Here is a 72,089-nt window from a genome sequence, read left to right on the forward strand (position 1 = left end):
ACTCAACTGGTGAGATTTGATTAGAAGCGTGAGGAACAGACCAATATAGAGCTTTTGAAGCCATTTTTATTAAAACAAATCTCAATAAAACCAGAATGCTGTGATACCTAGTACCACACTGGAAGAATCAAACTGGACGGCACCAAAGAAAAGAACATATCGAAACCGAACCATGCTTGCCTACTCTGAAACCAAAAGTATTTAGCTTATCTAAAAAAAAAGGAAACCAAAGCTAACTACTCTAAACTTCCCTAGCCAGTAACCAAAAGTACATGTGGTGGTGCCTGCCCTCTGATGTAGGGAGCTAGACAGAGTAGACATCTACGTGATGCAAAACAAAGTTACAAGTGTGCAGGTAAAATACCACCACTAAAGTACTTCCTCCAACATAAAAGACCATCTTACACACTAAGTTAAAAGACGTACTGGTAAAATACCTAAAAGAAAGCACTCCCAACACAAGAGATTAAACAGACAAACTAAAACAGCACATGTGTGATCAGTCCTCTCTCTTCAGCCATCTTGAAGGCCTCTTTTAAAACACAGGCTCCTCCCCTGCACCAGCCAGGCCTCTGATTGGTTCTCACATGACTGGTTCCCACAGGACTGGTTCCAGAGCAGGTACCTCTGTGAAGGTACCTCTGTCCAAGAGACCAAGAGAGAGAGACACACAAACAAAAAAAACAAAATACATGCTTAGACGTAACACTCAATGATAGTAATAATTAACAAAATTCATGAAATGAATGAAATTCTCTCCTGTAGAACACAATGAAACCAAGACTGTTAAAACTCACACACAGAACTCAAACTCGTTAATGGAGACCTGTGACTGAAATGAGACAGTAGACAGAAGAAGTAACAGAGTCATCTTCTCTATCAGAAAAATGAACCTTCAGTGGTCAGTAAGTACTCCCTCCTCTCCACTTCAACACCTCCTCCCCCTCCTTCACTGCTAAACACACACAGCTGAGAATAGCAACCAACCCACAACCACACACTCATCTCTGCTCTCAGACCTCTGATGTTCACTCTGTTTGTGTTTACGAAGGACCTATAATAATCTGGTGTTTCCTGACAACTAAGTAAATAATATTTAATAATATGCTTATTTTATGTTGTAGGAATGACAGCCGTTGTCTGGCCACAGCACGCCGGCTCTGGTATCCGACAGTGGCCAGACTTCAAAGTTGACACAGTAGTTGCATAGTTTGGACAAGATATTAATCATGACAGGCACTTGAACACTATTTACGTCTAAACCCCATAAAAGTCACAGCACATCAAGTTTCCTATTTTAGTTGTGAACTGGAGGCTTCTTGCCTTCCAATCACCAACTTTTGACTTGACTCCTGATTCCACTACCAGAAGACAAGTCCCAACCTCTCAATCCCAACCCAAGCAGTCCTCTATAATGTTGGCATGGTGGTATGTCTTGAAATGCTGTAACACTCACTGTTTCTTGGAAATGCACTCTTCTACTTTCCAAAATTAAAGGAATGTCCTGTCTGACTCCTCATGACCCAGGAGTATAAGCAGCTTAGAAAAAGTGTGTGTGTGTGTGTGTGTGTGTGTGTGTGTTTGACTCCATTCGCCCTCATTCACTGAGGACTCACTCACCTCTAGTATTTTGTGGTAATGTGTTTGAATGGGAGAAACAGAAAGTGGCCAGGCTCCCACAAACATGCTCTGCTACCACTCCTAATCAAACACATCTAACAGTCTAAAAATGCATCCAGTGCTGAGTCTTTGTGAAATTGTCACAAAAACCTGCATATCCTACTGTGTGTGTGTGTCTGCTCTCCACATCCTCTGAGCTACTGCTCAATAAACAGAAGTACAGTATGAGCTCAGTCTGATTAACACACTGTTCACACACAACACTGCTACTGTACAGATTCTACTGTAAGCAGATGCTCTAATCAAACACCAAAATACACTTTCTGTTTGTTTGTTTTGTCTGTTTGTTTTATTTAATATCACCATTAGTAAAGCGAATAAAGTAAAATCATTGATTAATTCACTCAAAAAAGCAAATCAAGGAAACAGTAAAAAGTAGCAAGAACATCAGTACAAAAATACACAGAATATATTAACAGAGTAAAAAATATTACACCAAAATGTTTATAAATGTAAAACACTGTTAAAAAGGTTTATAGAAATTTCAAAGATTTACTTTGATTGTATTTAAGTGAGTTTTGGTGGACTACAGAGAGATGGCACTATAGTGAGTTACTGCAGCTCAGAGCTCAGAAAGTACTGAAGCTACCTTTTTCACACTGTTATTTCAGACTTACTGAACCTGATGTAGGTTCAGTAACCTGACTGATGTAACCTGACTGTGCTTATCAAATGCAGATATTTGCTGGTGATGACATTGTCTATATTTAATATAAATTAATCAAGTACTCTCTCTTGCTCAATAGAAACTCCCCCATAGTGGACAAAAACTCATTTTACATGAATATACAAAATGTACATCTTTATAAAGCAAAACACATCACGTTGGATAAACAACTTATTGCAGGGCATCAGTCTAAATTGCTAAAATAATAGATAATGTGAACATTTTTATGCTCTTACTGGCTTTAAATATTTGAATGGCCACATTCTTACCAAGCTATAGTAAATTATCATTTACATTTTTTTTAATGGAACAGCTAAAAGTCTCTATATCGAGACTTACGGGCTGATGTTTCGTCAGGTTTAGTAAGTTAAAAGCAGGACATATGCAAGAAGAGCTTAAATTTTTCTCATATCGTACTGGAATTTCTCCTACCTGCCATTTGTTCTTAATGTTTCAGTTAAAAACATATGTTGAATCAAGTCCAGTGACATCACCTGTAAAGAGATGAAGAACAATAAAAAAAGTTTTATTTATTTATTTTCAATTAGGACTCCTTGAATACAGCCTGTCGTAAAGATATTTACAATTTGATTAAAAGTCAAAGTTTATTAAGTTAGTTTGAAAAGCCAGTTTAATGTTTTTTCTTTGATTTTTTTCTCTTATTCTTCCCTCAAAAGAACAAACTACTACTCTACTACAAACACACTACAGCTTTTAAGATACAGTCATGATGCTTAATTACACATCTTCTATACTGAGGGTGATTTCTTTAGTTATTTTTATTAATTGCACAAATTTTGAGATTAATATTACGTATTAAAGTTTAAAGTTGATCATGTTTCCATTCACTTGCGTGTCAGAATGTTGTGATTCAAATTCTGGGTCATTGTGATGTCATCTGCTCTACTCTACAGTGACTGTCACTAAGATATCACCAACCCCCACCCCCCCTTATCCTTTCATTTATACCCCAGGTGTCAAACACAAGGCCCAAGGGTGAGACCAGACCCGCGACACAATCCTATCCGGCCCGCAAAAGTATTTTAATTTTCTATTAATATTACAGGTGCGCTGTACTATAGTCCCCAGCATGCATAGCAACGTAATGTGCACTCGGACTCTCCTACCCCAACAACAAAGTATGGGACAGCGGTTACACCTCAATTCTACACAATTCTACACAGTTCCACACCAGTCATATTACCAAACAACTTCAGCCAATATAAAGACTTAATGTTAGCTCACAAATTGAGCCCAAATATTAATGAACTTGCAGTAGACTGAGCTCCTGGGGACATTTAAATGTCTACTACAAGTGCCCATATTTTACTCTTGAAGCTTTTGTGTTTTTAGAACAAACAATGGTCAGTTTTTAGCAAAATGTTTAAAAATGAAATAAAACATGGGTGTTCTCTGGTCCATGGATTTGTTGAGATTTTTTTAAGATGGCCCATTTAGTGGTCGACTTTGAAACTGCTAATCATCCAATCTTAAAGTAAATCCTTGATTTTTCAAATGGTGCCCCAAATAACATAACTTTTCACTTTTTCTTCTTTTTGAGAAGAAAGACTTTTTAAGACATTAACAACACAGTCCCATTGAAATACATTAAATAATGTTCAGAAACTGTAAAATGATCTGTCAGCAGAACCGATGATGTCATAATAGTACATTTAAATGTCTACTACAAGTGCCCACTGATGATGTCATAATCTATCTCTCTCTCTCTCTCTCTCGCTCTCTCTCTTAATCTATTCTGATGTCATCAGCCTATAACCTTATTGGCTCCACAGGACTGCAGGAAAATAACACTGAACACTCCTCTGAACTGCATCAGTTATACAGAAGTTTGCATTTAAGTTCTTCACCAGGTCCTCAGTTAACACTAGTTACTTTCAAACTATCATTTTATCATGGTTGATTGCAAAACCATCTTTTGAGTAACATGTTATCTAGTAACAACTAAATAATCCATAGACAGTGACTGAGTCTCAATGAGCTGGAGCTATGGATGTTAGCTTGATGATCAGAGCTGTAAGTAAAACCACATCACCCAGAATTTAGTGCTTTTAGCCATGATATCTTAAACAAAAACTCTTAATTTTACTTAAGCGGAGGTACAAATATTTAGTAATGAAGCTCAAGTTAAAAACGTTTGTGTGTTGCAACATTTTTTGAGTTAGTAAAGTGTAAACCTGATCTAAGTAAACACTTACATGCAACTGGCTCAAGCACTCCTCTACAGTATAAACCATAACATACCAAAAATGACTCTAAAAATCAATCATATTCCTGCCATCATTCTTTCTTCAGTCTTCTTTCATTTGTTTTTCTTTGTTTGCTTCCAACACTCCTAATTTGCACTGGCTCCTTCTCCCTCATGACACACCAGAATCCATATACTGCTCTCAGTTGAATACACGTACACCTATATAAGTTAGTTTGACATCCCATTGCAAAACCATGGGCATTAAAGTTTTTTTTTTTTCTTTAATTGATAAGAAGCATTTTTCTTACAACAACATTGTAGAAACTACATTCCATCAAAATATCAACAGTAATGTTCTTACAACAGGAAAACTTTGTCAGAGTACATTCACCTAAAAACACTAACAAGTGTAGGCATTAAGGCAGATACACTGTATAGTAAATCTATGAAGTAGTAAGGAGTGATTTGCTCTGTGTTACAGCCCATCCTAGGGCTGGGTCATCTGCAAGACCAGCTGTAGCCACCAGAGGGAGGCAGAGAGCTTACGCCCCATAATCAGGGCCACCAGCATCACCTGTGAACAGCCTACTTAAGGGCAACTCTCACTCCATTCGGTGCTCAGTCTTGGGTTGAAGGAAACCATACATGTGAAAATGAAACTAACTTTACTGCTAACAAGTTTTTTTTTTTCTTCTGAATTTTTCTTCTTTCACTTCAGAATAAAATGTTGCTAGTCATTGTTAGCAAGTTTGATGTATTTTAATTTTAAAATGATGTTTAGACAAAAACATATTGATTAGCTATGACTTTAAATCAGTACTATTTGCATACAAGTATCTAATTTAATTCATTTGTTTAACACTAGATGGCGTAGTAGGTCAATGCAGTACCAGTGATTTGCATGTCACTCAAAGACTCTCCTGTCCCTCATTACACTACACCTTATCTTGTCCCACAGCGACTCCACAACAGGAAAGAATTTTACACATACACCATTTGAAGCTCTATTAAGTGACCTATCTTCTGTTGCTGGGCTTAGAACACACCCTAATCCTTCTATAATACAGAGATTTCACAATATGTCTTACATGGTAAGATTTAGTTTGGCAGACATTTAAACATGTCTCATTCTGTACCATTGATCTTACCTTCATCTGTGTTCTGCTTCAGCTCTGAGTACACAGTGTCAGAGTTCACAGTAGCCTCTTCTAAAAGGAAACAAGACACCCAAGATTAAGCTTCCAGAAAGAGCCAACTCCAAATCAATAAATATTGATTTTGGTCTGAATACCGAATGATAATAAGAATAAAAGATGACTGATAAAATGTTCAAAACTTGTCAATGAGGATTTGTTCATATAAAACACTGATTGATGTGGCACTAAGTTAGACTTCATTTTGTTCTACCTTGTTTTTTCTTGGGTTTCTTCTTTGTTTTCAGTTCAATCTCAGCATAAGTCACTTCCATGGATCCAGTGTCAGCATCTGCAGTAGCAAAGAACACAACAAAGCAAATACAGTTATAACCATCTCACTGACCTCTGACTTTCAGTTTTATCCCACTATGCCCACGTCCTTCCCACATAGAAACTTTTTTGCAGTTTCAGAGAGATTTCTCAACTCTGTGTACAGACACTTCCTCTGTCTACACACGCTGACAGTTATCATTCAACATGTGATCTTTTAATATCATTTAAGCACATTTATTTTCTCTGTTTGCAGAGTGACACTGAATGCATTATCTGAGAGGAGATACAGAGGGATAGAGGCAGAGTGCCTGTGGCTGTGAGCGACTGAAGTAAATAGTCTGTGAATCTTGTTCTGAAATATCTTTCCCTAATATAGTAGAAAAAATGGATGCAAAGAATCACATGTTCAGAATCATAGATGGATGAATGTAGTGCAGACACATCATATCAGCTGATTTGGTATATCTAATTCTACATTTAAAAGGCATCACAAATACCCAATCAGAACGTACCTTTGTTCTTGGATTTCTTGTTTTTTCTCATGACCTGTGAGTAAGTGACATCACTGAGCTCGTCTGCAGCGTCACCTGATACAGAATACAGTGTATTAGTTACTATAAGCTGAGTTAAACGTGTTTAAAATGAAATAGTTACTTTTGTCACTCTTACTTGCTCTTTCAACAGTGTCATAAACATGTACATCTCCTACAGGAAAGAACAAGAACAGACAAATATTGAACTCCTTGAACAATGTGTGCTGAATATTTTGAAAATCGAATCACAAGTTGGTTTATTGGTGAGGACACACTTCTAAGTCGGTTTGTCCATCAGTAAAATACAGTATATAAAGAATTGTTTACATATGAGGACAAAAATATAGATATTTTTTACCAGCCTGCAGTGATGTGTATCCAGACTGAGAGTCCTCAGCTCCTGACTCTCTCCGGTTCTGAACTGACATCTGATTGATGTTCTCCAGATGTCCTGTAGAGGGAGACTCATCATCTGGTTGACACAGTAATAAATAAAAATGTGCAATACTATGAAAAATGTAAACAAGTTTTATTTTGTGTTTCTATTCAATGTTTTAATCATGTATAAATTATCTGGATGAGTTTCAGACCTTTTTTGGTTCTGTAGCACCACAGCAGAATCAGAAAGATGATGAACAACACAGCAAAACTCACTCCTACAACCACTCCAACCAGATCAGGAGCAGATTCAGAAGCTGAGCGTGTAGAAAAACATCAATTTACACCAAAATAACTGTAAAATGTTTGAAACGTTTCATTATCTCCTTTAATCAGTTTTACAATAAACAAATCATGTTTTCACCTCTGATTGGGATCCAGCTCTTCTGAGACTCTCCCCTCTCTGGGTGTTTACAGTGGTAGAGACCTTCATCTGACTTTGAGACGGTACGGATGGTCATCTCTCCTGTAGTCTGAGTCTGGAGGAATAATCCATCTTTATAGAACTCAGCTGTGAGTTTTGAGGACTTCGTGTGGTGATTTAAACAGTGTAGAGTCAGAGGATCTCCCTCAATCACAGGATGAATAGGACTGTCCAGAATTACAGAGCCATCTGTAGAAGAGATAAAATATTACAGTTTATACAATGAACAATTACAACGTTAATCATATTAGTAAAATTTGCTTGACAGACAATATAGACTATATAAAGATGCTCATTCTATAGAAAAGTAAAGATTATAGAGTCTTCAAAGGCTGCAGAGTTTGCAGGTGTTTGGTTTAAAGGCCAACACACAGTGTGTGATTTTACAAATCTTGTTGTTTAGTGACTCACACTGTATGTTTGAATCACACATCTTGTACATACTAAGACTACAATGTTCACACTCACAATGTAGGAAAACTGTCAGTCTCGTTGACTTGCTGTGATGTGGGCTACAGAATTGTGGGCTCTGTCTATGGACAGTTTCTAATAAACAACATTAACATTTAAGATTCTGCAGAAATCCTGAAGAGTAAGATGAAAAAAATGAGAGTATGTTTCTAAGTTCCACTTTGTTAAACGGTCTGCCTGTATAACACACCAAAAATAGAAAAAAAATTATCATCACTTGTTAAATTTCAGCTATTAAAAACCTCAAAAAATTCTCCCCCACAATTTTCCTTCCTGTCCAGTATTATAAAAAAAATGGCTGTCACTTAGCGTCTTACATCACCTTTGACAAGCTGGGGTGGCCCTTTTTCACCTTATCTTTTTGCAAACCGGTTGGAAAACAAACAAACAAAAAAATCTAATTAAAAGAAGTTAATTATTAGCTAGTTAGCTCATCAGTGGGAAATAATAGTGAGGCAGAATTTTTTTTCAGGTTTTTGATGCTAGATGCTAATATTTCTAGTGATGCTAGAAATTTTGTTAGCTGTGATTGGTAATCGAATGAATGAATGAAGGAAGGAAGGAAGGAAGGAAGGAAGGAAGGAAGGAAGGAGTAAATGAATAAATGAATAAATAAATAAATAAATAAATAATTTTGAACTCAGGCACACTTTCAATTTTGTTTTCATTTTCCCTTTTGTGGTTTCTGTATTACGGCCCATTTTGTAAAGACAATTGAAATGAATACCTCTATTACCTATTACACCTCACAGATCAAAGTCAGTGCGTACTGGTTTTGTTACCACAAATGTCAACTTTTTTCCTCCATCTCCTAAGTTTGCATGTGTTCACCTGTGTAGGTGCAGTGGTTGTGATTGTATTTATGGTTTGAATGTGACTTTGAGACATCAGTTTGTCAGATCTGCTCAAACTGCAAGACAACCAACCAAAATTTCTGATGTCACAAATTAATCTGATTGTCTGACTTTTCAGTCGCTGCTAGTTTGGGCAGTTAACTGGGCATAACTTCCCCCTCACACAAAAAACAACCAATAAAGCCTGATCCAAAAATATAGTGAGATACGATAAAATCAGGCTCAAACATTACACGCTGTATGTTGGGCTAAACTCGTGTCTTCAGTGCTGACGAGCCAAAGTACTGCAGACGTCAACGCTCTACCTCATTAAACACACCAGATTCAACTCATTAGCTAATTAGCAAAGCTGTTGTGAATTCAGAGTGTTTGATGAGGGAAAACCCCTATCTCTGCAGCGCTGTGGCCTGAAAGGAGCCCAGTTTACAGTATCTCACAAAAGTTAGTACACCCCTCACATTTCTGCAAATATTTTATTATATCTTTTCATGGGACAACACTATGGAAATGAAACTTGGATATAACTTAAAGTGGTCAGTGTACAGCTTGTATAGCAGTATAGATTTACTGTCCTCTGAAAATAACTCAACACACAGCCATTAATATCTAAATAGCTGGCAACACAAGTGAGTACACCTCACAGTGAACATGTCCAACTTGTGCTCATGGCAAAGAACTCTCTGAGGATGTGAGAAATAGGATTGTTGTTTTCCACAGAGATGGCCTAGGTTATATACCTAACACCTTGAAACTGAGCTGTAGCATGCTGGCCAAAGTCAGTTTTCCAGGACAGGTTCTACTCGGAACAGGCCTCACCAGGGTCGACCAAAGAAGTTGAGTCCGCGTGTTCAGCGTCATGTCCAGAGGTTGGCCTCAAAAAATAGACGCATGAGTGCTGCCAGCATTGCTGCAGAGGTTGAAGAAGTAGGAGGTCAGCCTGTCAGTGCTCAGACCATACGCCACACAATGCATCAACTCGGTCTGCATGGCTGTCGTCCCAGAAGGAAGCCTCTTCTGAAGCTGACGCACAAGAAAGCCCGCATGCAGTTTGCTGAAGACAAGCAGTCCAAGCACATGCATTAATGGAACCATGTCCTGTGGTCTGACGAGACCAAGATAAACTTCCTTGGCTCAGATGGTGTCCAGCATGTGTGGTGGCGCCCTGGTGAGGAGCACCAAGACAACTGTCTCTTGCCTACAGTCAAGCAGCTGTGAGTGCTGCCGGCACTGGGGAGCTGCGGTTCATTGAGAGAAACATGAATTCCAACATGTACTGCAACATTCTGAAGCAGAGCATGATCCCCTCCCTTCAGAAACTGCACCGCATGGCAGTTTTCCACCTCGGTAATGACCTCAAACACACCTCCAAGATGACAACTGTCTTGCAGAAGGTAAAGGTGATGGACTGGCCGAGTATGTCTCCAGACCTAAACCCAATTGAGCACCTGTGGGGCATCCTCAAGCAGAAGGAGGAGGAGCGCAAGGTGTCTAACATCCACCAGCTCCATGATGTCATCGTGGAGGAGTGGAAGAGGATTCCAGTAGCAACCTGTGCAGCTCTGGTGAATTCCATGCCCAAGAGGGTTAAGGCAGTGCTAGATAATAATGGTGGTCACACAAAATATTGACACTTTGAGCACAAGTTGGACATGTTCACTGTGAGGTGTACTCACTTGTGTTGCCAGCTATTTAGACATTAATGGCTGTGTGTTGAGTTATTTTCAGAGGACAGTAAATCTATATTGCTATACAAGCTGTACACTGACCACTTTAAGTTATATCCAAGTTTCATTTCCATAGTGTTGTCCCATGAAAAGATATAATGAATTTTTTGCAGAAGTATGAGCTACTGTACAAGGCTTGATCTAACACAGTAAATACTTCATGCAGACTCACTGTGCACTGTGATGTTCACAGGATTGCTGCTCTTTCCAGATTCAGACTCACACCAGTACACTCCAGTGTGGGATGTGTAGAGGGAGCTGATGCTGCATGTAGATCCTGTAACTGATCCCCAGCCTGATGAACAATCTGACACCTTCTCACTGTGTGTGAATCGTCTCACTCTCCATCCAGTAGAGTCACTCTGTCCCTCACAGCTCAGTGAGAGAGAGTCATTAATAAAGTGTTGAGTTCTGCTGGGACTGACCATCAGAGAGACTGGAGGAGAAACTCCTTAGACACAGAAATGATCAATTAGATATTTTATTATGCTGTTTCATTCGGATGATGTTTTGTAAGAAATTAATTGTAGGGAACATATTTAACATGGATAATTTTTCACCTTTGGTTAAAGAACACTAGACAAATAGAAATTTTTTGGTTTAGTCATTTCATATTCAAGAGAGTAAATCTAAAAATGAATACACCGCTCAATACCACATTTATAATTATTCCTACTGTGACAAAATAAAAAAAAATAATTAATTGAATCATTTCTTCTCAGCTGCATTAATTTATGAATCAATTTATTTAGTAACACTAATTTAGTGACAGTCTTTCCTATAAACACCTGTTTATCAGACTTTATAGACACAGCAGGTTTAGGACTGCAGAACCACAACTGATTTATTATTAACACACACATGACTTTTCTGCAAGGATGATGTCACACATAACATTTTGAAAATTCATACTTCATTTTATCTGCAATATTTATAGACTGTGAACTCTTTCACTCACCAGTCATGTTTATCCAGAGAACATCACTGTAGTGAGTGTGGTAGACTGGGTCTCCTCTCCCAGCTCTGCACCAGTACTGTCCTTCATCAGAGACACTGACTGAGCTGATGGTGTAGGAGTGTGTTTCAGTCTTGATCTCATTCTCAGGGTTCTGTGTGTGTTTGATCCAGTAAAACCTCCATCCAGCAGACTGATCCAGCTTACAGTACAGAACCACTGGATTTCCTATCAGTGCAGCTCCTTTATGGCTTGATGTGAGTTCAGGTTTAGGTTTTTCTGCTGTTGGAGATGAAGAACACAGTTCAGAACATGAAGAGTTCACACACTGATCTCAGAGTCTTTACTACAGTAATTACTCACCTTCAACAGAGAGACCCACTCTGTTACTGTACTGTGATGATGAGGGTCTGTAATCTTAACTACATCATACTAGTTCACTGTTTGCAGTAAAGGGGAATAAAATCTAGTACCTTCCACTGTGAGAGTAACAGTGTTGCTGTGTTGTGATGATGAGGGTCTGTTATCTCTCTCTCCTCTACACCAGTACTGATCCTGATCTGCTGCTGATCTGATGGTGAAGGTGATTGTCTGAGACTGATAGACTGCAGTTCTACTGCTGCCTTTATACCACTGATATCTCCAGTTACTGTAAGACTCTATCTCACACTTCAGAGTGACTGACTCTCCAGTGAACACAGGACTCCATTTGGGTTCTACAGTCAGTGTAGCTCTGGGTAAAGCTGTGAGAAGATATGTAGTACAGTGTTTTATAGTCAGTGTGGGGTTAATAATTTAAATATATACACTGGATAAAGTGATCGAATGCGGAAGTTAATTAACACTGGGGTCAGGGATTTGCCTAGACCTTGTCAGCTGCCAGAGAGGGAATGATGGCCACGAGAGACATGAAGATGGGAAGCGAGTCCCGAACCTCACCACCCAGGGCCGCTTCACTACACATCAAGTTTGATCCAGGCGGCCGAGCTGCAGAGCAGTGGAGGTGACAGGGAGGTGGAGCAACAAGCTCTCTTTCCCCCTCAGCTCAGGTACTCACGCTGCCCACTGTAGTCGTGCGTCATTCTGTAGTCCTTGTTATGCCCATATTAGGAACTCTGGGTCTAAGCTCCATTTCTCTATGGGCAGAATGAATAGGGTATTCAAAAAATCACCTTAATCACACTCTGTGTTAAATAAAAATGTTTACAACCTGATATGTTTTGTCCTGTGAACATTTTCCTACCAAATACCACTGGATCCTCTGAATTACGAGGTTGTTAAAGAGCCTTAACACTAAGATTGCTACATGTGAGCTAAAGCTGCTGCGCATCAATTTGATGTTATTAACCTACACAAAACTAAGGCGGGTGTGGCAGTGCTCAGATGAGTTGTGCTACCTTATTGAAATGTTCTATTGTAGTGCATATTTACAGGTATACAAGTAAATAAAACCTCTGGGTGGGATATTTTGATAAGCTAAAACTCCTTATCAAAAATATTACCCGTGTTAAAACTACAAGGCTGAATTTAGCTTCTTTTTCTTGTTTGAATGTTTCCTTTCCACCTTAAGTGGTGCAGCAGCTGTGAATAGCTATCCCAAACATCAGCATACGAGACAAAATACTGACCTGTTAATTCAGTGAAACAGCAAAAATAAGTTAATGTTACTCAGCTGTTATAAAAATTCAAAAATCTATTACTTTTACACTGCGAAAACCTACTTAAGGAGGCTGCCAGTCTAATGACATGAATTCAGTGCGCAGTAGCATTAGCAATATTAGCAATATTCATATTTCAACTCTTTAATGACCTCATAATTCAAAGGATCCAGTGATATTCAAAAGAAGAATGTTCACAGGACAAAACGTATCGGGTTCTGAACATTTTCATTAAAACTCTACTCATTCTGGCCATAGAGAAATAAGGCTTAGACCCGGAGTTCCTAATATAGGCATAAGAGCATGGCGCCCACTACAAAATGACAACACGACTACAGTGGTCCATGAGAGCCAGCAGATGCTGATCTGGCTGGCAGTGTTAGCGCCTTTTAAAACAGGCAGAGAGGAAACAGGGAGAGAGAAGAGGGACGAGTAGCAGCAGCAGAGAGTGAAGAGTTGAACAGCTTTTCTTTGTTTTGTAAGTTTGGAGTGAAAACTAAAGTAAGATGGCTGCTGCAAACCTGAACCTTGCCTCCAGTGTCCTCCTTGAGCCTGGGGTAGCGCATGACGTGCTACAGTATTGTTTCATGGTTTACAGTAATCGCTTTTGCTTAGACTTATTTTGAGTGTTTTATTTTATGGAATGTAACCTTCAGGTTATTGGCCAACACTAAACACACTGCGTTTTTTTGTTCTGAATGCTGTAAAAATGGTCAGTTGTGTTTGTGTGATTCTGCGAATGCCATGAATTTTTAGCAGGCTGTACCAATGAACATACGTCTTTACAGAATACGATGAAATTTTGGACTATTATATTTAATAGACTCTGTGCTAATGATTAATGATAATTAATATAACAGCATGGCCTCAAGCAGTAAAATCTGATTTACCATAAAATTTCATAGGGGATATAATTTCAGGCTGAGCCTGGCTGTGTGCGGTCAAGTTACGTCCCTGACTGAGGTGAATAATGAGTGAAAGGAGTGAAAGATCAGACGTGTACCTGTCACTCTGAGAGTCACTTCATTACTCCAAAGAGAGCCTCCTTGGCCCTGTTTCCCAGAACCAAAACATTTATATTTCAGACTGTGATGCCTGTTTATGTCTCTTATGACATAGTAGTTTTCATCAGAGGAGTGAAGTTCTTTGTCACCGCTGTACCAGTAGTACTTCCAGTCTGTAACTCTCTGTCCTGGAATGAAACATCTGAGTGTGACGGTCTCTCCACTGAATATTTGTGGTCCTTTAGGCTTCACAGTCAGAACTGGTTTATACTGAGCTGAAACAATCAAGCAGAAAAACACATTTATCACTGTACAGAACTCAAATTCTTCATAACACTTTATAAACACAACTTTTCAGTTCATTAATTAATTAAACAAGAAAACACAATATAAACATTTCACTATATATAAATCACCTTGAGAATGCTCAACTCGAATAAGTGAGATCAACACTAAAAAAGGGAAGAGAAACAGAGAAACATGATGTCAGCACTGAAATTATTCCTTTCTTCAGGAAAATTCACAAGAGCAGCACATTTCACACTATAAAGGAAGCATTAAGGATAAAAAAATGTTTTCACTTCATGAGACTGTATTTTAAAAGTAATTCTAAGAAAAGTACTAATATTTCCCATCATGCAAACAGGCTGACAATAAATGTATTTAAAGTGAGATTTGGTTCACATGAAGTTTTATCTGCTGATCTGTAGCTGAATGATTTCATATATTTCATTTTGTTTTACAGCACATCAGAGGACTGAAACAACACTGTTAACCCACATAACTGACACTGAGCATCTCTTCAGTGGGAGTAACAGAGCAGTTTGTGTTTCCTCTGTCAGCACAAAGTATGAATAACACCTTACAAGAAAAATCTGATTAGACCCTTTTTTATGTGTGTTGTTTCTGTCCTTTGTGTTTTGTTATCATACACTTTGTAAAAGTTATAGTGATGGTTGTTACAATTCAGTAACAACCTAGGGGCCTGATGAGGTCCCGGGTTCAAATCCTGGACAAGCCTCCAATTCTGTTACAGCCAGGTCCAGGGTCAGGCCGTAACAGAGAACGAGAGTGGGCTCTCTCCCCAGACCTCCTGCCAGACCAGACACTGGACACCATATAAACCAGAAAATGACAGGTTTATTTTCTTCAAAAGCTCAAACAAGTTGAGGTGATGGCTTCAGGGACAAGCATTTGCCAAAATAACAAATAAAAATACTATTGATGAAAAACTAAACCTAGAAACAAAAGAAACAAAACATATGGTTACCCTAACTCCCTACCTTAATCAGGTGAAAAGGCATCCAAAACAAAAAGGCACCCGTCCCCTAATTTTCCAATGTTCAGCGAGTTTCACAAAATCTAACAAAGCTTTCACACTTTCAGACTTTACACACAAAGTGAAGAGTGGTGTGAAGAGGTGTTCTTTCAGTTCATGTCAAAGAGCCCTGAACATCTCACAAGATGGTGGCTCAGCGACCTCTTATACTGCCAGGTGCCCCCGAGTGGCCACTCATGTACCTGCACATAATACAACAATAGAAAAACACAAAATGGCTGCAAACAGATACAAAGAAAGGCTATTATGACTGGGGGTCGTAACAATGGTGCTTTTCTCCTGTTCTGTATAAGGAACTGCCTATTACACTTGGTTCATCAGTTCAGATTCAGCTTTTTTAGTTCAGCTGCAGCTTCATCACCCTTATTATTCTCCATCTTGTTTACAAAACTTCATGTTTAGCTTTAGGCATCAACTACAGTGGCCAGAATTAAATGTCCGTAATGCTGCATCAGCAAGAATCTAACCCCCAACAGCAAACACAGTAATTCAAGTATATTAAAACAGTGAGTCACACATGTGGAAAACAGCACAGTGTGTTCAGACTGATCTATGGAGATTCACTATTACGGCTTTTATTGAGTTTTGTATTAGGACTGAAGAGGCCTTGATCCCCTAACTGTATTGTTCCACTCTGACTATATACACAATATACACAATTGAAATACACACAGTTACTCATACTTTATTGTAACATTGCAATAGTTCAGTGGATTCAGGGGATACAATAGTTCAGGTGTTTGCAACAGGCAAAACTAGTCAGCCACCTACGGCCCCCATCAGCCAAGGGTCCCATGAAAAAGCAGAATAGATATACTGAACATGTTGATGTTAAATATCCTAAATAATAGTCCATCTGCTTTTCTGCATACTTTGTTAGTCCTCTTTCATCCTGTTCTTCAGTGGTCAGGACCCCACTGGACCCCCACAGAGCAGGTATTGTTTTGGTGGTGGATGATTCTCAGCACTGCAGTGACACTGACATGGTGGTGGCGTGTTAGTGTGTGTTGCACTGATACGAGTGGATCAGACACAGCTGTGTTGCTGGAGCTTTTAAACACTGTGTCCACTGACTGTCCACTCTATTAGACAATTCTTCCTTGTTGGTCCTTCTTGTAGAGGTAAAGTCAGAGATAGTAGCTCATCTGTTGCTGTACAGTTTGTGTTGGTCATCCTCTAGTCCTTCATCAGTGGTCACAGGACGCTGAGGTGTTTAAAACTCCAGCAGCACTGCTGTGTCTGATCCACTCATACCAGCACAATGCACACTAACACACAGCCACGTCAGTGTCACTGTTGAGAATGATTAATCACCAAAGTAAAACTTGTGCTCTGTGGAGGTCCTGTGGGGGTCCTGACCATTTGAAGAACAAGTTAAAGAAGACCAACAAATTATGAGAAACAGATGGACTACAGTCTGTAAACTGAAGAAACAGACAAAAGTGCACCTCTATCATAAACAGAGCTGATAAAATGGACAATGACTGTAGATATAAGGTAGGTGTTCCTAATAAAGTGCTCAGTGAGAGTCTATACATTTTAAAAATAGCTGTTATTTGTGATAGTTAGGAATTATTGATTCAATTATAACAGCCATTCATAGCAGAAGAAAAAGAAGGAAATATGATGTATTCATTCTGCAAAGTGAGCTTATGGTCAGTCATTTTTTCTGACTGTTGTGTGGTAGCTAACTCTGCTCCTTCTGTGAAATGAATGCTGGACCAGGCAAATGTATGTAAACTAAACTTTAACTTGTAAGCAATAAAGCTTTCATCTTAATTTATCATCTCTCTCTCTCTCTCTCTCTCTCTCTCTCTCTCTAATGCTAAAACATCTACATTATAAACTTCTCATACAGACCCCAGTTTTAACAACATGAGTTTTCACTATTTTGTCTTTCTTTACACTGTATTATTAAAGAAATCAGATCTGATTATTTTCAGCAATATAATACAGCACTAACCCCAGTAATTGATGAACTATTCCTTATTGTTATGTTATGATGCAAATATATACAGTATCTCACAAAAGTTAGTACACCCCTCAAATTTCTGCAAATATTTTATTATATCTTTTCATGGGACAACACTATGGAAATGAAACTTGGATATAACTTAAAGTGGTCAGTGTACAGCTTGTATAGCAATATAGATTTACTGTCCTCTGAAAATAACTCAACACACAGCCATTAATGTCTAAATAGCTGGCAACACAAGTGAGTACACCTCACAGTGAACATGTCCAAACTTGTGCTCAAAGTGTCAATATTTTGTGTGACCACCATTATTATCTAGCACTGCCTTAACCCTCTTGGGCATGGAATTCACCAGAGCTGCACAGGTTGCTACTGGAATCCTCTTCCACTCCTCCACGATGACATCATGGAGCTGGTGGATGTTAGATACCTTGCGGTCCTCCTCCTTCTGCTTGAGGATGCCCCACAGGTGCTCAATTGGGTTTAGGTCTGGAGACATACTCGGCCAGTCCATCACCTTTACCTTCTGCAAGGCAGTTGTCATCTTGGAGGTGTGTTTGAGGTCATTACCGAGGTGGAAAACTGCCATGCAGCGCAGTTTCTGAAGGGAGGGGATCATGCTCTGCTTCAGAATGTTGCAGTACATGTTGGAATTCATGTTTCTCTCAATGAACCGCAGCTCCCCAGTGCCGGCAGCACTCACAACTGCTTGACTGTAGGCAAGAGACAGTTGTCTTGGTGCTCCTCACCAGGGCGCCACCACACATGCTGGACACGATCTGAGCCAAGGAAGTTTATCTTGGTCTCGTCAGACCACAGGACATGGTTCCAGTAATGCATGTTCTTGGACTGCTTGTCTTCAGCAAACTGTATGCGGGCTTTCTTGTGCGTCAGCTTCAGAAGAGGCTTCCTTCTGGGACGACAGCCATGCAGACCGAGTTGATGCATTGTGTGGCGTATGGTCTGAGCACTGACAGGCTGACCTTCTACTTCTTCAACCTCTGCAGCAATGCTGGCAGCACTCATGCGTCTATTTTTTGAGGCCAACCTCTGGACATGACGCTGAACACGCAGACTCAACTTCTTTGGTCGACCCTGGTGAGGCCTGTTCCGAGTAGAACCTGTCCTGGAAAACTGACTTTGGCCAGCATGCTACAGCTCAGTTTCAAGGTTTTAGGTATATAACCTAGGCCATCTCTGTGGAAAACAACAATCCTATTTCTCACATCCTCAGAGAGTTCTTTGCCATGAGGTACCATGTTGAATATCCAGTGGCCAGTATAAGCAAAATGTACCCAAAACACCAAATTTAACAGCCCTGCTCCCCATTCACACCTGGAACCTTGTAACTCTAACAAGTTACAGGGAGGGACAACGACACAATTGGGCACAAGTTGGACATGTTCACTGTGAGGTGTACTCACTTGTGTTGCCAGCTATTTAGACATTAGTGGCTGTGTGTTGAGTTATTTTCAGAGGACAGTAAATCTATACTGCTACACAAGCTGTACACTGACCACTTTAAGTTATATCCAAGTTTCATTTCCATAGTGTTGTCCCATGAAAAGATATAATGAAATTTTTGCAGAAATGTGAGGGGTGTACTCACTTTTGTGAGATACTGTAAATACAAACTGGCATTAACAAGACAATAAAGTGATAATCTACATGTGTCAGGCTCCAGTCCTCTCAGGCCAAAACACTGCAGACTTCAGCACACTGTCTCATTAAACACACCTGATTCAGCTGATCAGCGAATTAGCAAGACCGTCATGAACTGAATTCAGAACTATAGATTTAGGATAAACGTTAATCTCTGCTGCAGTTTCATCCAGAAGGTCCCCAGTTTGACATGCCTGATGTACATTTTGGACAGGAGGTTCTTCAGAGTGATTTTTTGTGTGTTAAGAGGGAAAATCAAATATAATTACTCAAATGCAGTAGAAAAAACACTAAAGAGGGAGAAAAGCAAAACATTTGTTGCTGCACTCCAAAACTAACTTCATTTCTTCAGTCAGAACAGAGTGCTGCACAGGCTTAGTGTAATGATACCATTAACGTTAGTCTAGATATTTACATTGTTTGGATAATAACCCAAAACAGTAATCTTTACAAACTACTAATTATTTTTCTCAAAATGTAAAAGGATTATGTTTCTTATTCCTTTCTGGAAAAAGTTCTCATTACTTTACTTGTATGTTACTTTGTACCAAATGATCTCACTATATCAGCAGATCATTTTGAATTTATTGGAATCAAATGTCTAAAAAATAAGATAGTATAAGATAATAGTTTTACTTAATTAAATTAATTATTATCATTATCATAATTAAAGTATAAGTGAAAAAGTCTACAATATTTTGCATATTTCTTGCAACAATCTCAAAATCAGTATCAGTAGATATATAAAGTAGATTTAAGATGAATTCACTTTAAACTGTTTGCAGTGTAGGTGTTTATGTTACTCTGGAGTTAGGCACCTCACCTAATTTAAAAATGTGCATCCAGGAAGCCTCATATATATATATATATATATATATATATATATATATATATATATATATATATATATATATATCAAAGGAAGAAGCTCTGCCTCCACCAGTACAATATTCAGAGACAAGACTGCATAAAATGTGGGTCACTTTCCCAATATGTCTTGCAAATTACAGCTAATTTCTTAAAAATCCAACATTTGAACTGCTGTGATGAGAATCTGGACCTGTTTCTCCCAGAATACAGTAGATCACCTTTAAATTAACATCAGTTCTTTACAGTGTACATAATCACACCCAACCTCATCACTCAGATTAAATATTAGTGCCTTCATACAGCAGCTCTCACTCTGCTGAAGACATAAAGAGAACATTTACTCACAGAGTATTACAGAGAGGGACCTGAACTCCATACTGTCCCCGTAATGACTGACTGACTGAACAATGCTCTGTGTTCAACACTCATCACTTCCTGAGAGAGAGAGAGAGAGAGAGAGAGAGAGAGAGAGAGAGAGAGAGAGAGAGAGAGAGAGAGAGAGAGAAAGAGAGAGTATGTGTCTAGAATGTTTAACTTCTCTTTTACTGCACAGTCCTGCTCCTTTCTCTTTTCAGGAAAAGCCCTCCCACCACCACATTCACATAAAGAGGAATGGAACTGATCAGATTCATCATGAAATCTGTTTCTCCTGTTGAAAACCACAAAACATTCACACATTCAGAAGATTTACATTAATGTCACAGAGCAGAACACAAACCTGCAGAGTCAGAATGAGAGAGCAGCTTTAGAAAGAAGAAGTGCTCAAAGAGAGAAAATAGACTCGTATCTGTCAAGTTAAAGCTGTGGTGTGAAATGAGACACAGTCTGTGTTCAGATCTCCAGTGTTCATCAGTTCATGAAGCAGCAGGAGATGTTTCTGTTCTCCTGTTAATAAATAAAGAATATAAACATTTAATGTATTGATCTCACGATCTCTAAACCTTATCAAGTAGTGGTTAGTTAACTCATTAATACTTTATTATGCAGAAAAAAACCCTTAAAAGAGAACTCCAACTTTTACAAAACATCATTGGTGTAGATGTAAATGAACTAATTCAGAGTGATCATGTTTAATGTGCTGTTCTAGAGAAACTCACACAGTCTGAATTGTTTACTGGTGTTAAAATGAACCAGACATCTGAAGTATCTAACGCCTGTAAAAGTTATCTTACATAAATTTATTACACAAAATTATTACATTTTATTATATTTTATGGTAGTTTTGAAAAAAGAAAAAAAAACATGACAGAGAGGTTCAGCATTTCATATAAAAATTCAGATGTTTTATGAAAGCAAATAAATTGTTATATTTTTGTGTTGTACACATTATGACTCCTGGCTCCTTTCACTACCACTGTAAAGAAATTCCACATCAGCATGTTTCTCTATGATGAACATTTCACATCAGAACAGTAATTACTTTACTCACATCTCAATTATTAAATTATACAGAATATTTAGCAAAATTCCCCCTTAGTTCAAGTTAGTTGACTAAAAATGAATGAAACAGCTACTATATTGAAAAAGCTTAATAAGAGCGTTATAGGGCCTTATAATGTCCCCCTGTTCTGAAGCACAGATAGAAGATAAAACTAACTGATCTCCACTTTAACACCTCGTCCCTCCTCCTCTATTAAACCCACACAGCTGAACTAGAACAGAAGCCAAACCACACACTCATTTCCGATACACACACACACACACACACACACACACACACACACTCACACACTCAGAACTATATTAAGAACACCTCCTTGTTTCTGCACTCGTCCATTTTCGTTACTATATGGGTTCACTTTGTAGTTCTACAATTACAGACTGCAGTCCAGGTGTTTGTCTACACATTTTGTTAGCCCACTTTTACCCTGTTCTTCACTGATCAGGACCACCACAGAGCAGGTATTAATTGGGGTACTGGATCATTCTCAGCACTGCAGTGACACCGATGTGGTGGTGGTGTGTTAGTGTGTGTTGTGCTAGTCTGAGTGGATCAGACACAGCAGTGCTGCTGGAGTTTTTAAACACCTCAGTGTCACTGCTGGACTGAAAATAGTCCGTCAACCAAAAATATCCATCCAACAGTGTCCTGTGACCACTGATGAACGACTAGAGCAGAGGTCACTAATAGGCGGACCGCGGTCCGAATCTGGACCCAGACGCTGTCTTATGCGGACCTGAACCTGTAACAAATAAACTATGGATAATTATTTAATTTCGACATTTTTATATTTTAATCGGCGTAGGTTTTCTAGCCTTTACAGCCTTTACCGCTTTAGCAACCTGGGAGACTCGCAGACCAATTGCATTCGTTGTAAATATAACACATGATGCGACTCAGCCAATCAGATCTGTGCATTACGATGAGCACTGAGACTCGATTGAGTGATGCACACACAGGGGAGGGATGAGGTGAAAAACAGAAGTCGGAGAAGAAAGTGAGTCAGAGGGGAGTTATTTTACATGGTGTGATCTAAAAAGAGAAAACTGACAATAAATATTCTTGAAATATGACTGAATTGTACTTTATTTGATTTGACATTCAGTTGTTGACCGCAGATGTTGATACCTACTAGGCTACTTCAGTAAAAAGTATATGGCACTGAATCATGATGCAAGTTAGACATTATGATGTTCCGGATCTTTGCTTGAGGATATTTTCCCAAACTGGACCTTGAATTTTAATCCCTGGACTAGAGGATGACCAACAGACTGTGCAGCAACAGATGACCGGTCAACTTTATACCTACAATGTGCACCCAAAAGGTACATGTGTCTTATAGAGTGAGCAATCAGTGGACATTGTGTTTAAAATTTTGTGAACTATGCCAGGTTTCCAAAACACATTTCTTAAGGCAGCACAGGACAAACAACTTCCTATTGTGGTTCACATGCAGCACAACAAACCCTGAATGGTGATCCCCAAGACTTTTACAGTATGACTGACCTTCAAAAAAAAAAAAAAAAAAAAATTTTTTTTTAATTCAAAAATGAAAATGAATGTGTAATTAAATGTATTGGTGTGTGTGTATTGGTTGTGAGATTTTTTTTTAACTTTATGATATGGCAGTTACTGCCGATCTGTGGAATTTCAGGAACACTAATCTCCCATCCACCATTCTTACCACCTTCCACAAAGGCACTATAGAGAGCATCCTGAACAGTGGAATTATTGCATGCACCACCTCTGACCACAAGACCCTCCAGCGAATAGTGAGGAAAAAAATCATTGGTGTCTCTTTTCCCTCCATCACGGACATTTATACCACACGCTGCATCCGAAAAGTCATTAGCATTGTGACTGACCCCACACACCCCTCACACAAACTGTTCCCTCTTCTGCCATCTGGAAGAAGGTACCGCAGCATTCAGGCCCTCACAGCCAAACTCTGCAACAGTTTCTCTCCACAAGCCATCAGATTCCTCAACTTCCACGGACTGAATTAAAGGACACCCACACACACACACACACACACACACACACACACACACACACACATATACATAACAACATGAGACTAACTCACTACAAACTTCTTAAAATTCCAGATTATGTCTGTGACACTCTGTTCAAGTATACTTGTGGCATTTCACTCTGAAATACTTCACTTGATATAATTCATGTATCTGACTATTTGTATTTGTGCACATTTTATTTCCTTAACAATATCGGCTGCTAGAATTACTGTATCAACCAAATGCTGTTGGTCTGGTTGCTACCTCAGTGACTGCTATGCTCAAATATGCTAGGCTATTTGCTAATGTGTCACATTCTACTTTGCACAGTCTGGATATTCTCAGTACCGTGTACTACTTGTGTTCCGTGTTTGTATTTCTTGTAAGTCTTTTCTATTAATTGCACTAAATTGTCTGCTATGTGTTTATTGTATTGTTTTGCACTTGTGCTCCTGTGTTGCATCAGTGATCCTGGAGGAATGTTGTTTCGTTTCATTGTGTACTTGTATACAGCTGAAATGACAATGAAGCCTCTTAAACTTGAACTTGTGCCCTGAGATGCCTCTACTGGCACTCAGTGATACTACAGGTTAAAGACTATTTGCTGGTTCAGTAAAGCTCAGCTGTCATGAGCTCAGCAATCACTTCAGTTTCACTGCAGAATTTAGGAGAGTCGCTCTGAATTACTGTTTCAAACACACTGAAATAAACAGAGCTCCAGATCCTCACTTGATTCTGATCATGTTTCTGTGTTGATTTGATTTATGGCTCGTATATGAAAGATACTCATCTTCCCTGAATGATCGTTCACTCTGATTGCTTTTCACTGATTCTGATTCCTTTTCTGTGATTCTGATTCAGAGGATTTTATATGAGGTTTAAACTGAGATGAACACAAATGATCTGTGGAGATCATCACAAGAGTTCCTCAGACAGTGAAGCAGCAGCTAAAGAACAGAAAAAAACTATAAACTACAGCCTGGAAAAGTGATCATAAGAAACAAAACAATGAAATGATTGTATTTAGATTTTAGAAAATATAACAACAACAACAGAGATTAATTATTTTATTTATTTCTCCTGTCTGCTTTAAAGCTGGAGTCTATTTTAAACCACACTCAATAATTAAGAGCTAAACATCCCAACATGACCAAAGAATCTTTGCTTCATTCAAAATAAACTTTATTTTTTATTTAATGTAAAATGCTTTTATAAAATGATGAGTGAATATAATGTGTAAAATTTGAATGGTAGAAAATGTGTAACTTTTGTAAAACATATCTACATTTTTCACATATACACTAATATTATTTGTTTATTTTGTTATAGCTTCCTCCTACAGAATCATGTGACCATGGATGAACAAAGGCTCATGAGAAGCGCTGGACTTGCAGTAAGAGAGACTTATATCTTGTGAATAGTTGTGACTGTGTGGACATTCTGTGTGCAGCAGGGTTGATTGTGTCTTTCTGTGCTGGGCTGTGTGTTGTTTGGGGGTGTTCATGTCTGTCATGTGTAGTAAACTGTACGGTTGTTGCTTCCCAGCCATTTCAGCCAGCGCTGGTGGCTGTTCTCACTGCTTCTGTGTTCAGTAAAACTTTGAAGGAGATCTCCTTCAAAGCGCTATGTTTCCTGCCTCTTATTCTATAATGAAGTATTTGGGATTTTATACTTTAAAAACAGAAATTACAATAAAATAAGTGAAAATAACAAATCATATTAGACAAAATCTGTACAAATAATATTATACAGTGAAATGGTTTTGAGATTTTCTTTCACCTGAAAGCTGCAATTTTTTATTGCATAACAGAAAAATGATAAAACATCACTTTCTAATGCTTATTTCTAATGATTCTACATTTATTTTTCTGTGATATCCTCATTCTTCTGTGACTGCATACTGACTTTGATGTTTATCAGTCTGAGCTGTAAGAAAAAAAAACTCTGATTAAAAATGTTACACTGCCCTCATCTGGTAGTTTTTCCCTTCACATTTTCCTACATGGTATGTATGTTTTTCAGCGCAAAACTATGTAAAAAAAATGTTATAATGAAAATATTTGGTCAGTGATTCTCAGCGAGTTACAGTTAGAACCTTATAATCTACTATTTAATAATCCTGCTCCTGTAAATCATATTTAAAATGACATGCAGTTATGATTATAGAGCAAATTCTATGATAATATTAGGGGTGCAACAATTCTCCAAATCCATGGTTCAGTTCAGACCTCTGTGTTTTGTTTTGTTTTCTGGTCTATTCTCATGACCAGTCTAAGTAAACAAAAATAATAAAAACTAAATTAAAATACAATCTTCTCTGAAGTTCAGTCATAAATAAATAGTGGTTGGTGTATTCATTTAAGGTTAGATTGGACCAAAATAGTCACATGACACACAGGAAGACAATAAAATGGTGACAATAAAATTTACAACATACACAGCTTGACCCTGACTTTAAATAGAACAATAATTTCTTGATTTCATTACCATTTTTACTAGGCTATGTGTCACTTACAGTCACACTGAAAGAGTTCTTACCTCGAGCTCTGTAGCATTTGAACCCCAGAACAATGGACACCAGCAGATATGGAGACACTGCCATTAAACTACTGAGCAGACTGAACACTGAGAATGAAGCTCCTGACTTAGACACACCTGATACACACACACACACACACACACACACACACACACACACACACATTACAGATGTAACCTCCATTAACAAGCTAACTTAACTATTAAATTAATATAACTATATGGGACAGAAAACTTAACAGTGCCTCAGTGCAACATGTGGGTGCCTTCCTGACCCTCCCAAGAGACTGATTAATATATATCTTTGTACTCAGTTACTTTCTTATTTTCTTATAGTCATTACCTTTTACCTTTACTGTCACTGAATCAATAGTATCAAAGAAAAGCTCTGCCACACTTGATATATTTATAACCCATGATATGTAATAAACCTTTTGCCTTAACAAGCAGTATTCACTGTAGCCCATTCCAATATATATATATATATATTATATATATATATATATATATATTATATATATATATATATATATATCACTCTCTATGCCTATGTTACATTAGTTCAGTATAGCCTTGCGTTCTTGTCTAGCGTTATTTCAAAATGAAAATAAAGTCATTTGCTTTACATGGTTACTTACCAAGTCAACACAGTGCACGATATTTGAACAACTGATAAATATTAAACAGTGCTGCTAAACAGGCGGGAGGAGCTGGTTAGTGTTAGCCCACCACAGAACATGTCAGCCTTTGACTGACTGAAGCACAGATCCGAGTTTAGATGATAAAAATAATAAAAAAAAGATCTGAGTGAGTGAAGTCAAGCAACCAACGAAGGGACAGAAGGACTAAATAAAACCTGTTCTGTGGTGATTGGATTTTAATGTTAGCTTAGCAAGCAGGCTACAGACCCATTCTGAGAACTGGTGCTCTGCTGACACAGATCTATATGATAAAAATGTCTGTCTACGAATATGATATGCAGGCAAAGCAGTAGTTGAGCATACACAGCATTAGCTGATGAACATGCAAAGCAATGGATATAAACTATGCCAACATAAAGTCAGACATTCAGTCTTACAGAAATTCAAAAGACACTCAGATCACATTCAGTCTGAATAAATTAAACTAGGTGCTTGATGAGGTGTGGGAGTGACCCAGAAAAGAAAAAAAATAAAGTAATCCTGTGTGATATTTCTCTCATATGCTGGCAACCCAAAAACAAGTACTTTCACCGCAACCTTCACATCACTGAAACAGTGCACTCAAGTTTTTTCACAATTTAAGAGCAGCCATTAGCAATGACGCTCAACCCGAAGCTGGACATCATTCTAAATAAAGAGGGGGCATTCTAAAAAAAAAACAATAACCTAGGAACTCCAAGCCTCTCTCACTTATTACTAGTCAGAAGTGCTCTCTACTGCTGAAAGGACATTAAGGTTTTGTCTTCCTATTTAAACTCATTACAAGAAAAAAAGCTTAATGTGGCTTAATGTACTAAAACAACACCACCAAATATGATGCAACTCATAGAATTGTTGTTACAGAACTGGTGTGCCCACTAAGTGAGACTAGCAGGCCTGGTAAATGAAATGAATCCACACTGTGAGTGCCACAGTGCTCTGAGAGGAAAGCAGCTAGCACAAATGTTTAAATGTATGGAATAAGTTTTATATATTTTTGCACAATATATTTATATATTTTTATATAACTCAAATTAACAGAAATTCCACACCTTATAGTAGGTTCAAAGGACAGAAAAAACAGAAGGCAAAAATTCAGACAAAAATGAAAATTTCTTTTTGGATCACAGATCATTGTTTTAGCAGTCGAGCGTATTTATGACCAGTAGTAACTCAGAAAGGTTTGGTGTTTCTAGGCTGTTGTTTTAGTACATTAAGTCACCTTAAGCTTTTTTCACATTAGACGTTTAAGTGTTTTTGAATGTAAAAGAAAATGTCAGACCTGAGAAAACTGTATATTCCACAGTAGTACTTTACCACAGCATGTGAGGGCTGTAAATTGGCTGATCAATGCAAGAGTTCAGGTGCTTCTCTAGTAGCTCCCATGTGCCAAAACAAAAGAGGAACTTTTCATGAACTAAACCGCCTCTCACCAACCCATTAGTACCTGACTCTACATTAAAAACATCTTACATCCAACGGTTTTGGAAGATTCTTATGCTAAAACTTACTAAAGTTAAAACTACATGCTCAGCAAAACAGTGGTGCTCTAACTCTGGGTTTTCTTTGTGCTTCTCACTCTTAACTCCTCCCCTCATTCTCTTACAACAGTAACCCACAGATGCACTTTAAGTGAAGTTCTGTTATGTCATAAGGACTTATGCAATAAAAGTTAACAGTACTGAAATTTCATGACTACTGCACTGCATTAAAGATACTGCTGTATCAATTTCAACAAAATCACACCAGACACTGCTGTAAGAAATACTCCATTCACCACCCCCTAAACACTGTACTGTCTCATACAAACCCCACTGTTAATGATTTAAACACTGCATTTTGATTATATCTGTATTTCTCACCTCTGACTGAGATCCAGCTCTGTGGTGACTCTCCTCTCTCTGGGTGTTTACAGTGATAGAGACCTTCATCTGACTTTGAGACAGTATGGATGGTCATCTCTCCTGTAGTCTGAGTCTGGAGGAGTGATCCATCTTTATAGAACTCAGCTGTGAGGTTTGAGGGCTTTGTGTGGCGATATAAACAGTGTAGAGTCAGAGGATCTCCCTCAGTCACAGGATGAACAGGACTGTCCAGAATCACATTATTATCTAGAACAGAGAAAATATTACACTGGGTGTAAGGAGGGAGAATGTTTCAAGCAAGAACAAATTACTTAGAGATGCTGTCAGAGAACATAAATGAAAATATTTATGAGCAATGGCCTACATCGTATTCAAGACTGCAGAATCTGCAGCTGTGGATGATTTTCATCAACCAAGAAGGGAACCTACAAAATGTTGGGACACAGGGCAAAATGTAAATAAAAACAGAATGCAATCATATGCAAGTTATTTAAATCTTATATTTAATTAAAAGTAGTACAAAGACAACATATCAAATGTTGAAACTGATAACCATTTTTAAATATTAAATTTTGAATTTAATGCCAGCAGCATGTTTCTAAAAAGTTATGAGAGGTTGAATAAAAGACAGTTCTATTGTGGAAATCACTGAATTGCCTAGGGACACATCTGAAAAATATTGCCTGTGAACACAGTTCGTCACTACATTTGCAAATGCAAGCATGCAGAAACGCTGCCGCCTTCTCTGGGCCTAAGCTCATTTAAGATCAACTGAGAGGAACATACAGAAGTGGAAAAGTGTCCTGTGATCTGCATTTGGTCTCCTCAGTTCCCAAACGCTTATAGAGTGTTGTTAAAAGAAGAGGTGATGCAACACAGTGGTGAACATGCCCATGTCCGCATTTTTTTTAAATGTTTTTCTGGCATTAAATTCACAGTAGGCATATGTTTTTCAAAAAAAAAGAATAATTCTCCATTTCAACATTTGATATGTTGTCTTTATACCGTTTCAATTAAATATAGTGAATGAATGATTTGCACATCATTCCATTCTATTTTTATTTATGTTTGCACAGCATCCCAACCTTTTTGGAAACAGGGTTGTACTCAGGGTTGTAGTGAAGGGTTGGAAAATGTCTTTAAATGGGGGCTGTTAAACTCAAATATTATACTTAAATCCAGCATCATTCAGTGCTTTACCTGTGGTAACAGAGCTGATTCTGCTCATGAGAAAACACTGAACACCACAGTACAGTTGTTGCGTTCAAATTATCCTATAACTATATAGAGGTTTCCAACTGATATAAACCACTGAGGCTTTACTGTTTCAACAGTTTTCTGAATTGGAATCTCACATATTCTATGATCAAGCATTTCCCTTAATAGTAAAGACAGTACATGTTCACTCACTGTGCACTGTGATGTTGACAGGACTGCTGCTCTCTCCAGATTCAGACTCACACCAGTACACTCCAGTGTGGGATGTGTTGATGGAGCTGATGCTGCATGTAGATCCTGTAACTGATCCCCAGCCTGATGAACAATCTGACACCTTCTCACTGTGTGTGTATCGTCCCACTCTCCATCCAGTAGAGTCACTCTGTTCCACACATCTCAGTGAGAGAGAGTCAGTAATAAAGTGTTGAGTTCTGCTGGGACTGACCATCAGAAGTGCTAGAGGAGATACACCTTAAATGCAAAAATGACCATTCAGCTGTTTTATTATAATTATTATCTTATTATAAATAAGATATTGTATGTGTATACACTAGGGGTCGTATTACGACATTCAAACTCTGAAATCTTCTCTGGTTTAATCACCATGACAACTTTAGTTAGGACTGAATTTAGGCCAGTAGCTAATACAGAGCAATATTACAGATCCATCCTGCCTAGATGGAATTTCCTAAATACTATTCTAACTTTAAGATGAAACTCAGTGTTGTCTCAGTGATGGAACATCAGTTATAACCTTTAATTTCTATTGTTTTAGGCAGTTGTGACAGGCAGCATAACATATTCAATATGACTAGCATAATGATGTTATATATATTTATATTGCAAAATGGTTTCACCTGAGCTGTTCTACTTTCTGCAGTTCAAAAATCTCAGACACTGCAGACACATTCTCCACTGTTTCCTCTCACTATCTTGGTGTGTTAATGTTGATGAAAACTCATCAGATTAAATATTACAGTGATGATGGTGAGTAAGGAGACTGAGATCAACGTGTGGCTGTTTATTAGGAGAAATAACGTGAGTAAGAGTTGCAGGGCTGAGTGTGTAGGAGCCTCCAGCTCCTCTGCTGCTGTCTGAGAGGAGCACATCTTTATTTCTGTACAAGCTGAATGTCCAGCCTGTAGAGGAGCCTCTGACCTCACAGCTTAGAGTTACTGAGTCTCCTTCAGTCAGCCAGCTCTGTGGAGACACTCTCAGTACTGCCTGAGCTCTGTCTGTTACACAGAAACACAGTGTTAATTTACTTAGACACTATAATAACCTCACCTGATGGAATGATATCACAAAACAATCTACAGACTCACCTGATACAGTCAGTGTAACAGCATCACTGACCTCTGATATCTGAGAGTCACTCCTCCTCTCTCCTCTATAGGTGTATTTACCACTGTCAGACTCTACAACACTGAATGAATATTCTTTTTTATTATCAGAGGAATAAACTAGAAGGTTACTGTCACCATCTTTATACCAGCTGTAGCTCCACTCAGTGTCTGTGTGTCCTTGTATGTCACATCTGAGAGTCACTTTCTCTCCAGTAAACATCTGTCCAGTAGGCACCAGAATCAGTGAAGCTTTTGGTCTCTCTGTACAATTACATCACATAAATATTACTGTAAACCAGCCAATCAAACACTGCTCTGAGAATTTCAGATATATTTAATGACAATGTTTCATTATAATGATGTGTTAACGCATTTCACAAGAGTATAAGACCGAACATGTCACCTATCACTGTAAGAGTCGCTTCATTGCTCCAGTCAGATTGTTCGTGGTTTCTGTGACCATGACATTTGTATTTTGAACTCTGATGCGCTTTGATGTCTTTTTTGATGTGATACTTTTCATCAGAAAGATGGGGTGAAGTGTTATCACTCATCCAGCAGTACGTCCGGTTAGTTGCGTTCTCTCCTGGCAAGTCACATGTGAGTGTAACATTCTCTCCAGTGAATATTTGTGGCTGATCAGGCTGCACAGTCAGACTGTAAAAATCAACTAGCAAATCACTGAACAGGACTCACATTCTGCATGTTAGTCAATGAACACAACCTTTTTGGCTCTTTTACAAACTAAACATCCACTACATAAACAGTTAATCAGAAATCACCTTGAGCATGCTCTGTTTGGATGAGTGAAACCAACACTGAAAACAGGAAGAGAAACAGAGAAACATGATATTAACACTGTAATTATTCCTTTCTTCAAGAAAATGCATAGAGCAGCACATTTCAGAGAAGATGAAAATAAATGAAGCATTAAAGTTGAAAATTCACTTCAAGACACTACATCTAAATAAAAATCTAATAAAACCAGTTGAAATAAAAATAATGTACTAAACTGCCTAAATAAACATTCTTCCAAAATCAGACATTGTTACTTTAAAATGCTGAAAAGTCATTTAGTGCAGCTCTTTTTGCCTAAATCCAAACTTGAAACAATATTATACGTATAAAAGATCACCCTAAAACAAATTATACTCAGGTAATTTTATGAATGTTCTGATAAACATTGTCAGAGGTCTTCCTCGAGCCCTACAAATTACAGGTAAATATTTACAGGTACAACATTAAGGCTCGGATTGGGCTTGTTTTATAAGTGAGTATTTTTTGTATGCGATAGATCTGCCTTTTCCTAGAAATTTTGCACACTCACGCATCTGTTCTCTCTGTCTCTCTCTCTCTCTCTCTCTCTCTCTCCCTCTCTCTCTCTCTTTCCTTCTCTCACACACTCTTGAAACTAGGGTTTCTGACACAACTATCAAATGTTTTTTGTCATACATATTTGGGACCAATTTTCTAGCAGGTGGACTGCCTTAAAAGATATCATACTATAACTTATGATACAGGTATCTCACTATATATCGCTGCTGTCCGAACATTTTTCAGTTTTTGACATAATTTGAAATGCCTGTTTCAAATTTGCTTGTTTTTCTTTACATTGTGTGTAAATTTCATAATGAATGGACCAAAAGAAATGACCCAAAATGGTTTGGAAAAAAGTCTGGTTCCATTGACTTAAATTAAAAGTAAAGTATGTTTTTTCCTTCTCCTGTAAAGTTACCATTTCGGAGATACAAGGTTTTCTTCCGACAACAAAGATATATATATATATATATATATATATATATATATATATATATATATATATATATATACATGCATCCCCATTCATCCTCATGGGTCATGAGGGGTGCTGGACCAAATATACTATATATCAGAGGTGTAAAGAGTACTGAAAATCCCTACTCAAGTACAAGTACTGTTACTGTAGTGACAATTTACCCAAGTACAAGTAAAAGTATTAGTAAATAAAATTACTGAAGTAAGAGTAAATAAGTAGTTCGCTGAAAAACTACTTAAGTACTGAGTTACTTAGTTATTTTTTTGTATTTCCACTATCACAACCTGAACATATTTCTGAGCTGACTCGGCTACATCACTGGAAATACTCTGTACAAAAAAACACTAAAGCTAAAGTTCTGAGAGCTGAGACTGATCACAGTTCGCTCTGCTACTGAATATTTACACACCTTTCTGTGAACTGTGTAAGGAATGAGGTTTACATTAAACTGCATGCATTTCATGGTTAGACGATTACATAAGATGCCCTGGTTTATCTGTTTCCAGTAAAGTATTTCAGAATCCCTGAAAGACTGTGCAGAGGATGTTACTGTTTCAATAAGTACATTTTAAGAGAAAAAAAGAGTCAAAATTATGAGTAAATTGCTTAATTAATGATGTGATTTTAGTGACAGTCCTGCTGCCCATCAGCTCACTGGACTCTAGCTTACGTTAATAGGTGTGAACCTCTCACAGCCTTCAAACTGTATATTATCACTGATATCTGTTCAGAACATTTACACCATTAAAATCAGCAGCAACATCAGCAACTTACCCAGCACTGATTTATTTCACTAATCATGCTCATCACTTCATACAGAATCAGACATTGATACTGCAATTTCACAGTTAAACAGCTACACAGCTTCTCACAGTTAAAGACAAACACCAAGGCAGAGAGAGAGAGAGAGGAAGAGACAGAGAGAGAATGAGGAAGAGAGAGAGAGAGAGAGAGAGAGAGAGAGAGAGAGAGTGAGAGAGAGAGAGAGAGAGGTGGCAGGCAGGGGAGAGGGATCAGATCAGGCCAGCGCGACAGAATCACTGCTCAGAGTTGATAAAGATCCTGTATTAGACTAGATTTCTTGTCTTCACGACCGTTTATCTCCAAAACAGCAGCTAATCTAGGCTGTATAAACGGTAACCTGGTTAAAGTAGCTGACAGACACTGTAATAAAATATACACAGCAGATTTCCAGTGTAATGAACAGAATCATTATAAAAGAAAGAAGAAACTCGTAAACACGGTACCTGTTCAGCTCGGATCAGCTAGCTCGGTTAACGCTGCCTCAGGCTGGAGTCGAGGTGTGAGAGCGGATCTCAGCAGGTTTCGTGTGTGGCCGCTGATAATAACGCCGTTTTCTTTAGTTCATGTTAAATGAATACAGATGACCGTTTGGACGCGGTCTTATCCTCGTGTGTGCTGGTTCAGTTCTCCTCTGTCCTTCTTCACTAAACAGGACATCTCTGTACTGTTTTTCTTGTTGGAGCTGCTGTTTTTTGATTGGTGAATATTTTAATTTTAGCCGCCCTTCGTTCGTATTGGTGTCTGAGCTGATTCACTCATCATTGATTTTTACTCTGTAACGTTATGAAAATTAAAGTAGCGAAGTAAAAGTATTTCATTAAAAATTAACTCAAGTAAGAGTAAAAGTACTATGATTTAATTCTACTCCAAAAAGTACCGTTACAGGGAAAACTGTACTCAATTACAGTAACGAGAGTAAATGTAATTCGTTACTTACACCTCTGCCATATATATATATATATATATATATATATATATATATATATACACACACACACACACACACTATCATGGCTGGAAGAGGAAGTCAGCTAGGCCCTGAGATTACTGCCAAAAGAGAAAGTTATAGAAAGTGATAACATTGCAGTGTAAATATTTCAAGATTTGGTGAAATTATTGACCAAGTTACGCCGACAAATCTGGAAAACTGGTCAATAGCTGGCAGAAGGGAAGACATCAGTTTAAATCCCATTACCAAAGAAAGGACACCAGACAGAACATGCAAACAACTGTACATTTTCCTTAAGATCATTCAAGCCTCCTCTCTCACTTGAAACCCAGATAATCAAACTGAAGCTCTCTTATTTCACACATACTGTAAGAAGAACCAGATCATTGGAAAAGAAATTATACATAACAGCAAAAGGCAAAAGAGGAAGAGGACAACCAGAAACAAGACAGAAGGAGACGATCAGAGGAATCATAAACAATTCAGCAACCATTAAGAAATCAAAAGATCCAATCAGATGACCTGATATTCTAAATAAACACCATATGTTAGCTAAGATTTAATAATAATCATGAGACCTGTGCTGATGCGAAATTGGGCTGAAATCTCATCACTGTATCTTATTTTGAATAAAACGATATCATAGTCAGTGATGAAGCTATAATACTCAACTAAGCATTTAACTCAATTAAACAAACACACATTCATATAAAAGATATGGATGCAGTTAAAATGCTAAACATACAGAACAGAAACTGTAGTGTTCCTTTCTGAGCACTGACTGAAACACACACAATCACTTCATCACACACGACCTCATCACTTACACACTCAGACTGAATATTAACACCTTCATACAGCAGCTCTCACTCTGCTGATGACATAAAGAGAACATTTACTCACAGAGTATTACAGAGAGTGACCTGAACTCCATACTGTCCCAGTAATGACTGACTGACTGAACAATGCATTGTGTTCAACACTCATCACTTCCTGAGAGAGAGAGAGAGAGAGAGAGAGAGAGAGTATGCATGTGTCTGATCATCACTGTGATGCAGCTGTGTTTAGCAGTGGAGGGGAAAGCACTACAGGTGTTTGTGGAGCTGCTGCCAGAACAACATAGCAGCACTGACCACGGCACTCCAGCGATGGATGTTGCTCCCTGAGAGGCAGAGGCTAAAGGAACAGTGGGTAAGTGTGCTGGCAGCGGGCCTGAGTACAATGGTTCAACAGGCATACCTGGTGTTCAAGAAGGCTGCTCTGCAACACTTCCTGAATGTGCTGCAGCCAGGGGATCAGTGGATCCCCAAGGGCTGTGGGCAGAAAACGTGAGTGGCACCCCCATTGGCATTGATGACGCAGTGGACGAAGGTGAAAGCGGAAGGTGACTGAGAGGATTGCCACTGTTGCTGTCGTCAACCCCCGGTCACTATGTCACTATGAGGTGTTCTGCTGTGCCCAGGAGGAGGACGCAGAGCTTATTTAGGCATGTGAATGGCTCCAGGCAGGACAGAAACCAGGTTGGGCAGACATGACACCACACATGCCCACCGTTCAGGAGGTTTGCGCAAGCTGGGAGGGCCTCTAGATGTGCAAAGAGATGCTGTATCACCGGATCCTGGGAAGCATGTGTGGCAGCTACTGGTGCCATGCAATCGGAGCAAGACAGTGCATGGTGCACTGTGCAACTCTCTTGTGGTAGAGGTTTTACTGGCTGGGCTGCTGCATGGATGTGGAGCTGTTCATGCAGTGCTGTGACCAGTGCATGGCAAAGGAAGGACTACAAATACAATTTCTATCCGGCTGAATAAGGTGGGTAATCCTGTAAATAATCCATTAAATAAAAGAATAATAGCCATGTAAAAGCCTGTACCTGATTACATTTCCAATCGGAATGTGTAAGTCTGTTCTGCGCATGTGCGTCGCATCATAGCAAAATGTTATAATGTTCAACATGGTGGATCAGATTAGTTGTAGTGCGCATGTAAATGAAGATTTTCCATCAGATTGTTGAATAGAGTGCATATAAACACCTCAGTCTGAATCTGTAATCGGAATGTATTCAATCAAATTGTTAACTTGTTAACAATTCAATCATATTGTTAACTTGTTTAAGTGTTAACTTAAACAGTGCACAGCTACTGCAGATTTGAAAAGAAAATGCAAAATGTGGAAATAAATAGCTTGCTACATTTGTGGCAAATTTCTGTAAATAGCTTGGTTTAGTTGGTTTGTCTTATTTTGAGTGATATTGTCTTTTTCTTTTTCTACATATATCCTATATTATTATTTTACTAATTACTTTGCTATTAAACTTTACTTTTTATTTCTGTTGTTATTGACTGTCTCTGTAGGGTTAACTTTAAAGTGTGCCTCATTCAGAGACTATTTTGTAGTGTTGAGATGGTTTCCCACTTATTAAGACTTATTAGAAATTATTATGAATAAAAATAATGTTAATTTATAGTGATAATGTACTCACATCTCCTACACTGCACTCGACCACTTTAAGATCACAACAGCTAGATCTGAATACATTCTGATCACAAACATGGTTGCAACAACATCCAAATACATGATGCAGTTTAATGCCAGGTGTAAATAGTAGTATTAATGTTAGAAACTAGTTGTATGTGTATGCTAGAGAAAAACAGCAAATCAGTCAAGTGTGACAAACACAACAAGAGGGTTAATTTGAAGACGTCATTAACAAACATCTCAGGATTATTATACTATAATAGAACAGAGCGAGAACACTTCCACAGAACATAATTACTGTGTTTAATTCTGGCACATTTTAAACTTGTAACGCCTCTCACAGCTTCAGGACTTGGTTCTACTCCTAATCCAACATAACTAAGTCTAACACACACCAATGCTGAGTCTTTTATTAAGATTAACTGCTCAATAAACAGAAGTACAGTATAAGCACTGCTAAGTACTGCTAAGAAACAGGCTTTAATGTCAGTAGATGCTCTTGTCCAACACCTAAACACACTTTCTGAATCACCTGACCATCTCAGTCATCATATTATCTTTACATTATCACGTGAAGACATTAATGTGTGTTGTTTTTTTAATGTCATTGTTTATAAAGTTAATATAGTAAAATCAGAGATTAATTCACTCAAAAAACAAAAACAAATCAAAGAAATATTAAAATATAGTAAAATCAGTACACAAATAAACACAATATGAGTAAAAACATTTTAATTGTAAAAATGCTTATAAATGTAAAAACTGACAAAAAAAGGAATCTGATGAAAGTGACCTGGACAGCTCTTACTGTGCTCATAGAAAGCAGATGTTTGCTTGTGATGACATCCAATGTATTTAACACAAATCGATCAAAACCTCTCTTTTTCTCAAAAGCAACATATTTTTACATGAATATACAAACTGTACATATTCATACAAGAACAACACATTACATTTGGATACTTTTTGCAATGCATCAGTCAAAAGTGTACACTGTAAATCTTATAGGAACAGACTGGCATACTACCAAAGTAGGCACCTATAGGCACCTGCTCATACAAAGGTTCTTCTGACATCCAGGGTATTATGAAAAGGGGTTTCTGGATACTTTTGCTAATAATATTGCTACTGACAGCCCAAAAGCAATGCAAAAATATGATGTCTTGGAACAATTAGCCCTTAGCAAAACCAAAGAAAGCTAAAAAAAGAACAGTATGCTAACTCCATTTGTAAAGAAAATGCTAACTCCATTTAGCATTAGAAAAGTAAGAAAATGCTAACTCCATACTGTTGCATAAATGTCTGATCAGCCTGATTCTGGCTTGTGTTCTCTCACATCCTTAAAAATATTCTGCTTTTGTGCTCATTCATCACGGACCTTTAAAAGAATATCACCATTAAGATCTTCACACTAAAATATTTAAGCATTTTATATACCATTTCAAAGAATATATAATATATTGACATATTTCTTATGTACTGTAAATTAAGCCTGTAACATAACACACAATAATCTATTTGCTTATCAAATTCACAAATAATTAAAGGAATTATGTGACATATTGTATTTTTGTACGTTATTATATGTATTGTGCTAGAAAATTTCTTACATGCAATTTATTTTTATGTTTTCAGTTAGAGAGATGTTGAATTATCATAGTCCAGCGACATCACCTGCAAAAGAGATAAATAATAATAAATAAAAAATACCTACACACATACATGGATACATACATACATACATAAATAAATGTAATAAATAAAACCTACCAACTATCTACACTAATAGCACTTATCGTTTCATTCATAGCACCGTCTTCCCAAACCTCCATCATCAACTACCCATAACTGCAATTCATATTGCTTCTTTATTAATATCTGTTTTCGTTTCATTTATCTTTCTCTGTCTCCCCATTTAAACACATATTTTGTGAATCCTAAACATGAATCCATCATCACTCTTGCAAGAAAGATCAAACTGTTGACCCAACACACATGAATGCAGTTAATACCAATGACACTCATTTACCATTAATATCCTTTCTTCCCTACATCCTCCTATATGGTAAATCCTTTACAGCCATTAAATGTAGCAGAAAGCTGTTGGCCCAAGGAACATTACTTTTTATTTCTTTTTCTCCTGATTTTTGTTATGGTGAGTTTTTTTTTTTTTTTAATTTTGTGAAATCAAAGAAAATGTGTTTACTTAAGTTATTGTTTTTTCCCATTAAATGTACTGAGGTGTTGTGAGATAATGTACAGTTTTCAGCTGTCAGTACAGCTGAGCGAAAATAGAATTACGACAAGAACAGCAACACAACAAGCATTAATAGCACATAGTTTCCCTATACTGGTTTAGATGATCACCATCTAAACCAGCATATACTGTGTTCTGATGCTGGTATGCTGGTAACCAGACCAGCATAGGCCAGCATAGATCAGCATAGACCAGTTTAGACCAGCATGAAATGCTTGCTGGTTTGTGCTTTTCAGCAGGGTCAGCAGACATAAGAATGTGGCTCATCTGTTAGAGCTGAAATCTTTGTCCATTTAATGCAACCAGATGATAAAATGCTAGTTAAATATTACTGTTTACTCCTAACAGACTCGCTTTAACTTTTTTACACATTATGTGTTCTTTATAACTAGATATATTCTGCCCTCAATAGTACACTGGACAAGAAAGCTAACCAGCTAAAAGGCTAATGCTACAAAAGATGGACTTCCAAGTTCAAGCCTTTAAATAAAGTGTTAAACTTAAAAACTGAGATATAAAAAATAAAGAAAGTTGCTTACATGCCTGTTACAAGCTTAAAATATTTGTATTTTAAACTAGAACTGACATAAAAATCCCGAATAGCACTGAGCTAACCCTGCTAGCTTGATGCTAACATAGTTACCATGATAAACATATGAGGAGCATTATGAAAATGCTGGTTTAAAAAACATATTTCTACATGAGACACTGCTATGTAATGGCACTGCTTTATAGTTTTCTGTCTGACTTTGAAATGAAACTTGAAATGATGTTATAAGTGTAAATAGTTGGTGTAGCTGTGAATCTTCTGACTAAAGAGAGGGCGATCCGTTGTCTAGGGACAGTCCCCATTTCCCGGGGTGATGCCATAATGGCTCTCTCTTGTGATCCACTGTGATGTCATCAGTGCAGCCTGCCACCACACAGCCTCCATAGTTCTACAGAACTGATACACTGATCACTTGTCTGGACCGTACAGGTTGGGTGAAAGTTTGTACTTAAGTTTGTGTGAAAAGTCTTCAGAGTCCTTCACTAATAACACCAGTTGATGTCAAACTATCTTTTTACTAAATTCGATTGTGCCACCAATCCTTAAATAATCCCTTCACTGTAAAAATTAACTAATACATACACAAATGCTAAGTTTGTGCACAGTTGGTTTACCAAGACAGTGACCAGTTCAGAACCAGTCCATAGGCATGAAGCCATGGGAACATGACTGCAGCTGGCACTCTATGGAAAAAAAATATTGTGCTGTCTACAAACATTGTCATTTAAACAGAGCGACTTTCCTTTACATTTTGTGTATCTTTCATGTTTAAACGTATAATTGATTGATTTTAAATTATTTACATCTATTTACATAAACTTGCTTTACAAGTTAAGAATGTTTTGCCTTCTCCTGTAAAATGACTGTGCTGTATGATGCTTTTTTGTTTTGTTTTGTTTTTGAACAGTGATGATATTCTATAGAAGAAAACAATGTTTACAAGTTTGTTTTTACAACTGAACTGAATAAAACTGAACATCTATAGCCATTTTTTTAATTGAGTACTTTTTAAATTATTCTTTATTATTTATTTGTGAACTGAATGTACAGCTTATTAAAAGATTTTTTCTGGCCAACCATCAACACCAACATTGATCTAGAAATTTTGGCATTTGCTCATTGAATTGGAGCTATGGATGTTAGCTTAATGTTTGAAGTTGAAAGTTGAAACCAGCATCATGATTAGAGTTGTGTGTAAAACCAGAACATGCAGGATTTAGTATTCTTGGCTACAATATCTTAACCAAAAAGTGATGATAAGTGGTTTCCATCGGTGTCCTCAATACTTATACCTGCTTAGTAACTTCTAAGCTTAAGTTAAAAACTAATGGTACAATCTGTTTTGATTTAGTAAAATGTAAACCTAAACTTAGTAGACACTTACATGCCACTGGCCCCAGCACTCCTCTACAGTAACTAACACTAAAATGTACCAAATATCACTGTAAATGTCAACCATGTTAGTGTCATCATTCTTTCTTCAGTCTTCTTTAATTTTTTTCTCCTTTCTCCATTTTTTTGTGTGGAGCACAAGTATTTGCATGTAAGTATTTGAAGTATTCTTTAATACTGACATGGCATGTTCTCTGTCTTATCTAGTAGAAGCAAGTCAAGATTACTTGGACTGGGCGACTTTACAATTCATCAATTTAAAGGAGTGGAGGAAATGTTCACATTTGAACGTCTTTGATTAATTCACACTTGTGATGTCTAAAACTTCACTCCTGTGATTTCAGGAAACATGTTTAGATGTCTTTGAAGGATGCAGGTGTGAATTAGGATGAAACTGCCAGGGTGTCATTATAAATAGCTGACAGATTGAGTCAGAAGCCTACTTCATGTCGGAGGTACTGCTTATGATCAGTTAGCAGGGGACATTTAAACAGCAATACAAAAAAGATGTAAACATAACTTTTAGTTTCATTGTATTCTTAGTCCTATGTGTTATATGGACAGTATTTGTAGCAACAGTCTTTTAAGCTGTGTCTCCCCAGGATATTTGGCCTGAGTTGTGAGAAATAATGCATGTTTATACATTTATCTTTTAAATATCATCAGATGCTCCTGATATTCAGTTCAGCTTGAACTAGCATGAAATTTCCTTTAGAATTGCTTTAAATGTGGCAGTGTAGAGATAATGATCTTGATGATAGTAACATTGGATCCATCACAGAGCCAATTCCAGGAAAAATGTTGACCTATTAAAGCTTTATTTTACAAATGTATACAAAAAGAAAAACATCTTGAGTAGCTATAATTTTTAACAGTATCATCTGCATATGTATTCCACATTTCTCTTGTCCAGTCTGCATTGAAGTATCTAATTTAAGAAATGTGATCAACGCTAGATGGCGTAGTAGATCAGTGCATTACTTATAGGCTCTCCTGTCCCTCATCACTCTGCACCTTATCTTAGGCCACAGTAGCTTCACAACAAGATAGCATTTGTCAGTTACATCAATAGAAGCTCTACCAAGTGAACTCTCTCCTGTTTAAGGTGTAGAATGCACACTAATGGTTCTATAATACAGTGATTTAACAACGTGTCTTAGATGATTAGAATAAAGTTTGTCAGAAATTTAAATATAACCTTTCTCATTCTGTACTATTCATCTTACCTTTGTCTGTGTTCTGCTTCAGCTCTGAGTACACAGTGTCAGCATCAACACTAGTCTGCTCTGAAAATAAGCAAGAAAATCCAGAAATAAACCCAGAATTAGATTTCAGAAAGATCCACCACCAACTCCAAATAAAAAAAAAAAACAAAACAGAATGTGATCTGAATACTGAGTGAAAATAAGAATAAAAGAGGATTTGTAAATTGTACAAAACCTGTCAATAAAAAATTAGACACTATTTAAAACCCTGATTGATGTGACACTAAGTTAGAATTAATTTTACTCTACTTTGTTTTCTCTTTGGTTTCCTCTTGGTTTTCAGTTCAATTTCAGCATAAGTCACTTCCATGGATCCAAAGTCAGCATCTGCAGTAGCAAAGAACACAGCAAAGGCAGTTGTAACTGTAGAGGACTGAAAAATATTATTTATTAGTTTCAGTAAAATAGGGACCCTCACATTTTTTTGTTATTTATTTATTTGACTTTATTTTATTACATTTTGTTTATTATGAACTTTAGTACACCGTTGTTTATTTTTTTGTGACAGTGCTGAGAATGTCAAATCATTTAGTCTTTTAAGACAAAGGAGTTATATTTATTTCACCCAGTAAAGCAATCTATTTTCTGTTGTTTATTTAAAACAATGATGTGGAGATAATTGTATTACAGTCTTAATTTCAATACAGAGGTTCTCAAACTTAAGGGAATTAAAATGAATATAGCCTAGACTTCAGATGTAAATGTAATGTGTAAATGCATTTTCTGCAGTTACGAACGATTTTGTATATTGAACAGCACTGAACATACAGAAGTCATTTCTAAGTTGGTAAAAGGTTGAGAATAAACCTTGCCCCGCAGGCTGACGACACTTTTGTGTTGGTTTTCCTTGTCATTTTAGAGAGAGAGAGAGAGAGAGAGAGAGAGATCTTGATCATCTCCCGCCATCATACAGCCATTCGCTGTTGTGATACCATCTTGTGCACGGCTTAGGTTCCCCTAGGCCTGAGGCCGGCAGCATAACCACTGACCTCTAACTTTCAGTTTTATCCCACAATGCCCACTTCCTTCCTACACAGAACATTTGGTGCTTGTCAAACAGATCTTTCGACTAGTATTGTAGTCAAGTCAACTAAAGGCAAAATGAAATCAAGACTGAGACCTGGATACATTGAGTCAACGATTTTTTTTTTTAGAATATAAAAATAAAAAGAATAAAGGGGAAAAAATATTCATTTGTGGTTCATTGTAAATTCAGTATTATTCACTACACATGATACAAATCAATAAAGATTACATATATTATATCTTAATATATTTTGCAAAAATAACATTAAATAATAAATACATTTAAAATTATTATGAATTATTATTAAAATCTTAGTCCAACTTTTGTATTGTATTTTTTCATTGTAACATTTGGTAGCAAATGATGGTGAGGCTCATACATTTTTATTATTAAATAAAATATAGCAATAATAACATTCTGATCTGATCTAAGTCATCATGGAACAGACCAGCAGTAAACAGATTTTATTTAAACATGCAGAAAGGACTTTATTATTTTGTTTGAAGGTTTTGTTGATATCCAGTAATGAAAGATTTATTTTTTCAAGTGACCTCAGACAGAGGCACTGCACTCAGCTGGTCTTGAGAATAATTTCTGAGTCCAACTTACCTCAAGACCAAGATAAAACTAAGTCCAAATGATGATACCACACAGAGATTGTTTTTTTACACTATTGAGATGAGACCGGACCCGAGTACTACAAAACTACTTTCGGCTCTAAAGCGTATGGGCACTTCTTCTGGCTATGTATGTCGACAGTGATCATTCATCATAAGAACTCTTTTCAACATGTGATTTGTGCTCTGTTAGCAGAGTGATATAGAACAGTGTGTAGATAAAGAATAGAGACAGAGTACCTGTGGCTTTTCTTGACTGAACTTCAGAGTAAAGGGTTTCAGTCTCTGAAGCCTCTGCTGGAATATCTTTCCCTCATATGGTAGAAAAAAAATAATCTTAGGAAAAATGTGTAACATTTGTCTTGAATACTCTCTTTGTAATGTGTCTTGAATACTCTCTTTTAGTGTCATAGATTGATGAATCTACTGCAGACACACCATATCTGCTAATTTGGTATATCTGATACTACATGAAATATTGAAAAGCATCACAATAATCCTATGAGAATATACCTTTGTTCTTGGATTTCTTGTTTTTTGTCATGACCTGTGAGTAAATAACATCACTGCTCTCGCCTGCAGCTTTACCTGATACAGAATACAGTGGATTAGTCACTGCAAAACTGTAAGAGTCAATAATGTTTGAAATGAAATAGTTACTTTTTTCGCTCTTCCTTGCTCTTTCAACAGTCTCATAAACATGTACCTCTCCTACAATAAAATAACAAAAACAGAAAAAAATCCTCAAAGTACTGTATAAATATACATTGTAGTGAATGTTTTGAAATTTTGAATCATAAGCGTTGAAAACTTTTAAGTTGACTAATTAGTGAGGACATACTTCTAAGTTGAAATGCAGTATATAAAGAATTATTTATATATGATGAAAAATTGACTTTCTTTCTCACCAGCCTGTATTGGTGTGTATCCAGACTGAGAGTCCTCAACTCCTGACTCTCTCTGGTTTTGATTTGATGCCTGGTTGGTGTTCTGCTTATGTGCTTTAAAGAGAGACAGAGATTTCATTCAAAGTGTAATAAAATGAAATAATGTAAGCAAGCTTTGTTCTGTGTTTCTTATCAATGTTTTATTTAAACATAAATGATCTGGATGAGTTTCAGACCTTTTTTGGTTTTGTAGCACCACAACGGTATCAGTAAGATGATGAACAACACAGCAAAACTCACTCCTACAACCACTCCAACGAGACCAACAGCAGATTCAGCAGGTGAGCGTATAGACACTGAAAAAATAAATGTACAGAAACAATGTGCAAGATATTTGAAAAACTTTCCATGATGTCATTAAATTTGTTTTCCAATTAAAAAAATTAAATAATTTCTATCTCACCTCTGACTGAGATCCAGCTCTGTGGTGACTCTCTTTTCTCTGGGTGTTTACAGTGGTAGAGACCTTCATCTGACTTTGAGACAGTACGGATGGTCATCTCTCCTGTAGTCTGAGTCTGGAGGAGTGATCCATCTTTATAGAACTCAGCTGTGAGGTTTGAGGGCTTTGGGTCACGATATAAACAGCGCAGAGTCAGAGGATCTCCCTCAGTCACAGGATGAACAGGACTGTCCAGAATTACAGAACCATCTGTAGAAGAGAGAAAATATTATACTTTATTCAGTGAACAATTACTACAATACTCACAGTATCGTAGTAAAAGTTAACTGGAAGAAAATAAAGCCTAAATAATAATGCTCATTCTATGGAAAATGTATAAACTTGTACAGTCTTCAAAGGCTGTAGAGTTTGCTAGTGTTTGGTCTAACTTGTGTCAGACTATAGTTCTCACAAGTCACCACACTTCAGACTTCAGCACTCTGCCTTATTAAACATACCTGATTCAACATATCAGCTAATTAGCATTTTGTTATTTATAATTAAGTCAGGTAATTATAATATTTATAATTACTTGACTTCAGAGTGTTAGACGAGGGAAAACACTTAACTCTGCAGAGCTGTGACCTAAAAGGAACCAGTTTGCAAGACTTGGTCTAACACAGTATATATGACATGTAGACTCACTGTGCACTGTGATGTTGACAGGATTGCTGCTCTCTCCAGATTCAGATTCACACCAGTACACTCCAGTGTCGAATATGTAGAGGGAGCTGATGTTGCATGTAGATCCTGTAACTGATCCCCAGCCTGATGAACAATCTGACACCTTCTCACTGTGTGTGTATCGTCTCACTCTCCATCCAGTAGAGTCACCCTTTCCTTCACAGCTCAGTGAGAGAGAGTCAGTAATAAAGTGTTGAATTCTGCTGGGACTGACCCTCAGAGAGACTGAACGAGAAACACCTTAGACACAGAAATGACCATTCAGATGTGTAGTTATTGTTGTCTTGACCAATAGATCAATTGTGGACAGCAAATTTGACATGGATAGTTAAAGATAAATTTTATTAAACCTTTGGCTGAAGAATGCCAGTTGGGAAAACATCAAATAACTACTCTTAGTTCTAATGATTTAGCATTAAAAAGTAATACACCATTCAGTACTGCATTAATAATATTTCCTATTGATTCAAAATAAATAATATATTGTTTGAAAATGTCTCATTTATTTGCATTAATTTATGACATTCATACATATATGCTGCTACTCTGCACTGCTCTCATTAGGTTTCCTCACCAGTGATCCATAGTGGCTGTGTATCACTGTACTGTGAGTGATAGGCTGGTTTTCCTCTCGTTGCTCTGCACACATAAACTCCTGTGTGATTAAGAGCAGCAGAGCTGAGTGTGTAGGAACCTCCAGCTCCTCTGCTGCTGTCTGAGAGGAGCTCATCTTTATCTCTGTACCAGCTGAATGTCCAGCCTGTAGAGGAGCCTCTGACCTCACAACTTAGAGTCACTGAGTCTCCTTCAGTCAGCCAGCTCTGTGGAGACACTCTCAGCACTGCCTGAGCTCTGTCTGTTATACAGAAACACAGAGTTAATTTACTTAGACACAATAACAATCTCACCTGATGGAATGATATCACAAAACAAACCCACAGACTCACCTGATACAGTCAGTGTAACAGCATCACTGATCTCTGATCTCTGAGAGTCACTCCTCCTCTCTCCTCTACAGGTGTATTTACCACTGTAAGACTCTCTAACATTGTTGATTACATTCTCCTGTGTTGTGCTGAGTGAGTAGTAAGTATAATCATTCTTTTTCCAGCTGTAGCTCCACTCAGTGTCTCCTCCTCCCTGTATGTCACATCTGAGCGTGACAGTCTCTCCTCTGAACACCAGTTCATCAGGCTTTATGGACACTACAGATTTGGGACTCTCTGCAGAAAGACAGTTACATTTTATGTACACATGTACATAATCATTACAGCTTGAGTGTCACAACTACAATTTATAGAAACAAGTGACAGTGTTACCTGAAGTAAAACAAGTGAAACTATATTGAAAGATCAACATAATGACAACTCAACTTTATTTTATCTGCATTGTTCAAAAACTGTAAGCTTTTTTGCTCACCAGTCGTGTTTATCCAGAGAGCATCACTGTAGTGAGTGTAGTAGACTGGGTTTCCTCTCCCAGCTCTGCACCAGTACTGTCCTCCATCAGAGACACTAACTGAGCTGATGCTGTAGGAGTGTGTTTCAGTCTTGATCTCATTCTCAGGGTTCTGTGTGTGTTTGAACCAGTAAAACTTCCATCCAGCAGACTGATCCAGCTTACAGTACAGAACCACTAGATTTCCTATCAGTGCAGCTCCTTTAAGACTTGATGTGAGTTCAGGTTTAGGTTTTTCTGCTGTTGGAGATGAAGCACACAGTTCAGACCATGAAGAGTTCACACACTGATCTCAGAGTCTTTATCACAGTAATTGCTCACCTTTAACCGAGAGACCCACTCTGTACTGTACTGTGATGATGTGGGTCTGTAATCTCTCTCTCCTCTACACCAGTACTGATCCTGATCCTGATCTGCTGCTGATCTGATGGTGAAGGTGTTTGTCTGAGACTGATAGACTGCAGTTCTAGTGCTGCCATTATACCACTGATATCTCCAGTTACTGTAAGACTCTATCTCACACTTCAGAGTGACTGACTCTCCAGTGAACACAGGATTCTCTGGTTCTACAGTCAGTGTAGCTTTGGGTAAAGCTGTGAGAAGAGATGGAGACATTTTCCTGTTATTTTGAGTCAGTGTAATTTTGATGTCTGAAATATCTACGTTAGATAAAGTGATGTAACTCTGGTAATGAATATCAGTCTCAAAAAAGACATTTACAGACTCAACTGATACAGTCAGTGTAACAGCATCACTGATCTCTGATCTCTGAGAGTCACTCCTCCTCTCTCCTCTACAGGTGTATTTACCACTGTCAGACTCTACAACAATGAATGAATATTCTTGCACCAAGGAATTAATTAGTTGATCTCCATCTTTGTACCAGCTGTAGCTCCACTCAGCATCTGTGTGTCCTTGTATGTCACATCTGAGAGTCACTTTTTCTCTACTAAATATCTGTCCAGTAGGGATCAGGATCAGTGAAGCTTTTGGTCTTTCTGTACAATTACATACATTAAATGTCATTATAAACCCCTGACAAATACTCTGCTCTAGAAATTGTAGATCATTTAGTTAAATTATTATTGTCATGATTATATTTCACATAAAATATGTTACAAGTGTGTAGGCTCAGACATGTACCTGTTACTGTGAGAGTAACTTCATCAGTACAGCCAGTGTATCCTTGGCTATATTTGTAATAAGGACAGCAGCTGTATTTTGAACTCTGATGCACTTTGATGTCTCTTATGATGTAATAGTTTTCATCAGAGTGGTGAAGTTCAGTGCTCTCTCTGTACCAGTAATATATCCAATCTGTTACTCTCTCTCCTGGAATATAACATCTGAGTGTGACGTTCTCTCCACTGAATATTTGTGGTCCTTTAGGCTGCACAATCAGAACTGTAACAAACAGCAAACACACATTTTTTTACTGTACAGAACTCAAATTCATGATAGTCTATGAATTCAACTTTTCAGCTCCCATACAAATGTAACAAGCACACATAATATAACTAGATCATATAAATCACCTTGAGCATGTTCAACTTGAACAAGTGAAACCAACCCTAAAAAAGGGAAGAGAAACACAGAAACATGATGTCAACACTGGGAATATTCCTTTCTTCAAGAAAATTCACAATATTGACACATTTCATACTCACTGAAAATAAAGGAAGCATTAAAAAACTTAAAAATACATTTTCACTTCTGGTTTTTAAAGCAATTAAAACAAAACTGCTTAAAGTTCCACTTACACAAACATGCTGCTAATTAATGTATTTAAAGTATGATGTTCACGTGAAGTTTTGTCTGCTGATCTGGAATGGAATGATTTAATTTATGCTTCATGATAGCTGTGTTCTGATGCAGCAGATCAAAACCACTGAGGTTTACAGCACATCAGAGGACTGAAACAACACTGTTAACACACATCACTGACACTGAGCACCTTTTCAGTGGCACTAACAGAGCAGTTTGTGCTCTAAGCAGTCAAATAATCTCTTTCAGTACAAAATATGAATAACACAATCAAAATCTGATTGGACCATATTTTTTTTTATTTCTGTCCTCCCTTGTTGTGATCATACACTTTGTAAGAGTCATGTAGTGAGAGCATCCCTCTCCTGATATGTTTCATGGAAGGGCACTGCCCATTAAACTCTCCTCTGAACTGTGCATCAGTTCAGATTCAGCTTTGGTAGGAAGTCTCATTGCATTAGTCTTTTCTCTAATAAACAGCATCATTTTTAGTTCTGCTGCAGCTTCATCTCCCTCATTATTCTCCATCATGGTTACAAAACAGATTCTATTCTTCGCATTAGGGACCAGCTACAGCAACCAGATAGAAATGTCCTTAATGCTGCTGCAGCAGCGATAATCTAAATTTTAACAACAAACAGAGTAATTCAAATACATTTCAGTAGAGTTTGATTAGTTTTTTATTTACTAACAAAGGGCCTCATTCACCAACCATTATTAAGAAGAAATTTCTTCATAAAATCCACTTACAGAGTTTTCACCAGGATTCTGACATTCACCAGTGTTTTCTTATTTGTGATTTGTTCTTAGGTAAGAACAGAATTTACACACACTCAAGAGCACAAAGATGAGAACAATTCTGTGCTTTAAGAACACGTCATGAATCTGACGTAGACTTTTTCTTAGGACCTTTCTCAAGAACACACATAAGAACAAATTTAAGGAGTTATTGGTGAATGAGGCCCATTGCTTATAGACTTCTAGAAAATGAAAGATAACAAAGTAGATAACACCATTGCTTTGCATCCTATCATCACTTATAATATTATGAGCTGATCTTAGTCTCGAAAACTTTATCATTATCCAAGGAAAATAAACTTTTATTTTAAAACACAAAAAGAACAAAGCATCACCTAAACCTCCAGCTATATCAACGTCTTAGTCTTCTGTAAAAGACCAGCATGAAATGCTACATTTGAAAAAAAAAAAATCAGAACAGAAATAGTGAGTCAAATAAGTGCTCGTGGAAAACAGTACAGTTTTTCAGACTGTTCTATGCAGTTTCACTAAAATGACTTTTTGGGACATTAGGACTAGAAATGTGTTACCCCTCTAAATAAGCTGTTCCACTCTCACTGAAATACAAATATTTACACTGTAAAACTAGGTTACTGTTTGTTTTCATTACTCATACTGTATACCCAGTTACAATACTTCAGTGTGTTTCTGTTGATGACTGTATTTGTACCTTTACCTGTACAGCTCATATGTGCTCTAATGTGAATCCACTGTCTGTCTGCGGACTCTCAGTTTTACCATGTTATGTAAAAATATATACAAACAACACAAATCTATCTAGCTATGTTTATAAAGCAAATACCTGAATGTTCACAGGAAATGCAAGCAAATGCCTCAAGATCACATTAGAGCAGTTACTGCACTGATATCATCATTAAGACTACAAAGACTGCAGTAACCAAATGTCTATTAATTATAACAATACAGGATGAACAAGTTACTGAAACACAAACACCATTATGATTAGAATAACAATACGCCAAAATTACATTCAAACTTCAACAAAAACATTAACAGAACTAACAAAAACTGTATGGAATGCTGGGTTGCTGCACCCCATCACTACATTATTCAGAGACAGGCTGCTCAAGACTTCACAAAGTACTGACCACTTTACCAACATGCTTTACAAATAACAGCTAATTACTGTAAATCCTACGTTTAAACTGCTGTGATGAGAATCTGAACCTGTTTCTCCCAGAATACACTAGATTACTGCAGAGGTTCACCTTTAAATTAACATCAGTTCTTTACTGTGTACCTAATAACCCCTCACCTCACTCTGCTGAAGACATAAAGAGAACATTTACTCACAGAGTGTTACAGAGAGTGACCTGAGCTCCATACTGTCCCCGTAATGACTGATTGACTGAGCAATGCTCTGCATTCAACACTCATCACTTCCTGAGTGAAGGGGGGGGGGGTATGTATGTGTCTTACTTCTCTTTTGCTGCACAGTCCTGATCCTTCCCCTTTTCAGGGAAAGCCCACCCCCACCATCAGACACAGATACACAAGAGAAGTAATCAGATTTAATATTATTATTTTTTTTCTTGCAGAACACAGTGAAGTCAGCACTTTTAATTGGATTTAAATTAATTTTGCAGCACAGAGCTCAAAACTGCAGACTCAGAATCAGAGATCAGCTTTAGAAAGAAGAAGTGCACAAAGAGAGAAAACAGACTCTCATCTGTCTGTTGATCTCTTGGTGATGCCAACTCTACCTGTTTTAGCCGTGATGTGTAATGAGTGATGTGATGTTTCTAAAGTGTTTAAGCAGAGGAAATGGTGCACTGCACATAAAAGGTGAAACAAACTGAGGTGCAACGACCCCCACTTCAACACCTCCTCCTTCCCTGTTAAACACACAGCTGAACTAGAACAGAAACCACAACCACAACCACCACTCCTCTCTGCTCTCAGACTTCTGATACTCTCACTGATAAACATGAATGAGGGACTAAAAAATATATTTTATGTTATTTATTTTAGTCCATCATTCACGTTTATCAGTGAGAATATCAAAGGTGTGAGTGCAGAGAGGAGTGTGTGGTTGTGGTTTGGCTTCTGTTCTCGTTCAGCTGTGAGTTTAACAGTGAGTTAAACTCTCATTGCTGAACTCACACACTTGTAGTAATATAATAAACACCCTCTAATTAATTAGTTAATAGTTTGTTTTTATACTGAAACAGTAATACACATAGAGTTGTATAATTACAGGCAGTAGTTAATCTCTGTATCCGCATATTTTGTTAGCCATCTTATGTGGTGGTGGTGTGTTAGTGTGTGTTGTGCTGGTATAAGTGGATCAGACTCAGCAGTACTTTTGACATTTTTAAACACCTCAGTGTCACTGCTGGACTGAGAATACTCCACCAACCAAAAATGTTCAGCCAACAGCGTCCTGTGGGCAGCGTCCTGTGACCGCTGATGAAGGACTAGAGGATGACCAACACAAACTGCAGCAACAGATGTGCTATTGTCTCTGACTTTACATCTACAAGGTTTACCAACAAGGTAGGAGTGTCTAATAGAGTTGACACAGTGTTTAAAAACTCCAACAGCACTGCTGTATCTGATCCACTCGTACCAGCACAAAACACACTAACACACCACCACCACGTCAGTGTTACTGTAGTGCTGAGAATGATCCACCACCCAAACAGTATCTGCTCTGTGGTGGTCCTGTAGGGGTTCTGACCATTAAAGCACACTATAAAGGGGGCTTACAAAGCATGCAGAGAAACAGATGGACTACAGTCTGTAATTGTAGAACTACAAAATGCAGCTATATGGTAGTTGGAGGTGATAACATGGACAAAGAGTGTAGACATAAGGAGGTTTATTATTATTTTTATTATTATTATTATTTTTTGTATCTAATCTATCTAGGTTTCGTTGTCATGGTGTAGAATATTGGTGATCTGTTGAATCTTGCAAGATGGCTAGCTAGTTTCAGTTCCTTATTTGGCGGTCTTTGACCTCCTGTTTAAGGGGAGGTAGCCAGCCTTGTTTGACAACTGTCTTGTCTCTCAATAAGAGTGGACATTTGAAGGATACAAAGTTGTGTAAATATGAAAGTGATGAATTTGAGAAATTATATGAGTATTTGTTATGACATGATATAGGATATATGATATGATATGAAAATATTTGTCTCTGAATGATTGTTCACAGCCTTTTCTTCCTGTTCTTGCAACCTTTAGTGAACTTTGGCAGCAGGAGATTCATATTCCAAAACACATTTCTTAAGGTGGTGCAGGATAAACAGTTTCCTGTTACCTGAAGACACCACGCGGTCCACTTAACTTTCCTAATGTAGCGCAACAAATGCTGAATGATGATTCCAGGGAACTCTCTAGCATTACTTTTTTTTATTTATCTGGAAACCATTTTCTTTCTAAGGATGCACCAGTACAAAACGGTTTTATGTATCAGTGTGTTTTTAGATTTTTATGTGAACGCTAGTTTGATGCTGCAGTTACTGCTGATCTTCGTGTACTGAAATGCCTCTACTGGCACTCAGTGGTACTACAGGTTGAAGACTACTTGACCAAGATTTCATATAAGGTTTAAACTGAGATAAACACACATGATCTGTGCAGATCTCACAAGAGTTCCTCAGTAATCAAAGCAGGAGGCAAGGTGCCTGAAGTAACCATAAACCAGTGCCCGGAAATCAAGGTGATCAATCATAAGAAGCAAAATAATGAAATTATTTTAATTAGATTTTAGAATATATTAACTACAGTGACTTACTTACTTACTTTAATTAATTAAATTAATTAATTCTTTCATTTTCCTTGTCTGTTTATTTTTTACCACACTTATGCAATATTTCATTGAGTACTGAACATCACAACATGACAGAAGACTCCCTGATTTATTCAAAATAAACTTTTTTTTAAAGCTGCACTATGTAAGGCGTGTTTGTTAAAACTGAAAGAATTTGCATTACTGAGTCAAGAGAAAAGAGTCCAAAGAAAACAATGTCTCTCCATTTTTATCGATTTTTGTTTTTCTACATCATTTTAACATACCGACTGTCCTTTACATTGTGTGAAAATGCCAAGATGAATGGCCAATAGAAATTCTCCAAAATCATTTGCAATAAAATCTTTTTTACACTACCTTGCATTACAAAGTAAGAGTGTTTTATATATAAAAATAAATACATTTTTTGATAAGGTTATTTAGGTTGTCAAGGCCTAGGGGCCTAGAGGCTTTATGTAGGCAGCTGTTTATAAATTTGCCCTATGGTAGGACATTTCAACAAGGTAGCACAATTCCTCAGAACTCAAGCAAGCTAAAAGAGAGAGTAACAGAGCTCGAGTTAAGACCACAGTCAACACTGGCTTAGCTTTTCAGAGATGGCAACAGCTCTGTCACCTGGAGGGACTCAGGAATGATGCTGAATTGGCTTTTCATTGCTGGACTTGAAAGTTATGTTGGTTATTTGTCAACCAACAACCGAAAATAGCCAGCCAGATTATTACTGTTGTGGAATTTAATGTTACCCTTGTACAGTAATGCAATATGCCCTTCTAACTTTGAAATTGCTTTAGCTGTATAGCAAGCGTTAGCTGGCTAATTCACTAATATTAGCTGATTACTTTATTGAGTCTTTTTTTTTCAGAGTTTTATATCATGTGATAAAGCCATTATGTCCGGTAACTTAAAGACTACACTCTGTCTCCTTTTAATATACAATATGCTTGGCTAACACTGTCTAAATAGATATCTGACTGAGTGGAGGTTTACATAAATAATGGACACACATTCTGCCCAGCTGTCACATGAACAGTAATGTTAGTTAGCTATCAGTTATCTGTGGTGAAGCAGGTAACGTATCGTTGCTGTCGGAAGAAAACCTTGTATCTCCATTTTTGTTGTTTTTTCAGTTTTTGACATAATTTAAAAATGCCTTTTACCCTTTATATTTTACGTAAATTTCATTATGAATGGACTAAAAGAAACGGCCCAAAATGACTTGGAAAAAAGTCTGGTTCCTTTGACTTACATTAAAAGTAAAGTAGATTTTTTTTCCTTCTCCTGTAATGTTACCATTTTGGAGATACTAACCACATGTATAGAAGAGAAAGAAAGTGTGAATTTTAAATTGGAGAAAATAATAAAATCTACATTTTTCACGATGACATGTCAAATATTTGTTTATTATACATAAAAACGATTAAAGCTAAAACATGAGCAGCTGCTGAACATAATTTGAAAGCACTTTAAGAAAACAGATGTATGTTATACTACATTGAGTTTGTCCTTTAGATTCTCACTCTTCTGTGAGTGAATACTGCCTTTAATCTTCATCAGTCTGAGCTGTAAGAAAAACAAAACAATCTCTGATTCAAAATGTGTAAAAGCATTACTGCAATGTGAAATGACAACTTTTTATTCAACTTTACATTTTACAAACCTGCTGAGAAATTTTACAAACACAAAACTGTATGAAAATAATAAGTTATAATGACAGTTGTTGGTCAGTGGTTCTCAGTAAGTTAAAGTTAGAATATTATAATCTCCTTCTGCTATTTAAATTAATAATCCTGCTCCTATCAATTATACTATAAAATAACATGCGGTTCTGATTGTAGATTTAACACTTTCTGTAATAATAGACTTGTAGTGTGTTTTTGATGTGTAATCTGAAAGAGTTCTTACCTTGAGCTCTGTAGTATTTGACCCCCAGAACGATGGACGCCAGCAAATACGGAGACACTGCCGTACTTACAATCCCTTAGTACTTAAGGGATTGTAAAAGAAACCAAAAGAATAGCAAAGAGGATTGCTTGGAATTACACAAAACCTGTCAATTAGAATCCTTGAAACATGATCTCTTGATGTGGCACTAGAATCAGAAAAACATTTTCATTTTTCTCTACCACGTTTTTTCTTTGGTTTCTTCCTCACTTTTCTTTTCACTTCAATCTCAGCATAAATCACATCCAGAGATCCAGCATCAGCATCTGCAACAACACAAAACATAACAAAATGTAGTTATAAAAACATCTCGCTGACCTCTAACTTTCATAAACGTCACAGTGCCCACTTTCTTCCTATAGTAAACCTATGACAGCTTTCATTCTGCATGTCGTATCTTCTCTGTTAGCATAGCAGAGAAGATACGACATTACCTGGGTTTACAGAGAAGCAGAGAAGATACGACATTACATTGGGTTTCTTGTGGAATACATTACCTGGTGAGTAGATAGAGGGATAAAGCCAGAGTACCTGTATTTTTGCCTGGCTGCAGATTTGAGTAAATGGTTTCAGTCTGTGAATCCTGTTCTGGAATATCTTCCCCTGATATGGTAGAAACATTAGATGAAACACATTAGCCTTGAAATACGTGTAGAGAGTTTTGAATGCACACTGATAGAGTAACAGATGATTGGATGTACTGCAGATGCATTCCGATCTGCTGAACTGGTATATCTGATGTTGCATGAAACAGTAAAGCATTACACATATCCAATCAAAATGTACCTTTGTTCTTGGGATTCTTGTTTTTTTGTCATCACCTGAGAGTAAATGACATCACTGAACTCGCTGGGTGTGAAATGTGGTTCAGCTGCTAGTGAGCAATGAGGGCTGAAAGGGGACAGGTAAGAATCTACTGTTGTAAATGACAAATGATGACTTGCTTGCTCACCTATGACAAAACTCCAGTTTGCTGATGGTTTTGAAAGGCAGTTAAAACAGCATTGTCAGTGTAGCCTAATCAATCATATCTGTGTTCTGAACAATCGCAGTCCCAGAAGATTGTTTTTCTGGGTGTTTTGATGAATCTATTTATTGATGTAATCCAACAAAAGTAAATTACTTTGTACATTGCAATAACACATTAGAACCACAATATTAACTCATTGTCTGACCAGGCTGCACTGGTGCATGTCCAGACTGAGAGTCCTCAGCTCCTGACTCTCTCTGTGTCTGTTCTGATGTCTGGTTTGTGTTCTGCTTGTTTCCTGAAGGGGGAGACAGAGATTCACCATTTGGCCAACAGAGTAATAAATGAAAAAGTGTAATAATGTAGAAATATGTAAACAAGTTTTATTCTGTGTATCTTGCAAATGTTTTAATTGTACATAAAATATCTACATGAGTTTTCAGACCTTTCTTGGTTTTGTAGAGCCACAGCAGTATTGCTGAGATGAACAACGAAGCAATACTCTCTCCCACAACCACTCCAACCAGACCAACAGCAGATTCAGCAGCTGAATCTGAAAAATATACATTTACACAGAAACAATTTGCAAGATATCAGAAAAAAATCATGATGTAATTAAAAAAGAATAATTTCTATCTAACCTCTGACTGAGATCCAGCTCTGTGGAGAGTCTCCTCTCTCTGAGTGTTTACAGTGATAGAGACCTTCATCTGACTTTGAGACAGTATGGATGGTCATCTCTCCTGCAGTCTGAGTCTGGATGAGTGATCCATCTTTATAGAACTCAGCTGTGAGGTTTGAGGACTTTGTGTGGTGATATAAACAGTGTAGAGTCAGAGGATCTCCCACAGTCACAGGATGAACAGGACTGTCCAGAATTACATCACCATCTGGAAAAGAATGTAAATAAAAATGCTCAATCTGTGGAAAAGTAAAGCCCCCATGGTGCTCGATGAGCTCAATATCTGATATTGCTGTGAATGATCTTCTTTAACAAAGACCGTAACCTCATTAATGAGCTCAGGTATTGTGGTGACTCACATTTTGTAATGCTAGTATTCAGTGCCTTACCTGCCATAATAGATCTGATTCAGATCTGGAGAAAATCAAACAACAGTGCAGTACAGTTGCTGTGCTCAAAATATCCTATAACTATACAGAAATTACCTTCCAGTATAAATCAGAAAACTTTTCTGCATATCCAAGCATTTCCCTTAATAATTAAAAACACTAGACTCACTGTGCACTGTGATGTTGACAGCATTACTGTTCTCTCCAGATTCAGACTCACACCAGTACACTCCAGTGTGGGATGTGCTGAGGGAGCTGATGCTGCATGTAGATCCTGTAACTGATCCCCAGCCTGATGAACAATCTGACACCTTCTCACTGTGTGTGTATCGTCTCACTCTCCATCCAGTAGAGTCACTCTGTCCCTCACAGCTCAGTGAGAGAGAGTCAGTAATAAAGTGTTGAGTTCTGCTAGGACTGAACATCAGAGAGACTGGAGGAGAAACACCTTAGACACAGAAATGACCATCCAGATGTGTAGTTATCTTGTTATAGATACAATGCACAATCACTTTTAACATGGAAAGGCTTTCAACACCAGCTTTGATTACTGAGTGCCCAAAAAAGTTTGAAAAAAGAGGAAAAGTTTGCAGAGTTTCTTCTGAAATCAAGGGTATTAAAAGGGAATTTGTCCCCATTGTTCTGTAGTATTAACATCTTCTGGGAAGATTTTCCAGTAGATGTTAAAACATTTCTGTGAGAATTTGTTAAGGCCATTTTTATTTCTTTTCTCATGATGAAATGAAATGAAATGAAATCTACGCATGGATTACCACATTCCTGGGATTTATCGCTCCAGTGTGTGTGTGTGTGTGTGTGTGTGTGTGTAAACTGTTTCACTCACCAGTAACGCTTATCCAGAGAGCATCACTGTAGTGAGTGTAGTAGACTGGGGTTCCTCTCCCAGCTCTGCACCAGTACTGTCCTCCATCAGAGACACTAACTGAGCTGATGGTGTAGGAGTGTGTTTCAGTCTTGATCTCATTGAGTGTTTGAACCAGTAAAACCTCCATCCAGCAGACTGATCCAGCTCACAGTACAGAACCACTGGATTTCCTATCAGTGCAGCTCCTTTATGGCTTGATGTGAGTTCAGGTTTAGGTTTTTCTTCTACAGTTGGAGATGAAGCACACAGTTTAAATGCTAATATTTAGCAAAAATCAGTGAATAGGTTTCTTAAAGTAAGTTATAATATCTAGTACTTGATGTCACCCTAAATAACTTAAAACTAGTAAAAATATAGCATTTTATACATAATATAAACCTCTAAATTCAGCACTAAAGACGTTCAGTTCAGTTTAGTTCAGTTCAGTCATCCCTCAAAAAAGTTTAGCAGCGCTTACATTAATAACTGACTCATCACATTAATTTATCAGTCTACTCAGGCTTTAGCAGAGCTCGGTAACACTGAGATTAAATGAGATACTGTATTCTGAATACTGCTTTACAAAATGTAACCTAGACTGTAAACAGACACAACTTTCCGTATTCTGAATATGTATTCCTAATACTTGCATAGATCCTATCACTGTTTGTGAGTAATTTTATCAGAGAAAAATAGATTGTAAAAATCACACACTGCTCTCAGAGTCTTAAAAACAGTAATTACTCACCTTGAACACAGAGATTCACTCTCTTACTATGCTGTGATGATGAAGGCCTGTTATCTCTTTCTCCTCTACACCAGTACTGATCTTGATCCTGATCTGCTGCTGATCTGATGGTGAAGGTGTTTGTCTGAGACTGATTGACTGCAGTTCTACTGCTGCCTTTATACCACTGATATCTCCAGTTACTGTAAGACTCTATCTCACACTTCAGAGTGACTGACTCTCCAGTGAACACAGGACTCTCTGGTTCTGTAGTCAGTGTAGCTCTGGGTAAAGCTGTGAGAAGAGATGGAGAGCAGTAAATTTTCCAGCAACTTGAGTCAGTGGGACCTTATATAGCTTAAATATTTACACTGAATGCAGTGTTGTGATGGCAGGGTTAATGAATATTGGTGTGAATAATAGATTAATACACTCACCTGATACAGTCAGTGTAACCGCATCACTGATCTCTGATCTCTGAGAGTCACTCCTCCTTTCTCCTCTACAGGTGTATTTACCACTGTCAGACTCTACAACACTGAATGAATATTCTTTTCTCACTTTAGAGGAATGAACTGGACGGTTACTGTCACCTTCATCTTTATACCAGCTGTAGCTCCACTCAGTGTCTGTGTGTCCATGTATGTCACATCCGAGAGTCACTTTCTCTCCAGTAAACATCTGTCCAGTAGGCACCAGGATCAGTGAAGCTTTTGGTCTCTCTGAATAATTACATCACATAAATATTGCTGTAAACCAGCCAAACACACACTGCTCTGTGAATTAAGATCTATTAAGAAATACCTTTACTATTAAATTTTGTATTTTACAAACATTAATTGTATTGTATTTGTTACAGGAATGAAAGATCTGATGTACCCTTTACTGAGAGAGTCACTGCGTTACTCCAAGAAGTCTCTCTTTGTCTATGCTTCTCAGAACCATAACAATAATATTTTGAACTCTGATCCACTCTGATGCCTCTTATGATGTAATGGTTTTTATCTGAGTGGTGAAGTTGAGTGTTCTCTCTGTACCAGTAGTACGTCCAGTCAGTTACTGTCCCTTCTGGAATGGAACATGTGAGTGTGACGATCTCTCCACTGAATATTTGTGACCAGTTAGGCTGCACAGACAAATTTGGTTGATACCACGCTGTAAAAATTAAAAAGAAAACATACATCTGTTACTGATCAGAAGACAAATTCTGTCTGATTATGCATGATTAACATTTTAGCTCACATGCTACTTATAAATCACCTTGAGCCTGCCGAGTTTGAACAAGTGAAATCAACCCTAAAACAGGAAGAGAAACAAACACAGTGTTAAAATAGAAATCATTCTTATCTTTAAGAAAATGCATGCAAGCAACATAGTATTTCATGCATAATAACAATAAATAGAGTATTAGACTCTATTTTCATAGCAACCCTTACAAAGCCACTAATATTTTCCAGTATATAAACATGTATTTAAAGTGTGAAAGTGTGATGTGATTCACATGAAGTTTCATCTGATGCTGAATTGTTCGCAACATGAAAGCTGTGTTCTGGTGCACAAGGCCAAAGCAACATTTTGCAGCACATCAAAGGATTGAAACAACGCTATTAAAACCACGAAATCACTGATTACAAACGTGTTTAGCAGTTTGTGATCAAAACATTCAGAGCATCTTAGAAACCTCCACTAGCCAGTATGATCAGACTCAGTAATCAAAAGCATATTTTTCTACTATCTTCTCACAAAACTCATTGTACACAGTGATCTACTCCAGATCAGTCATTCACATTCACATATTACAGAATGATCTCTAAAACTGCTGGTTCAGACAGTGGGCTAGTTTTGCTGGGTCATTTCTATCTTTCTTATTCCATTACCCAGCATTTGGGTTAATGGTGTGAACCAGTTGCTGAGTTATTTTCTCACTACCTAGCGAACTTTGTAGGATAATAAACTGTCAAATTTAATTCATGACTGTGATCCTGCATGGCTGGAATATCGAGCCACGTTGTCAAATTTGAATTCAGATGCTAGCTAGTGCTACTTAGTTAGTCAGCTAGCAACACTGACAATATCTCAGAGTTATAGTTTAAATCTTTCAGGGCTCAAACAGTGCATGTGTGTGTGTGTGTGTGTGTGTGTGTGTGTGTGTGTGTGTATGTTGGGGGGTTGGTGTCACATTACTCTCTGAGGCAGATTCAGTTGTCAGAGTGCATCACATAAACTATGTAAAAATAAATAACAAATAATACTTGTCTTTCAGTTACAGTTGATTTCAAGTATTCAGGTGATTTTCAAGTGTTATAAACAGCTGATAGAATTTAGTTGTACAGGATTTATTGAGCTTGACAGTACATAGGATTGCATTAGTTGCATATAATCCCACAGATTAACCCATATCAACGTCAGTATCATTTCAAACTACTTATCATTATCAAACTCTTAGCAAATTACTATAGTATTATAGTAATTCTCTCTCAGTTATTATTGATTTCCTCTTAGATACAAAGGTCATCACTGCAATAAAGATACTGCAACAGCTTTTCCCATTGCTAGTTTATCTGTCCTACTGTGGAAGAAGCTGTAAAGTTAGCAAACAAAATATTGAACTAACACCAGCTTTTAACAACCTCAACCTCAGTAAAATCATATGACAAAAAAGATATTATTGTTATTATTACTACTACTACTATTATTATTATTATTACTACTATTATTACTATTATTATAGTGTGTGTGTGTGTATATATATATATATATATATATATATATATATATATATATACTGCGATGGACTGGCGACCTGTCCAGGGTGTATCCTGCCTTCCGCCCAATGACAGCTGGGATAGGCTCCATATATATATATATATATCAACAGGTAAAAAACAATCCAAACACGTGGTAAAGTTAGCACAGGATTGTGTAAAAAAGTCTCCTAATTTGGGTCATTTTAACAACACAGCACAATGTTTAAAGTACTTAAACTAACCAGTTTGGTTAAAATAATCTAGCATGTGTTCTGTCCCATCTTTACCCAGTGCTGGGTTGCCAAATAACCTAGGTTGGGTTGTTTTCAGCCCAGCATTTTTTAGAGAGGAGAACAGAAGTTCTGTAGTGTTCCACTCTGACTGCTGACTAAACTAGACACAATCACTTCATCACACACAACCTCATCACTAACACACTCAGATTAAATAATAATACCTTCATACAGCAGCTCTCACTCTGCTGAAGACATAAAGAGAACATTTACTCACAGAGTATTACAGAGAGTGACCTGAACTCCATACTGTCCCCGTAATGACTGACTGACTGAACAATGCTCTGTGTTCAACTCATCACTTCCTGAGAGAGAGAGAGAGAGAGAGAGAGAGAGAGAGAGAGAGACAAAGAGAGACAAAGACTAAGAGAATACATATGTGTCTGAGATGTTTAACTCTAGTAGAACACAGTGAAACCAACAAGATGCAAATTAATTTTACTGAAATGAAAACAAAACTGTAAACTCGAAGAAAAAGAAGAAAAATGAGAAGTAAACAAAGAGAGAAAATAGACTCTTGACTGCCCGTTGATCTCCTGATGGTTCTAACTCAACAAGTGTTAACCTTGGTGTAAAATGAGATGAACATAAACAGTCTGTGTTCAGCTCTAAATTGTTCGTCAGTACATGAAGCAGAAGAAGATTTTGCTGTGGATCCAATTTATCATAAGGTCCAAAGCCTAGGAAGGCACCACTAATCACAACTGTCAGTTAAAAAAACAAATAAAAAATGTTGAGGTGGGTGGTAACTAGCTATGTATAATCAGTTGCATTTCCTCAAGCAAAATTTTGATGGTTTTGTTGTAATTGAGTTTTTTTTCCAGATAACAATAATACCTTTAAATCTAGCCATGTATATTTGTGAGGAAAAAGGATCTACTTTCATCTCCACTGTTAGCTTTATGGACAGATTTACGGGTGTTAGCTCAGCTCAAAGGGTAGCCCCATCACTCAAACCTCCTCCTTGTCTGACACGGAAACCAACTAAGCAAGCTCCAAAAGAAGATATAAGGTGCTTTCACTAATAACTGCTTCAGGGAAGCAAAACTGAGCTTTTTAAAGTATATTGAGTCAATTAAAGTCTACTGAGTCTATAAAAACAGATCATTATGCGCTGGTCAGTTAGCTTAATTAGCTTTTCTAGAATGTTGCTTGATAAACCAGTCAGATTAAACAGGACTGTACAGCACTTTCATTTCTGATTAAATCATTATGTGCAAAGATGATGCATGTCATCATTTATCATTATCATTACAGACAAACTGAAAGATGAAAAAGGTAAATAACTCAACTTGATCAATAAATTAAACATGACCACTAAGATAATTCCCAAAATGAAAACATTCATGATAACACATAGCAAATTAATTTGTGCCTTTTGTTTCACCAGGTCTGCTGACAAAGCTAAACATCAACTTATGCAATAATATTCTTTTCCATTGGACTATGTAGCTGTTATCATTGAAATCCATGCCTTTCAAACTCTGCCAACAGAAGAATTTGACAGTAATGCATCACTGGTTGCTGTTAAGAGGTTCTCTTCATAGTCTGTTTGCTACATTCTATGTAATTTCAATATATTCTGCCTTCATCACAATAGGTTGACCATGTCTATGAAGCCTGAAAAGGCACGGTGTATTTTTTTAAGTAAAAATGTGATGCTCACCTGATAGTATCTGGTGCTTACCACATAGTATCTGGTGGTCACCTTATAGTCTCTGGTGCTCACCTAATAGTATCTGATGCTCATCACATAATATTTAGTTCATCCCATATTATCTAGTGCTCATCACATGGTATTTATAACAGTGAGCATGTAATATGCCTCTCTGCATGTTACAGAGCTGGAAGCACATTAGAGTTCTGTGCACATGCAGCACTTTTTTAACATTTTAAATCAACCTTTATTTTTTAACTTATCCAAAGAGAGTCTGCAAACTTTCAGGAGTGTTTGGTTTGGTCAGTAAATAATATTTTTAGCTAGGTGTATTCATTATTCAGTAACGCTCATAGTTACCTACTTAGACATAAAGGATGGTGGCAAAGTGTTTTACAACTTTAAGAGAATTTGTTGTTTACATACGATAAAGGTTGTGTCAGAATTGTGGATAATTTGGTTTGGCATGAGAGGCAACAGGAATGTCCACTGACCCCAGCACCACCCCCGCTCAGTACTTAGTAGTCTTAAGTAATTTCTTGAGCTGCTGCTTTTGTACTTCTATTTGTGTGTGTGTGTGTGTGTGTGTGTGTGGTGTGTGTGTGTGGTGTGTGTGTGCGTGTGTGTGTGTGTGTGTGTGTGTGTGTGTGCATTCATTATTTTTTTATTCATTATTTTCTAAACCTGACTATGAGAAACTGGCCCCACCAACATCTCCGCTTTCACACCTCCTCCTCCTTAAACCCACACAGCTGAACTAGAACAGAAGCCAAACCACAACCACACACTCATCTCTGCACTCACACATCTGATATTCTCACTGATTAATATATAGGAAGGGATACTAGTACGAAAAATATACCTTAACCTTTGCTGTGTTTTTATCGATGGGAACAGGTACATAATGATACCTTATGTACTTAATTTATGTTTCAGTGTGTTTTACTATGAAGGAACACTAGATTGATTCTGCCGTTCCTGCTGATCTTTGTGTGCTGAGATGCCTCTGCTGGCACTCAGTGTTACTAAAGGTTAAAGACTATTTACTGGATCAGTAAAGCTCAGCTGTCATGAGCTCAGCAATCACTTCAGTTTCACTGCAGAATTTAGGAGAGTCGCTCTGAATTACTGTTTCAAGCACACTGAAACAAACAGAGCTCCAGATCCTGACTTGATTCTGATCATGTAAATTCTGTGGTGATTTGATTTGATAGAGAGGGCTGGATTTTTTGTATAAGAAAGATCTTCCATAAATGGTGATTCCCAATTGTACAGAGCCTCTGAAAGTGCATGGCTTTTTCTAGGTACAAATCAGGTGATTACCAGATACTGAGAACTAGATACTATGTGGTGAGCACCAGTGTCATGATGTCTCCCTCCTCAGGAGAGACTCTACTTGTATTTTCCCTGGCTTCACCCACTGTCCTCCATTGCAAGCACCTGCAGCTCATTTCATGGACATTTAAGGCCTTTTTTTGACATACATGGGTATTTTTTCAAAAACATCGCTTTTGGTCTTTTGTCTACATGCAAACTGCATTGTAGGTGGCTAAAAATGGTCCTTTTTCAAAGCTCCATCCAGGATGAAGATATGCAGAAATTCTGTTTTCAGTGTCACTGTGTACACAGGGAAGACTGAATTGTTGGCTTGTAATATTAAGAGTCCGCGCCGTTACTTCCTTTATTTACATGATGGTGGATGTAGTCAAATAGTGCTGACAGGACATGTTACCTCTTTACGCATAAATATATAGGTACTACACTGTATTGCAGAGGCCTCAGTATGCGCTACGGAGGTCACTGTTTTATCCAGCACTCCTATGACACAGACCCCACCGTCAGCATTGCCGTGTTCCCGCCTACCACTCCCGCCTACCACCCCCCCTGAGGACTATTAGGACTTTGTTATTTATTTTGTAATATTGTAAACCAGTCATAGGTGGGGAAAGGGAAACGTACAAAAAAAAAACAACAAAAAAAAAAATGATCGTATGGGGGGTTTCTAGTTTGTGGGATGGCTCTTGGGGGGTTAAATCTTGTGACTAGGAGTTTTGGAGGTTACTGTAGGGCTTTGCAGGGCATTTATCAGAATGGTCCAGGCTGGTTCTGGGTTATTGTTTTTGATATTGATGGATTCAGAGAGTTTTTCCATTGATATATAATCCATTAATTGGTTTTTCCAGTGGTTAATGCTGATGTTATGTTTTGTTTTCCAGTTCATGAGTATGGTTTTCTTGGCAATGGTTAGCGCTATGAGAAACATTCTATTATTTTCTTTTGTCATATTGGTCGTTGATATGTCACCAAGTAGGCAGAGTGATGGTGATGGTTGGATGTTGCTGACAAAGGTGTGGGAGAGAAAGGTGATGATTTCTTGCCAAAACTGATGAACGGGTATGCAGTGCCACATGGCATGGATATAGCTGTCATTTGTGTTTTGGGTGCATTTTGTGCAGATTGCTGTGTTTATGAATCCCATTTTAAACATTTTGTGTGTGGTGTAGTGCATTCTGTGGATGATTTTATACTGAATAAGTTGTAAGTTGGTGCTCTTGATCATGTGGTGAATATTATTGCATGTTTGAATCCAGAAATCTGGGTTGCCGGTTTTGAACGAAACCCAGTGGGACCTCTAGATGGCAAGACAAGTTTGAAAATGAAGTGGTTGTTGAAGAAAAATGATTAGAGAATTTTCGTTTGCCAAGGACATCCTGCGTGGACAGGATTGATGAAAAGCTAATAAAATAAAAACAAAAAGTTAAAATAAGTTCATCAGTCTGAGCTGAAAGAAAAACAAAACAAAACCTGAATAAGAATGTTGTACCTGCCCTCTGCTGGTATAAAACATTACTGCAGCTTGAAGTGAGAACTTTTTTTTTGTCTGTTTATGTTTTTTAAAGGCCCAGCTCAGTATTTGTCCTCTTTATTCAAAGTGTTATATTAACAGGAAGTATGTGATTATCTTCTTACTTCTGCTTCTATCCAACATTTACTGGGCACTGCAGGGTGCATAAAATGACCTCTAAATTGTTTTTTTTTAGTATACTGCCCCCCAACCGATGTTTAGTTGTTGCATTTTATTTGGTGTGATCTTAGACGTCACAGATAATAGTAATTGATTATAGCGAATAATAAACTACCTTATGTTGCATATTAGTGAACTGTGAAATCAACTGACCCTCCTACACTTCACACACTCCGCATTGCTCTATGTGAGTAACATTGTAGCTGCTAGGAGAGCACTCGTTTATAAATGCTCAGATTAGACCAAATGAAAATTTCTTTCTGGGGTTGAAGTGACACCCAGTACAAGAGTTTGTAGCAAGAGTCTATTATTGCTGACTCATTTGAAAATTGATCTCAATACAGCTCTGGATTTTACAGCCAACAAGCTGAAAGGAACAGCTGTCCCAACACTTCCTGGAGGCAGTGTGAATGATAAGACAGTACATCTTTATTTTTAAATAGCAGTCAGCGTTTTCATTCGACAGCTTATTCACTAATTTATCTAGTAGCAATGAGAATTTAGCAAAATGTGCAAGCTAACATTAGCTAACTGTGTTGTCTAATTTAGCTTGCTAAATGTTTTATATGTAAGATGCAACACAGCTACAAATTTATTTTAATGATGTTATATGACATGATACACCAACATGATTTAAATTGCCAATAGGCATTGACTTCCCCACATTTAGCTCCTGATGTATGTAGTTAGCTTAATAGCTAGATCTGGTCAACAAGTCAGATAAAAGCTAGCTAGCTAATGTTAGCTAACAGTTGGGTTTCATCCATAAACTAATGTAAAAGTGTTCAGTATATAAGTTCTTACATTCGTCATATATGAAGGAAGGCGTCCTTTTAGATAATTTGATTAGCCTCTAATTAATCATGGTGCGGATTCCTGGACCTGAACCTGAAAATCTCAGCCAAGCCAATATTGTCTTGCCATGATCTTTGAGCCCTCAGGTGGCACTGCATTTAAATCTGACACAATTTTATAGTTGAAATCACTGCATGCAAAATAGAACTGTTACACTGCCCTCTACTGGTATAAAGGCATTCATGCAGTTTGCAGCTGTTGGTCAGTGATTCTCAGTAAGTTACAGTTAGAACATATAATCTCCTTCTGCTACACAATTATAGATTTAACAAATAATGACTACTTATTTTAATGGTGTGTCACACTGAAAGAGTTCTTACCTCAAGCTCTGCAACATTTGACCCCCAGAATTATGGACACCAGCAGATATGGAGACACTGCCATTAAACTACTGAGCAGACTGAAGACTCCTGAATTAGACACACCTGATACATACAATCACACACACACACACACACACACACCCACCACACCACACACACACACACACACACCTACACACACACACACACAATCAAATTACTGTATTAAAGATATTGCTGTATTGGAGTGTTTGCGTGTGTCCTTGAATGATAAACACATTCTGGTATTCATTTTCCCATATTATGTTTCAGAGATGATCCTGTAAATGTTATTGGGCAGAAAAAACATATGGTGATAAAAGTTCACATACAAGAAATATGTCCACTTTGTGATGTCTGCTGTGACTGAGTACTGTATTTACCTTTATTTATTTGCATGTTTGATATTTGTAGCGAAGATTTGGAACAAAGTTCTTTAAATTGAGAGTGTCAAATCTTATAAAGTCACAGTACAGCACCATACAATACCTGCTCTAACAGAGCTGATTAAGCTCATGAGAAAAAAACACTCAACAGTGCAATACAGATGTTGTGCTCTATATAGTATAATACAATATATATCACTGAGTTTCCTCCCAGTATAAACCACTGAAGCTTTACTTCTTCAACAGTGTTGGAAGCTCATAGTACTATATATTCTATGATCGAGCATTTCCCTTAAAAAGGAAAACACTAAATGTACTCACTGTGCACTGAGATGGTGACAGGATTACAGCTCTCTCCAGATTCAGACTCACACCAGTACACTCCAGTGTGGGATGTGTTGATGGAGCTGATGCTGCATGTAGATCCTGTTACTGATCCCCAACCTGATGAACATTCTGACACCTTCTCATTGTGTGTGTATCGTCTCACTTTCCATCCAGTAGAGTCACTCTGTCCCTCACAGCTCAGTAATAAAGTGTTGAGTTCTGCTGGGATTGACCATCAGAGACACTGGACGAGAAACCCCTTAGACACAGAAATGACCACTCAAATAGTTTATTATAATTATTGTCTTGTTATAGATGCCGAGTCCTGAACACATTCGACCTGGATGGATATACACCAGTTTTCCTCACCAGTGATCCATAGTGGCTGTGTATCACTGTACTGTGAGTGATAGGCTGGTTTTCCTCTCATTGCTTTGCACACATAAACTCCTGTGTGATTAAGAGCAGCAGGGCTGAGGTTGTAGGAGCCTCCAGCTCCTCTGCTGATGTCTAAGAGGCGTTCATCTTTATCTCTGTACCAGCTGAATGTCCAGCCTGTAGAGGAGCCTCTGACCTCACAGTTGAGAGTCACTGAGTCTCCTTCAGTCAGCCAGCTCTGTGGAGAGACTCTCAGTACTGCCCGAGCTCTGTCTGTAACACAGACTACACAGACTACAGTGTTAATTTACACAATAACAACCTCACCTAATGGAATAATATCACAAAACAACCCACAGACTCACCTGATACAGTCAGTGTAACAGCATCACTGATCTCTGATCTCTGAGAGTCACTCCTCCTTTCTCCTCTACAGGTGTATTTACCAATGTCAGACTCTACAACACTGAATGAATATTCTTTTCTCACTTTAGAGGAATGAACTGGACGGTTACTGTCACCTTCATCTTTATACCAGCTGTAGCTCCACTCAGTCTCTGTGTGTCCTTGTATGTCACATCTGAGAGTTACTTTCTCTCCAGTAAACATCTGTCCAGTTGGCACCAGGATCAGTGAAGCTTTTGGTCTCTCTGTATAATTACATCACATAAACATTACTGTAAAACAGCCAAACACACACTGCTCTGAGAATTGCTCAATGCTCAATTTTAGCTATGTTCATTAGAAAATTATATTATATTGTATGGTGGATGAATAATAAATAAGCCAATAAATAACCAAAATGAAAATAAATAAATGAGCAGCAGCAACATAATAAACAAGCAAACAAACAAATAAATAAATAAATAAATTTGGACATAACTGTAATAATTTTTTAAATATATTTGTGCATTTATTTAATTCTATATTTTTTATTTAAATCTGTATTTAGATTTATTTATATTTGGATTGATTGATTTACTTCCCAAATTATTATTTTTTTATTTACTTTTCTGATACTTCACTTATTAGTTTATTCATTCCTTTATTCATTTATTCATTCTTTTGGAGCACATCAAAAGGATTATAGGATTATATTTCAAAGTTTGTTTCACAATGGTAAAAATAAAACTCAAGGCCAGAAATCATCACTGTGAGAGTCACTTCATCACTCCATTGAGAGGCTCTTTGGTCATGATTCCCAAAACCAAAACATTTGTATTTTAAACTCTGCTGCACTTTAATGTCTCTTATGATGTAAGATTTTTCATCAGCGGAGTGACGTTTTGTGTCACCACTGTACCAGTAGTGTTTCCAGTCATTTACTCTCTGTCCTGCAATGGAACATGTGAGTGTGACGGTCTCTCCACTGAATATTTTTGCCCAGTTAGGCTGCACAGTCAGAACTGGTTTAAACCACAACGTAAAAATCAAACAGCAAACACATCTATCACCACACAGAATTCAATTTCTGTATGACACTTCATTTTTCACATTTTTTAGCTCTCACACAAAGCAGATAAGCACACATAATGTAAATTGTTCACTATTTATAAATCACCTTGAGCATGCCCAGCTTGGACAAGTGAAATAAAAATAAAAAAAAACAGGAAGAGAAACAGAAACATGATGTTAACACTGAAATCATTTCTTTCTCCAAAAAATGCATGTAGGCAACACATTTCATGCATACTAAAAACACAAAGAGACATTACATTTTTTCACTTCATGAGACTCTTTTTTTAAAGCAATTCTAGCCAAACAGCTAAAGCGTTTTCCACCTTTTGGCAGATGTGTTCTGGTGCACCAGGCCAAAGTAACTGAGTTTTACAGCATGTAGCAGGATAAGGTCACTTATAAATACCATAAATAACTAGGTTTTTCTCAGGTTAGGGTTTTCCTGTGGGCAGTGATCTATTTTGATCAAATTGTGATAATTACACCCAGAACCACAAGTGATTTATTGATACAAGGATATATAGGTACTAATACTAGGTGAATTGGTATGCAGAGAAAACTAAAGACATGAGATTCACCAGCTGAACATACTGTACTTAGCTGAGACCCAACATTAGTGATTTTATGGTGTTTGAGCAGTACACAGAACAGAATATGAATGCTAGCATGACAACTGGGCTTTAAATAAATAGTGGGGGACAGAATAACACAGCCGAGACAGAACTATAGAGTAGAAGAGGTGAGATTGTGAACCTTACTGCCTCAAAGTTTGGCAAAGAGAGCCATGGTGACACGTGCTGCATTGAGAAGGGTCCATGGATCAAAAGGGTGAGGTAGCTGGAGAGATGAACTTTGGGTGTGTCGCATCTGACCGGACCTTGATGGGCAAGGCAGGCTACCAGCTAGCTCATGTTGGCCTCTAGTGACCTATTGCTGCTAATCAAACTTTCAAAATGAATCAACAAAACTTAAAAACAGACGCAGCTAGGGTGGTCTATTCAATGTGCAAATG

General features: G+C 37.5%; 3 protein-coding genes and 1 long non-coding RNA gene across 6 annotated transcripts; all 4 read right to left on the reverse strand.

Moving 5' to 3' along the window:
- Positions 1-516: 516 nt before the first annotated feature.
- Positions 517-11,579, reverse strand: LOC118800362 (high affinity immunoglobulin gamma Fc receptor IB-like). Of its 2 annotated transcripts, none has more exons than XM_036560565.1 (11): positions 11,428-11,579; positions 10,642-10,920; positions 7,361-7,609; positions 7,149-7,253; positions 6,917-7,009; positions 6,695-6,730; positions 6,538-6,612; positions 5,964-6,041; positions 5,705-5,764; positions 2,780-2,841; positions 517-627 (listed from the first exon to the last, which is right to left on the reverse strand). In XM_036560565.1, the coding sequence occupies exons 1-10, from the start codon at positions 11,432-11,434 to the stop codon at positions 2,801-2,803; spliced, it is 1,023 nt and encodes a 340-aa protein (XP_036416458.1). In that variant the 5' UTR covers positions 11,435-11,579; the 3' UTR covers positions 517-627; positions 2,780-2,800. The 2 variants fall into 2 exon arrangements, with proteins under 2 accessions (XP_036416458.1, XP_036416457.1); XM_036560564.1 differs by having other exon boundaries at positions 6,917-7,030.
- Positions 11,580-14,227: 2,648 nt separating this feature from the next.
- LOC118800363 lies at positions 14,228-20,368 on the reverse strand. 2 transcript variants are annotated; one of them, XR_005006228.1, is made up of 3 exons: positions 20,278-20,368; positions 14,503-14,538; positions 14,228-14,361 (listed from the first exon to the last, which is right to left on the reverse strand). It is a non-coding gene; the product is annotated as an uncharacterized LOC118800363 (long non-coding RNA). The 2 variants fall into 2 exon arrangements; XR_005006227.1 differs by lacking the exon at positions 20,278-20,368 and adding an exon at positions 15,064-15,280.
- A 5,363-nt stretch (positions 20,369-25,731) lies between these two features.
- Positions 25,732-32,366, reverse strand: LOC118800360 (Fc receptor-like protein 5). Its single transcript, XM_036560561.1, has 8 exons — positions 32,363-32,366; positions 31,818-31,853; positions 31,439-31,726; positions 31,015-31,296; positions 30,667-30,924; positions 29,882-30,160; positions 28,469-28,717; positions 25,732-26,043 (listed from the first exon to the last, which is right to left on the reverse strand). Exons 1-8 carry the CDS (start codon positions 32,364-32,366, stop codon positions 25,889-25,891), a joined length of 1,551 nt encoding a protein of 516 aa, XP_036416454.1. The 3' UTR covers positions 25,732-25,888.
- Positions 32,367-42,361: 9,995 nt separating this feature from the next.
- On the reverse strand, positions 42,362-62,957 carry LOC118800361 (Fc receptor-like protein 5). The gene is given in 24 exon segments (XM_036560563.1): positions 42,362-42,546; positions 42,775-42,852; positions 44,410-44,481; positions 44,683-44,757; positions 44,830-44,880; positions 45,078-45,170; positions 45,293-45,412; positions 45,520-45,768; positions 46,204-46,482; positions 46,817-47,098; positions 47,190-47,465; positions 47,662-47,940; positions 48,048-48,293; positions 56,160-56,243; positions 57,141-57,245; positions 57,393-57,508; positions 57,591-57,837; positions 58,188-58,466; positions 58,863-59,003; positions 59,006-59,125; positions 60,048-60,332; positions 60,490-60,765; positions 60,871-60,906; positions 62,868-62,957. Coding segments are annotated over 24 exon segments (3,903 nt in total). The 5' UTR covers positions 62,899-62,957; the 3' UTR covers positions 42,362-42,463.
- Between the last annotated feature and the right edge of the window lie 9,132 nt (positions 62,958-72,089).

This window comes from Colossoma macropomum, unplaced genomic scaffold (genome assembly GCF_904425465.1).
Source record: "Colossoma macropomum unplaced genomic scaffold, Colossoma_macropomum, whole genome shotgun sequence".
Classification (NCBI taxonomy): Eukaryota; Metazoa; Chordata; class Actinopteri; order Characiformes; family Serrasalmidae; genus Colossoma; species Colossoma macropomum.

Excerpts from the sequence above, each read along its gene's own strand:
- LOC118800360 (XM_036560561.1), bottom strand. Across the intron at positions 31,727-31,817 it reads CCAAACAGAGCATGCTCAAG|TCCTGTTCAGTGATTTGCTA; the intron begins GTGATTTCTGAT and ends GCAGAATGTGAG. Across the intron at positions 28,718-29,881 it reads TGTCAACATCACAGTGCACA|ATAATAATGTGATTCTGGAC; the intron begins GTGAGTGAACAT and ends TCTCTGTTCTAG.
- LOC118800362 (XM_036560564.1), bottom strand. Across the intron at positions 7,254-7,360 it reads GAGCTGGATCCCAATCAGAG|CTTCTGAATCTGCTCCTGAT; the intron begins GTGAAAACATGA and ends CTACACGCTCAG. Across the intron at positions 2,842-5,704 it reads GAAGCAGAACACAGATGAAG|GTGATGTCACTGGACTTGAT; the intron begins GTAAGATCAATG and ends ATCTCTTTACAG.